Source organism: Podarcis raffonei, chromosome 8 (genome assembly GCF_027172205.1).
Source record: "Podarcis raffonei isolate rPodRaf1 chromosome 8, rPodRaf1.pri, whole genome shotgun sequence".
NCBI lineage: Eukaryota > Metazoa > Chordata > Lepidosauria > Squamata > Lacertidae > Podarcis > Podarcis raffonei.
The window spans coordinates 76179729-76251817 of record NC_070609.1 but is presented as its reverse complement, the minus strand read 5'-3'; the positions used below and the strand labels follow the sequence as shown (position 1 = coordinate 76251817).

Below are 72089 nucleotides of genomic sequence, written 5' to 3'. Positions count from 1 at the left end.
ATGAAGCATCTTCTGATCTTGCTGTCTCTTCTGGCCCTCATGAGCTGCACAAGGGCCCAACGCGTGGAATGCACGGGCCCATCTACCTGTTCTGAGAGTGCTGTAAGTATCCTGCTGTTCAAACAACCATTCCCGGGATTCAGAGGCAATAGGAGTGGAGAGAGTGGAATAGCTGTTCAATTGTTTTTAAAAATGTACTTGAGATACATTGTCAAGAGGTTAAACCGCATCCCTTTTTACTTCTAGGGCAGAAAAATATGTCGTTGTCCGAGCTCAGTTGGCTACATAGATACCGTCAGCGAGGGTAAAAGAGGTTGGTATGGACTTTTCTGTTCATCCCAAGTGCTCCTGTTCTTTTAACTGTGGTGCAGTGGACAAGAATTGAGCAGCTGTAGCTTCCCTAGCAAGGAAGTATCCATGATGGGACGTTAATGACCTGCTAGATGTCTTTTGCACAGATATTAGAGAGCATGAATGTTGTTCTAGGAAGATGAGACGGCAATCAGTAGAGGACCTGGAAGGGATTTGGAGGAGGGCAATGAGGATGAGCAGAGACCTCAGAAACACGCCCTAGGAGGAAAGGTTATAGTAATGAACGGTTATGTTCAAGGAAGTTCTACTCTGAGCCATTGGAATTAATGGACCTAACTTAGGCATGTTCTTTAATTTCAATGGGCCAACTTGAAGTAGGTCTAACATTGGATACACCACAGAGTTGGTTTAAGCTGAAGAAGGGACGACTGAAGGGAGAGAGGAGAGCACTCTTTACATCCATGGAGGGCTGTCAATTGGAAGATGGCAAAGAATCATCCTTTGCTGCCCCAGAGGGGAGGAGTGGGTCTTGAGGCTTAAGTTGCAGGAGGGTAGATTTGGATAGAACACTGGGAGGCAATTCCTGATGGCAAAAACAGGGGGAGAATGGACCCAATCCAAACAGAGTGGTATTTTGGAGTGAGAGAAAGTCTGCCCCTTTAGATAGCCACATGCTGGGGACACTTTAGTTTCAAGTTGCTGGACTAAATGACTTCCAGTCTCTCTCAGCTCTCAAATTCTGTGATTCCTGCCTTTTTCATAAAGAAGATCATAGCTGGCCTCTCAGAATGAATCCTCTGCTCTTTACTTTCTGCTCACAGATGTAGAGGCAGCTATGGCCGAAGAAAACTGAGATGCAGGTTGGAATCAACTCAGATGCTCAGCAGGTTCACCAAATGATCTCAATGGCTTACCTTCACTGCTTGATACCTCCACTCTGCTCCCATAGTCCTTAAGCCCTGAATTTCATGGGCAGCCCAGAATTCAGGAAGAATTCAGCAACTGCAAATAAATCTTAGCATTCTAGCCTCTTGTTTGGTCTCTTGAATGTGAACCTACAAGATATCTGTCCAGGAGTGCAGCAGAACATTCTGGGTCCAGTATGTGGGTGGGGCCCTCCAACACACTCTCAGAAGAGGACACAGATCTGCAGAGAATTTGCATTTGCTTCCTGTGATATTCAAAGTTGTATCTTATTTTTCAGGCGATGTAGCAGACCCAGAACTAAATCCATGACTGTCCATACTGATAATATAATACTTGGTGAAAAAATATTTTGACATCCCCCTCCCAAAAAAACACACACCCTGAAGCCTTTTTACTGGCTATAGTATGGGATTAGATACCAAAGATAATGTATTTCCCTATTCATTCACCTTTTACCTTTACCTGGAATGTCATGGAGTGATAGGTTAGGAAGTTTTCATAGAAATAATGTATGAGGAAAAATGTATGAAAAATTTGGAAAATGCATAAATAAAAAATAAAATAAAAGTATAATACTTGGCAGACAGATTGAGAACAGGTGAAGCTTTCCCCCAGAATTGTATTTCCAGAGAAGGAAAAGCCTAACCTGTTGAATTTCTGCCAGACACACACAACTCTTAAAGCCACAAGAAACCTCTATTTCCCCAGTTCCAGTGCAATCCTAAATCCCCAGACCTGGGAGGAAGCCCCATTATCCACAAAGAGACCTACTTTCTAACTATACTGTGAGTTCTCATTGAGTGCCCAGTCCTTAGCTCCTGTACAGCAGGAGGCTTGTCTAAGCCTCATTGCAAAGTTATTACATTTTGCATTTGTTATTTGGGCGCAGAGATCCTCTTACACCCACCCACACTTATTGGAAAAGATCACTTCTAGGGAGTACCTGATTGCAGACAAACCCACCCCTGGAAAGATGTGTACTTCTTGCTGGTAAAAAACAGAAGGCCAACGAGTGGTGATTCAAATGGCTACTCTATGAGGCGGTGTAAGAAAAGGTTTATGAATTGATAGGGGTTTTCGCTTCATAACTTTGTTTCCAGTGGAAGGACAGATGGGCTTTTAAAAGTAATACTGTATTTTTCGCTCTATAAGATGCACCAGACCATAAGAAGCACCTAGTTTTTGGAGGAGGAAAACAAGAAAAAAATATTCTGAATCCCTCTTGCTGTTCTGGCTTCTGGGTTAGCTGCGCAGCCTGCATTCGCTCCATAAGACACATTTCCCCTTACTTTTTAGGAGGAAGTGAGTCTTATAGAGCAAAAAATACGGTAACATAAAAGCTCAAATCTGGGTACTCTGTTGGCTGTGGGTCCAGGACATTAGTATCGCCCATATCTGTCTCTTGGAGGCACTGTGTCTTTTGCAGGAACATAGGCATTAAAAGTGCCCTTCTGAGCTCACACAGGGTACATTTCCCTCACCACTGCACTGGGTGAGATATTATGGTCAGAAATACTCAAAGAGAAGGGAGTCCAAGATGGATGGTAGTTTCTTAAAGGTAAACTATTGAAGGCACAGATGCAGACAATTCCCAGAAGAAAGAAAGTGGAAGGCATCTCAACACACTGGTGTGGCTGCATAAGGAGCTTACAAGAAAGCTGAGATTTAAGAGGGGGATGTATAAAAAATGGAAGAAAGGGGAAACCAACACAGGGTTTTGGGAAATCACCTGGGCCCGTTGTAGTTGAGTGTCTATATAAACGGCTTGAAGGAAGGAATTGAGGGGGTTCTCATCAAATTTGCAGATGACATAAAACTGGGAGGGGTAGCCAATGCCGCAGAAAACAGAAGAAGGGTTCAAGAATACCTTAATGTATTGGGAAACTGGCTCCAAAGTAACGAAATGAACAACAACAACAACTTTTATTATTTGTATGCCATACTTAATGGGCTTGTTTTGGGGTGAATTTTCTCAATGTTTCAACTACAAAACTATTTGTACATGTATGTGTGTATGCATAGTTTTCTTCAGAGTAGAAGCGCAACGGAACACTGTGATGGAAGCCAGAGCGCACCGAAAGGCCTTCCAACCTTCCCACTGCAGTGGTACCTATTTATCTACTTGTTCTGGTGTGCTTTCAAACTGGTAGGTTGGCAGAAGCTGCGACAGAGCAATGGGAGCTCATCCTGTCACACAGATTCAAACTGCCAACCTTCCGTATGCAAACCCAAGAGTTTCAGTGGTTTAGACCACAGTGCCACCTGCCACCCGCAGGACAAATACCAATCTTCTGACTATTAAAACAAGCCTGGGGAGTGGGGGGTTGTCTTCTGAAGACAACTTGTGGCTTCTCCAAAAGTGAACATCTTCCCATCCATGGTGTGCTGTTGTTCATAAAAATGAAGTCTTTATGAATTAATTCTAAAGAATTTCTCGTGTGCAGGAAAATTGATTTCTTTTTCAGGGGAAGAAACCGGTTCTAGAAATCAAATGGTGGGTTTTGGCACACCATTAATTAAAACTTTACCAATGGAAAATAGCATTTCCTAATTTACTGAGCAAACAGAACAAAAGCAGTGTATAATTTGAGGAGAAAGAGACATAGAAGTTTTGGGCTGGGCGATGGGGTTTCACAGGGTGGTGAATGCTTCTCTCTGTGAGGGAGCCTTCCCAGACCCGCTGAAAGAGGCAGTTATCAAACCTCTTCTTAAAAAACCATCTTTAGATGCGGCCAATATGGCCAACTATAGCCCAGTCTCAGATCTTCCATTATTGGGCAAGGTGATTGAGCAAGTGGTTGCTGAACAACTCCAGGCACGCCTGGAAGAAGCGGACCATTTGGATCCCTTCCAATCTGGATTCAGGCCTCATCATGGGACTGAAACTCCCTTGGTCGCACTGGTCGATAATCTCCGGCAGACTTGGGACAAAGGTGAGAGCTGTTTCCTAGTTCTGCTGGATCTCTCAGTGGCTTTTGACACCTTCGACCATAACATCCTTCTGGACCGTCTAGAGAGGCTGGGAGCTGGGGGCACTGTCATACAGTGTTTCCGCTCCTTCCTCCTGGGCCGTATCCAGAAAGTGGTGGTGGGGATGAGTGTTCAGACCCCTGGGCTCTCACTTGTGGGGTGCCTCAGGGTTCTGTCCTCTCCCCCATGCTTTTCAACATCTACATGCAGCCGCTGGGAGAGATCATCAGGGGGTTTGGTCTGGGTGTTCATCAGTATGCGGATGATACCCAGCTCTACCTCTCTTTCATTTTTTTTATAAGATATTTATTAAAGTTTTAAAGATTTATATAAAATAGAAAAAAACAAAAGAACAAACAGAAACAACAAAAATACATACAAAACACATACAACAACAAGTATAATTTCAATCCCCTATATTCATAAAACTTACTTTCCCGACCTCCTCGTACTTCCCCTTTCTGTATTCCAATCTCTAATTAGTTCAATTCAGCAAATCCTTCCCCTAATTTCTATATAATTTTTGACCTTTCTTTTCTTAATTACATAATCATTACAGCTAAAAACCACTTAATTTCAAAATCAACATCGTTCTAACATTCAATAATTTTACAATGTTTCTTAAGATAGTCCTTCAATTTCTTCCAATCTTCTTCTGCCGTCTCTTTTCCCTGGTCTCGGATTCTGCCGGTCATTTCTGCCAGTCCCATATAATCTATTACCTTCATCTGCCATTCTTCCACGGTGGGTAGATCTTGTGTCTTCCAATACTTTGCGATGAGTATTCTTGCTGCTGTTGTAGCATACATAAAAAATGTTCTGTCCTTCTTTGACACCAATTGGCCAACCATACCCAGGAGAAAGGCCTCTGGTTTCTTCAAAAAGGTATATTTAAATACCTTTTTCATTTCATTATAAATCACTTCCCAGAAAGCCTTAATCCTTGGGCATGTCCACCAAAGGTGAAAGAATGTACCTTCAGTCTCTTTACATTTCCAACACTTATTATCAGGCAAGTGGTAAATTTTTGCGAGCTTGACTGGGGTCATGTACCACCTATAAATCATTTTCATAATATTTTCTTTTAAGGCATTACATGCCGTAAATTTTATACCAGTGGTCCACAACCGTTCCCAGTCCTCAAACATAATGTTATGACCAATATCTTGTGCCCACTTGATCATAGCTGATTTAACTGTTTCATCCTGTGTATTCCATTCCAACAGCAAGTTATACATTTTTGACAAGTTCTTAGTTTTGGATTCTAACAATTCTGTCTCCAATTTTGATTTTTCCACCTGGAAACCAATTTTCCTGTATAACTTAAAAACCTCCATTATTTGATAATAATGAAGCCAGTCTCGCACTTTATCTTTCAATTTCTCATAACTCTGCAATTTCAGTATATCCCCTTCTTGTTCCAAAATTTCCCAATATTTCAGCCATTTAGACTCCATATTAAGTTTTTTCACAGCCTTTGCCTCCATTGGGGACAACCACCTAGGAGTTTTGTTTTCCAGCAAATCTTTATACCTGATCCAGACATTATACAATGCTTTCCTGACAATATGGTTTTTAAAAGCTTTATGAGCTTTAACCTTGTCGTACCACAAGTATGCATGCCACCCAAAAGTATTATTAAACCCTTCTAGGTCCAAAATATCTGTATTCTCCAGAAGTAGCCAGTCTTTCAACCAGCAGAAAGCTGCTGATTCATAATAAAGTTTAAAATCTGGCAGGGCAAATCCCCCCCTTTCTTTTACATCAGTTAATATCTTGAATTTTATCCTGGGCTTCTTGCCCTGCCAGACAAATTTAGAAATATCTTTCTGCCACTTCTTGAAACAGTCCATCTTATCAACAATTTGTAATGTTTGGAACAAAAATAACATTCTAGGCAATACATTCATCTTTATAACTGCAATTCGACCCAACAAGGAAAGCTTCAATTTTGACCAAATTTCTAAATCTTTTTTTACTTCTGTCCAGCATTTTTCATAATTATCTTTAAATAAATTCACATTTTTAGCTGTCATATTAATCCCCAAGTATTTCACTTTCTTAACCACAGTTAAACCTGTCTCATTCTGAAACCTCTCCTTTTCCATAGGTGTTAAATTTTTCTCCAATACCTTAGTTTTAGATTTGTTCAGTTTAAATCCTGCTACTTGGCCAAACTCTTGAATTAGTTCTAAAACCCTTTTGGTACTAGATTCTGGCTCTTGTAACGTAAATACCAAATCATCTGCAAATGCTCTCAATTTGTATTGTTTAGCTCCGACCTCTACCTCTCTTTCAAATCAGAACCAGTGAAGGTGATGAAGGTCCTGTGTGAGTGTGTGGAGGTGGTTGGAGGATGGATGGCAGCTAACAGATTGAGGTTGAATCCTGACAAGACAGAAGTACTGTTTTGGGGGGACAGGAGGCAGGCAGGTGTGGAGGATTCCTTGGTCCTGATTGGAGTAACTGTGCCCCTGAAGGACCAGGTGCGCAGCCTGGAAGTCATTTTGGACTCACAGCTGCCCATGGAGGCGCAGGTCAATTCTGTGTCCAGGGCAGCTGTTTATCAGCTCCATCTGGTATGCAGGCTGAAACCCTACCTGCCTATGGACTGTCTTGCCAGAGAGATGCATGCTCTAGTTATCTCTCGATTGGACTACTGCAATGCGCTCTATGTGGGGCTACCTTTGAAGGTGACCTGGAAACTACAACTAATGCGGCAGCTAGACTGGTGACTGGGAGTGGCCCATGAGACCACATAACACTGGTCTTGAAAGACCTACATTGGCTCCCAGTACGTTTCTGAGCAGAATTCAAAGAGTTGCTGCTGACATTTAAAGCCCTAAACAGCCTTGGTCCAGTATACCTGGAGCGTCTCCACCCCCATTGTTCTACTCGGACACTGAAGTCCAGCACCGAGGGCCTTATGGCAGCTCCCTCACTGTGAGAAACCAAGTTACAGGGAACCAGGCAGAGGGCCTTCTAGGTAGTGGCAACCACCCTGTGGAACGCCTGCCCACCAGATATCAAAGAAAAAAACAACTACCAGACTCTTAGAAGACATCTGAAGGCAGCCCTGTTTAGGGAAGCTTTTAATGTTTAATAGACTACTGTATTTTAATATTTTGTTGGAAACCTCCCAGAGTGGCTGGGGAAACCCAGCAAGATGGGCGGGGTATAGATAATAAATTATTATTATTATTATTATTATTATTATTATTATTATTAGGTCATTCTTAAGCCATGACTTGCATTGGGCAGTGAGACACGCAACCAAACATACAGTGGAAAAATTAACTTTGTACTAAGCAGCCAAGCAGACGAAGTGCTATCTCCCTGAAGATCATCCCTGGTTTGTTTCCTTTTTTTATTCAACAAAATTTATATACCTCTTGATTGTAGTAAAACCTCTAAGGGGTCTCTCTCTCTCTCTCTCTCTCTCTCTCTCTCTCTCTCTCTCTCTCTGTGTGTGTGTGTGTGTGTGTGTGTATTCATTAGAAACCAGTTGAAAATAATTTAATTTTTTTAAAAAAATAATAAGGTTAACAGGAAAAGACATTCAAACACATCAGTAGCTCCATGTCTGGATAGGCTGGCCTAAGGAACGCAATGCCTCCACCACCACCATCTCGGTTTGCTGACTTTACTCATAACAGAGTTAACCCTTAAATTACACACTGAATGAACTCTGCTGCAAACCTCTGACATTTTCCGCAATCACACATCTCTCTGCCAGGCGAGCAGGAGGCATGTTCACAATTCAAGGACAGAAATGACACATTTAAGAAAAAATACACAAGGGAGCGGTGTGCCGTGCAATGCCCTCTTTATTAATTATGTGAAAGCAAAACATCAATCCAAGTTTTTTTAAAGCTTTTCTCCTCTTGCCACAATAGATTGCTTATACTTTAGAAATTAAAACAAAGAATGTTTTATTCCTTGCATTACACTTGTGTTATATGCGATTATAGCAAAGAGTGCCAAGGCCGAAAAGAAATGAAAACATCAGAGTTATTAATAGCCTTTTCCATGATTCTGGTAATCAATCAATACTTTGATCATCGCTTACACAACGGAAATTAAAACAAAGAATGTTTCATTATTTGCAGTTATATTAAGGATAGTTTCCTATGTAGGATTGTACAGTAAGGAGTGTGTAGATTGCTTGATGTCATACAGATTCTGTTAAGCTCCTCTTTCCACCACTATTGTAATGTGTAGGTTCATGTTATGTGGTTATGGCTATGCATGTTCTTTCCCTGAAATGGGCTCCAATTCAACCCCTTCCAGAGACTTTTGGGATGGGGGGCAGAGTGGACTTGTGCATGAAATCAAGACTTCCTGCCCAACGCCCAACCCCCCTCCCTAAAAACCTGGAGCTGAACCGAATCCATAAGCATCAAGGTCCTCAGATATGTGGGTGGTTGGGGTCCAAAGGAACTGATCTGCAGATCAATTTGGGATCCTGCATTCTGGGGTGAGGTGCCAAGGAGGAAGATCCGCAATGAGGACTACTCTGTTGCACTGGCTCCTTGTCTTATGTGGCTTCACTGAACGATGGCACGTTTTCCTGCATACCTGTATGAAGCAGGAGACCCTATTTGTAGAAAGAAGAGAAGTTAAGGCCTCACTGCTGCAGAAGTGGCTTTCTACCCTCCCTACATTGATTTGCTTATCAGTAACTTTCCTCCCCTGAACATCTTTTCAATTTGCTTCAGGAAGGTCAGTGTGGTAGATGGGGGGGGGGGCGGGGACTGCTCATTGTTTTCCTTGGGCTGTATCCAATGCTATGGGCAGGAATGGGCTAAAGCCTCAGGACGAATGAGGCACAGGACTCCATAACCTCAATCAACCTTCACCTCACCTGCCAGCTTCTTAATTACAACAGACCCAAGGGGTGGCACTGCCAGTCAGCTCCCTTCCTCTCCTCTTTTGCCCTTACAGAACTCATCTCTGTAGAGGAAGGGTTCTGCCTGGAATTGGCTCTGGAACTACTTACCCATGGCCATGGGTCCAACAAATGATTCTGCAACGGAATCGGCCACATCAGCACCCATGCTGCCTGCACTGTTGGCTCCAGAGACACCCGATGCGCCCCTGTTGCTGCTGCCCTTGGCGTTACCGGAGGACGTACGGCGCTTCAAGATGTGCTGGACATTGGCCTGGTAAAATTTAAAAATAGTTTATTTGTTTTCCCGTCTAGAGATTCTTCATCCCTTCCTCCATGTCCTTTGCTTTCTGCCCCTCGAATACCTTTTGAGGGGGGTCAGAGTTAAAAATAAATAAATGCTGGGCATTTCTCTTGGTAGGGCTAAGCTCTGGTTGCCCTCTTGGACCAGCCTCCACAGAAAGCACCATTACTCAAGACATGGTGGTAGCTTCCAAGTGTCAAGACCTTCTCCCACCCACTGCTTTCAGTGTTAATTCTACTCACATCATCTAGGACACCAGCCTGGTCCTCAATGTGGCTCTCCTCGTTAGCCAAAATTCTTGTAGCACAAACCAGGATCATTACAGCTAGCAGGATAGACCATTTCATGATGGCTCAGAATCAGGCTGTCTCGCTTTGGTCAGCAGAGAGGAATAGAAGTGAGGAAGAGTTGCCTCTTGTCTTGGCTCTGCCCGAGATGGTGCTCTCTGCTTCCTTTATATAACCTTTTTTAGGCTCTGTTGGGTGATAAGATCTATCTCTGGACCAAAACAAAGTGAAGTTTGGAAGAGCAACTAGCTTTTCATGATGGCATGGAGAACACTAAGCTCCTTGCCAGGGTTGAGTGGACTTCCTTCATTCTCCTTCCTTGACTGTTCTGCTGGTTCATTCCGCTCTGGTCTCACCCTTCCCGAATTTGACCATTCCTGATCCCACTGCTGAAATGGAGTCATGCACCATTAAGAACATAAGAAGAACTCTGCAGCAGCAGGCCAGAATCCCACCTAGTCCAACATCCTGTTCTCAAAACCAAAGAGCAGGATTTGAGCACAAGAGCCCCTCCTCTCCTGTGCTTTCCAGTAACCAGTATTGCTGCCTCCAACTGTGGTGGCAGAGCATAGCCACTTTTTCTAGTAGCCATCAATAGCCCTCTCTTCCTCCATGAATTTGTCTAAACCTCTTTTATATCAATCTACGTTGGTGGCCGTCATTGTCTCTTACTGGAGCAAGTCCCATAGTTTCACTATGTGCTGCGTGGTGAAATACTTTCTTTTATTGGTCCCAAATCTTTCAACTTGCCCGAGTTTGTGTTCCTTACTGCTCTCTACCTTTGGACCCTGGTTTGCTGTATAAACACAAGTTGAGCATCTAATATTGTATCTTTAAACAACTCCCAAGCATTTTGGAGTTATTTGAGCCTCTTGACTTTGGCTTTCTGTCTCCTTTTCCCCAACCTCCTCATTTTGGGGAAGTTTCCTCTTTTGATATCAGATGAAATCTGGGGGGGGGGCAATCTGGCTTGCCAGTACAACATGTGAAAAGGATCTAGGGGTCTTGGTAGACAATAAAGCTAAACATGAGCCAAGAATGTGATGCAACAGCAAAAAGAAGCTAATCCTATCCTAGGCTGCATCAACAGAAGTATAAAGGTAAAGGTAAAGGGACCCCTGACCATTAGGTCCAGTCGTGACAGACTCTGGGGTTGCAGCGCTCATCTCACTTTATTGGCCGAGGAAGCCGGCATACAGCTTTCGGGTCATGTGGCCAGCATGACTAAGCCGCTTCTGGTGAACCAGAGCAGCACACGGAAATGCCGTTTACCTTCCCGCCAGAGCAATACCTATTTATTTACTTGCACTTTGACATGTTTTCGAACTGCTAGGTTGGCAGGATCAGGGACCAAACAATGGGAGCTCACCCCGTCGCGGGGATTTGAACCGCCGACCTTCTGATCGGCAAGTCCTAGGCTCTGTGACTTAACCCACAGTGCCACCCGCGTCCCTCAACAGAACTATAGTGTGCCATTTAAAGGAAGTAATAGTACCACTTTATTCTGCCTTGGGCAAACCACACCTGAAGTATTGTGTCTTGTTATGGCTGCCACAGTTTAAGAAGAATATTGATGAGCTGCAATGTGTGCAGAGGAGGGTGACCCAGATAATCAAGGGTCTGGAAACCAGGCCTTATGAGGAACTGTTGAGGGAGTTGGGTATGTTTAGCCTGCATAAGAGAAAGGCAGAAGATATGCTAAAAAGGTAAAGGACCTCTGACAGTTAAGTCCAGTCGCAGATGACTCTGGGGTTGCGGCACTCATCTCGCTTTACTGGCTGAGGGAGCCGACATTTGTCCACAGACCCAGTTTTTCTGGGTCATGTGGCCAGCATGACTAAGCCATTTCTGGCAAAACCAGAGCAGTGCTCAGAAACACCGTTTACCTTCCTGCTGGAGAGGTACCTATTTATCTACTTGCACTTTGATGTGCTTTTGAACTGCTAGGTTGGCAGGAGCTGGGCCCAAGCAACAGGAGCTCACCCCATCGTGGGGATTTGAACCACGACCTTCCGATCAGCAAGCCCTAGGCTCAGTGGTTTAGACCACAGCGCTAACCATGTTCCTTAGGAGATATGCTAGCCATCTTCAAATATCTAAACAGCTGTCACATGGAGGATGGTGTGAGCTTCTTCTCTTAGGCTCTGGAGGGTAGATCCAGAACCAATGGCTTCACATTACACGGAAGCAGATTCTGATTCAACATTAGGAAGTATGTTGTGATGGTAAGAGCTGTTTGACAGTGGAATGGAGTCCTTCAAGTGGTGATGAAGCCTCCTTCCTTGAAGGGGCTGGAAAAGCATGCAAATGCAGGGCTTTGACACTCCAACCATCATGCTGATAACCTCCTATCAGTTGATTGACAAGTGGCGTCATGAAACGCCCCGTGCTTCATGTCTGCTTCAAGGAGGATGACTCGCTAGAGGGTCCCAGCAGCAGCTGGGGGGATTGTGTCCCCCCCAGAGTGATCAGGGAGAGATGAACATGGAGGTGAGTGGGAGGAGTGTCCAGTGCAGACAAGGGACACATGAGTCACCTGTACAAGGTGTTGCATGTAGTGCTGAGCTTCCACATGCAATGAAGGGATCTTGGAAAGGTGCTGGAAAAGAACCCCAATGCAGGGCTTTGACACTCCAACCATCAGTTGATGACCTTCTGATATTTGGTGATTGACAGGTGGGCAGACACACCACTTATTACATTTGGCCCACTGAGGAATGTGGAGGAAAATATCTGACCTTCTTTCCCCACCCATTTCATGAGGGAAAGAGACCCCTGTAATCCACACTGATTGCAGAAAACCTAAATTTCCTGGGGTGTGCTGGAATCCATCCCATAAAACACGCTTCCACTCAGTCTGGAGAAGTCCTGCCTCTGAATGGAGGGATGGAATTGGATGGGGATGTGGGAGACTCTGTCCTTGCCTGTGTTTGCAAGTGTGGGAGAGCAGGTTGAAGGGGGTATAGGGGTGTTTTTAGTGGGTGAGGCAATTCGGTGGTTATTGAGCGATAATAATTTTATTTATTTATTTATCAGGCTTTGTAAACCATATCAGAATTCTTCCTGATACAAGAAGTGGTATAAAAGTACGGGGTGTGTGGGTGGAATCATACCCACAAATCCTCACTAATCCTGCAGTTCAGATTGTAGGGGCAGGGGGACTCTTGCTGCATTTGAAAATTAACAAGTGAAGGGGGAAATCAACCCTCACTCTGCAGTTAAGGATGGAGTTTCATGACCAACATCTTGTGTCACTGGAGAACCAATGAGGTGGTGAGAAACGTTAGGTACCATAGGGAAGTAACCCCCTGTGCTAGGCAGAATCTTGGGAAGAAGCTGAATTGGCTGTACCTACAAATGAGGCATGGGATTCATTGTTAAGTGAATTAACAACCCCCACCCTGCACTTAAGGATGGAGTTGCATGACCAACGTCTCATGTCGTTGGAGAACCAATGAGGTGGTGAGAAAGATTAGGTACCATGGGGAACTAACCCCCTGTGCCAGGCAGAGTCTTGGGAATGAAGTTGAGTTCCAATGGACAGTAGAGGCTCTGTAGGCATGTGGGCAGCTCAAAACTATGTTTGCCTTTGAGGAGTACCTAGTCCATGCCACTCCTCACCAGCTGTGTCCAGTTCTGGGCACCACAGTTCAAGAAGGACACTGACAAACTGGAACGTGTCCAGAGGAGGGCAACCAAAATGGTCAAAGGCCTGGAAACGATGCCTTATGAGGAACGGCTAAGGGAGCTGGGCATGTTTAGCCTGGAGAAGAGGAGGTTAAGGGGTGATATGATAGCCATGTTCAAATATATAAAAGGATGTCACATAGAGGAGGGAGAAAGGTTGTTTTCTGCTGCTCCAGAGAAGTGGACACGGAGCAATGGATCCAAACTACAAGAAAGAAGATTCCACCTAAACATTAGGAAGAACTTCCTGACAGTAAGAGCTGTTCGACAGTGGAATTTGCTGCCAAGGAGTGTGGTGGAGTCTCCTTCTTTGGAGGTCTTTAAGCAGAGGCTTGACAACCATATGTCAGGAGTGCTCTGATGGTGTTCCTGCTTGGCAGGGGGTTGGACTCGATGGCCCTTGTGGTCTCTTCCAACTCTATGATTCTATGATTCTATGATTCTATGATGATCATAGAAACAGACACTTCCGATAGGGCTGTGGGGGCAGTACTGCTGCAAGAGGACAGAAACGGCACTCTACACCCTTTGCCTTCCACTCTAGCAAGTTGACTCCTGCGGAACAGAACTACACCAAATGGGAAAAGGACTTGTTGGCTATCAGACACCTTTGAAACTTGGTGACACTTCCCAGAGGGGGTACACCAACCAAAGGAACCAGGAATATTGGCAGATGACAAGACATCCCAATCAATGGCAGATTCCTTGGGCACAGTTTTTTTGGCAGGTTTGACTTTAGAGTACAGTATGTAGTCGGTAGTTGGACTCAACAGGCAGATGCTCTCTCCACAAAGCTGGAGTATCAGGTGAAAGAGCCAGTTCCAGTATATTGGCACATCCTGAAGCCAGAACAGCTGCAGTTATCACCTGGGTCAGTCACCAAAGTTTCTGAGTTCCAACGGAAGACAAGGGAGGATGGCTATGCAAAGGAGCTTTGAAGTAATGCAGGCGAAGCTGAGGGTTTTGAGGAAATGGATGGCCTTTTCTACAGTCATACCTTGGGTTGCGAACGGGATTTGTGTGGGAGGCACATTTGCAACCCGCAGCGTTCACAACCCACAGTGCCGCGTCTGCGCACGAGCGTGACGTGATTTGGCGCTTCTGTGCATGCACGTGATGTCATTTTGCACCTCTGCGCATGCGCGAGTGCCGAAACCCAGAAGTAACCCATTTTGGTATTTCTGGGTCCAGTGCGGTCCGCAACCCAAAAACGCGCAACCCCGCAACATTCGCAACCTGAGGTATGACTGTATAGAGGAGAAGTACTCTAAGTTATTGGGGGGGGGTGAAAGCTAAAGTCCTACGTCAGTGCCATGACAACCCCACAGCAGAACATTTTGGGCAACATAAGATGCTAGACTAAATGACGTGGCAGTTTTGGTGACCGAGGATGAGAGAGGAGGTCAAGGAGAATGTGAGAGCCTGCAAAACTTGCCAGCAGGCAAAGAGACCCAGAGAAGCACCAGCAGGTCTGCTCCAACCTCTACGTACACGGCAGGGGCCGTGGGAAGCTATAGCCATGGACGTCATTACCGATCAACCAGAGTCACAGTGACAGACATTGATCTGGCTAGGAGTAGACCTATTCATGAAGATGGCGCACTTTGTACCCTGCCGCAGGCTAATGATGGCGCAAGAGATGGCTCAGCTTTTTGTAGATCATGTTTTTAAGTTGCCTGGACTCACTCTCAGAGTATCTTCTGACAGGGGGACCCAATTCACCTTGCAGTTCTGGAAGGAACTCATGCAGCTGCTCAAGGTAGAAGTGTGCTTCACTTTGGCCAGGCACCCAGAGACAAATGATGAATCAGAGAGGACCAACGCCACTCTGCAACAGTATTTTAGGCGTTACATGAACTATCAGCAAGATGACTGGCTGTCAAAGTTGCCCTTGGCTGAGTTTGCGTACAACAATGCCCTTCACGCAGCAGACTCCCTTTTTGTTCGTCACGGGCACCATCCACACACCTTTCCTTTGAAGACGGAGAATCTATCAGTACCAGCAGTGGAAGAGTTTGTTGACGAAATGGCCGCTATGCATAGTTTGCTGCAAGAACGCTTGGATTTGGTGAAAGAGTCATACAAAAGGCAGCAGGTGCCTATAGACACCCAGGGAGAGAGGCAAAAGTAGGGAACAAGGTGTGGCTGTGCACACCAGGTTTGCCCAAGAAAGGTAGGTGTAGGAAATTGGATCCTCAGAGGGTGGGGCAATTTGAAGGAATAGAACAGATTTGATGGACAGATTAGTTATCTGATAAAGGGGTCCTGGATGCTTAAGCCTAGTCAACCTTAACTATGGGGTGCAGCGCTCAGCTCGCTTTTCAGGCTAAGGAAGCCGGCGTTTGTCCACAGAGAGCTTTCTGGGTCATGTGCCCAACATGACTAGACCGCTTCTGGCACAACGGAACACAGTGACGGACGCAAGAGCGCATGGAAATGTCGTTTACCTTCCCACCGCAGCAGTACCTATTTATCTACTCGTGCAGGTGTGCGTTCACATTGCTAGGTTCGCAGAAGCAGGGATAGAGCAACAGGAACTCATCCTGTCATACAGATTCAAACTGCCAAGCTTCTGATTGACAAGCCCAAGAGGTTCAGTGGTTTAGACCACAGTGCCACCTTCTATCCGCAACTTGTGGCTACTCCAAAAGTGAACATCTTCCCATTCCTGGTGTGCTGATGCTCATAAAAACAAAGTCTTTATGAATTAATTCTAAAGAATTTCTTGTGTGCAGGAGAATTGATGCCTCTTTCTCAGGGGAAGAAAAAAGTTCTAGAAATCAGATGGTGAGTTTTGGCACACCATTAATTAAAACTCTGCCAATGCAAAATAACATTTCCTAATTTACTGAGCAAACAGAACAAAAGCAGCATATAATTTGAGGAGAAAGAGACATAGAGGTTGTGGTCATTCTTAAGCCAGTACTTGCACAGGGGAGGGAGACACGCAAGCAAACATACAGTGGAAAAATTCCCTTTGTACTAAGCAGCCAAGCAGACCATGTGCTACCTCCATGAAGATCATACCTGGTTTGTTTTCTTTTTTATTCAACAAAATTTCGATAGCTCTTGATTGCAGTCTCTAAGGGTGTGTGTGTGTGTGTGTGTGTGTGTGTGTGTGTGTGTTTGTATTCATTAGAAACCAGTTGAAAAGAATTATTAAAAAGCATTTAAAAATAACAAGGTTAACAGGAAAAGAGATTCAAACGCATCAGTAGCTACATGTCTAGATAGGCTGGCCTAAGGAATGCAATGCCTCCACCACCGCTTTTTCGGTTTGCTGACTTTACTCATTACAAAGTTAACCCTTAAATTACACACTGGATGAACTCTGCTGCAAACCTCTGACATTTTCCGCAATCACACATCTCTCCATCCAGGCGAGCAGGAGGCATGATCACAATCCAAGGACTGTAATGACAAATTTAAGAAAAAATTCACAAAGGAGCAATTTGCCGTGCAATGCCCTCTTTCTTAATTATGTGAAAACAAAACATCAATCGAAATTAACTAAAGCATTTCTCCACTTGCCACAATTGATTGCTTATACTTTAGAAATTAAAACAAAGAAAGTTTCTTTTTTGAAGTTATATTAAGGATAATTTCCTAAATAGGATTGTACAGTAAAAAGTGTGTAGATTGCTTGATGTCACACAGATTCTGTTAAGCTCCTCTTTCCACCACTATTGTAATGTGTAGGTTCATGTTATGTGGTTATGGCCATGCATGTTCTTTCCCTGAAATGGGTTCCAATTCCACCCCTTCCAGAGCCTTTTGGGATGGGGGGCAGAGTGGAGTTGGGCATGAAATCAAGACTTCCTGCCCAACCCACAACCCCCCTCCCTAAAAACCTGGAGCTGAACCGAATCCATAAGCATCAAGGTCCTCAGATATGTGGGTGGTTGGGGTCCAAAGGAACTGATCTGCAGATCAATTTGGGATCCTGCATTCTGGGTTGAGGTGCCAAGGAGGAAGATCCGCAATGAGGACTACTCTGTTGCACTGGCTCCTCGCCTTATGTGGCTTCACTGAACGATGGCATGTCTTGGATGATTGCTGTGCCCTCCTTAACGCCCTGCTGAAGGAACATCTGACTCAGCAGTCCCTATTTGTAGAAAGAAGAGAGGTTAAGGACTCACTGCTGCAGAAGTGACTTTCTACCCTCCCTACATTGACTTGCCTGTCAGTGACTTTCTTCCCCTGAACATCTTTTCGATTTGCATCAGGAGGGTCAGTGTAGTAGATAGTGGGGGTGGGGACTGCTCATCGTTCTCTTTGGGCTGTATCCAATGCCATGGGCAGGGATGGGCTAAAGCCTCAGGACAAATGAGGCACAGGGCCCCATAACTTCAATCAACCTTCCCCTAACCCGGCAGCTTTTTAATTACAACAGACCCAAGGGGTGGCACTGCCAGTCAGCTCCCTTCCTCTGATATTTTGCCCTTGCAGAACTCATCTGTGAAGAGGAAGGTTGATTAGCTCTGGAGATACTTATCCATGGCCAGGGGGCCAGGGGGCCAACAAACGAAATGGGCACCACACACCCACCCACACCCCACACATCATATGATGTTAAAATGTTCATGGAATCATAGAACTATACAGTTGGGACCCAGATCCCTCCCCACTGTAACAGGTCACAATGCCATGTTGTGGGGTCAATTACGTCCAGGGGTCCGGCACACTTCTCTTGCGCAGCTCTGGTCTTCCCCCTGGGACCTTTGACTCAGCAGAGCGCGTAAAACACAGCGGAAGCAGAAGCAGGAACGTTCTGTCGTGTGGAGGCAATAACTCAGGCTGAAACGCAGCAGTCTCCTTATCTTAAAGTCTTTATTCCTTAGCAAAACACAACAGCTATAAATCTCCTGCCTGGAGACAGAGCGGACATCTCGCTTGCTCTCTCAACGGAGCTAACACGTACACTGAAAGAACACAGAGAAACCACACCCCTTCCGTGTTCTAAGCCCGCCCTCAGAATGTGAGGCGTCATCACTCAGAACTCTTAACCCTGTAAGTTCTGAGCCTCTCCTAACACCCCCTCTCGAATCACGTTCTGAGAGGACCTCTGAGTGTTCAACACCTTCCCCATTGCCTTCCGCCCCTTCCTGGCATCGTTGTTAGGCACCTGTTGAACCTCACAAACCTCAGGTTCGCACTGTGCGAAACCAACCCACGCATTTGTGACCTGAAACCTCTCAGGTGGAATTCCCTTTGTAGCCCGCGAAGACCGCCTGGGCACAAACTGGGGTGCTCCTTTTGACCCACTGGGGCCAGCATGTGCGTCTTCCTCATCAGAAGACTCCCCCTCTGACTTGACACGTCTGTGAGCTTTCTCCATTATGCGCACAGGAGATGAGGGCTCACTCTTGGACACTCCCTTAACAACCTGTGGAGACGCCCTACTCTGTTCAGGGACCTGGTCTCCACCAGCAGGTTCAGGCTCTGGCTCTCCTTCCTCCTCAGAGTCGTACAGACAATCTGAGTGAAAGTCAGAGCGCACTTTGCGCCTTGCCCAACCATCCTGCTCAAAGAACTCAGCCTGTTTACTGACCAGAAGCTTGGTCTGATCACCTTCTGGATATGCGAATCTCCGCCCTTTTGTCGCAGGCTCATATCCACAGAAGATCATTTCCTGGTACCTTGGACCACCCTCCTGCTGCAGAAACTTTGGTACAGGCACCATGGCTCTGCTACCAAAAGTGCGAAAGAAATGCACACGCGGCTTCTGCCGATGAAGCAGGAAATACGGGGTGTCACCTACCACTGCATTGTAGCACCTGTTCATCGTGAAGTTGGCCGTTTTTACCGCCTCCCCCAAAAAACTGTGAGGCAAACCAGAGTCATCCAGTAGGATCTCGGATGCTCGAACCAGAGCTTTACTCCTAAGCTCTGCCACGCCACTCTCCTGAGGAGAAGTCACCTTGTGACGTATCCCCCTCTGGTGAAAGAAACCCTTTAGAGCAGACCCAGTGACCTCTGAACCCCGGTCACACTTGAACCCTTGCACCTTGGTGGAGAACCGTAGTTCCACCTCTGCAACCCAATCTTTGATCAGTTGCGTTGCCTCCTCCTTCGTTTTCAGCGTGAAAGCCCATGAGTTTTGCGTGAAATCATCTGTCAGCACCATCAGCCACTTGGCCTTGCCCAGACTTGGCTGTGGCATACCAAAAAGGTCTGCATGCACAAGCTCAAAAGGCTTTGTGGTTACTCTCTCCACCCTGGGATCATTAAATCCCTTGTTTCTGGCTTTCCTGCAAGCCTTGCAATTCAAAGGTTGACCACATTCTTTTATCTTGCAACCTTTGGTGCACTCTGATAACATCTGGACGTCCTCACAGGACCCATGTGACATCCTCTTGTGCCACACGCAAGCACACGACACATGAGTGTGATCAGTGGCTTTCCCAATATTCCCCTCACCCTCCAGAGGTGTTTCCAAAACAAAGAGGTTGTTTTGATTTTTTCCAACACTTACGAGCTCCTTCCCATCTCTGGAAATTGTACAAACATCTTTTTCAAAACTCACAGAATATCCCTCCTGTAAAAGGCACGGTACAGACAGCAAGCAATGTTTTATCTCAGGGAGAACATAAACCTTCAATTCAGCCTGTAAAAAAGAGACAAACATGTTACCAACATGGGTTATACGTCCCTGTGAACCTGTAGCAAATTTAACTGTTTTCTCAGTTGAAACAGCCTTGCAGTTCCACATTTGTCCATCAGGTGGCGCTGTGACCAAATGGGCATTCGCAGCCGAGTCCACAACCCAACGTAGGACTCTCCCCCCTCCGGAGTTGTCCTTCTTTGTTGCCTTAGCAACTGACTTCCTGCTGCCCCCGACCTTGGGGCGTTCGCTGCAGGTGTTCTCCAAAACAGCCATCGACGCAGTCAGCTGATAAACGTTCCCACGCCTGCTCCCTCTGTTGCCATGGAAACCCGGCTGGTTCCCATGGGAAGCGACCTTGAAAACAGCCTGCCCTGGCTCCTTTGCTCTCTGTGGGCAGCTCCGACGCAGGTGTTCAGCCGAGGCACAAACAAAACATCGCCTAGTGGAAAACTTTGCAAACTTGCCTTTGGTCTTCTCTGCCCCCCCAACCTTTCCAGCAGCACTGCTGTTGGGGAAATGGCTTTTGGCTTCTGCTGTGGTTTCTCTGCAAACCCCCTCCAGCTCCTGCCAAACAGCCTGGGCACTCTCAAGACCCTTGGAATGGCTTGCAACCCCATTCTCTGGTGCAAAGCTCCTCTCTTCTCTCAGCCACTCTCTGGCATGCAGCTCACGTGTAGGGGCATTCCGGCAGCCCTCCAACACAGTCCCAGCCCCCTCTGGGCCTCCAGCCCCCTCTGGGCTTCTTGGGCATGGTGCTTCCTCAGAGCAATTCTCAGCCCCCTCTCGCCTGGCTCCCACTGCATTCTCCAGTGCCTGCCTTCTCCCGGCCCAGGGCTTGCTCCCGTCCACCTTATTAAAAGGGATTGACGACTTCTGGCTGTCTGCCATCTCTCCCCGGGGGCCCAGCTTACTTACAGGTACCTCCCGGTCCGGCAGATCCTTCCCAGCGAGCTCCCTTCGCTCCAGCTGGCTCCAGCTACTCCTTAGCTGGCCTTTGGCTGCTCCTCAGCCTCTTTGCCTGCAGTTTCACTTCCCAGCGTCTCATCAGCTGGCCTTTGGCTGCAGCCTCCTCACACGCACGAACGTTGCTTATCATTATTGCTGATCGCCATAACCTGTTGTGGGGTCAATTACGTCCAGGGGTCCGGCACACTTCTCTTGCGCAGCTCTGGTCTTCCCCCTGGGACCTTTGACTCAGCAGAGCGCGTAAAACACAGCGGAAGCAGAAGCAGGAACGTTCTGTCGTGTGGAGGCAATAACTCAGGCTGAAACGCAGCAGTCTCCTTATCTTAAAGTCTTTATTCCTTAGCAAAACACAACAGCTATAAATCTCCTGCCTGGAGACAGAGCGGACATCTCGCTTGCTCTCTCAACGGAGCTAACACGTACACTGAAAGAACACAGAGAAACCACACCCCTTCCGTGTTCTAAGCCCGCCCTCAGAATGTGAGGCGTCATCACTCAGAACTCTTAACCCTGTAAGTTCTGAGCCTCTCCTAACATGCCACCCTTAAGAAGCCAAAAGTTTTTGCATGACACCAAAAAAACAGGTAAAGATGGCCAGACATGCCTCCTGGGGAGAGCATGGGGGTGGGGGAGCGACACTCCTGAGAAAGCCCAAGCAAGAGATCTCAAATTTTTTTTAAGAAAAAGCCAAACTGATTTTCACCAGGACCATGGATAATTTATTGGGTGTTCCAAAAAATAATACATGTGGAGCCATACATGACTCCTGTTATTCCAACTTAGAACATGTCCATTGGGTTGTATCCAATGATAGTCAAAACCATAGCTAACCCTGTGCAGGTGTGGCCTTAGAGCATTGAGCATGCTCAGAAGAGCTGCCTGGCCAATCAGGAAGTAAACCTGTTTAACCCAAATAGTTGGTTGAATAATGGCCATTTGCCCTGATAAAATAAAAATAAGATCACACAAACACACACACACACAGAGAGACAGACAAACAACATTTAGTGTTACACCTACTAATTTCTACAAGAGGGCTGTCTACGTCCTCATCCATTTTGGGCTCATCTGCACCCATGCTGCCTGCACTGTTGGCTCCAGAGCCTCCCAATGTGCCCCTGTTGCTGCTGCCCTTGGCGTTACCAGAGGACGTATGGCGCTTCAAGATGTGCTGGACATTGGCCTGGTAAAATTTAAAAATAGTTTATTTGTTTTCCCGTCTAGAGATTCTTCATCCCTTCCTCCATGTCCTTTGTTTTCTGCCCCTCGAATACCTTTTGAGGGGGGTCGGAGTTAAAAATAAATAAATGCTGGGCATTTCTCTTGGTAGGGCTAAGCCCTGGTTGCCCTCTTGGACCAGCCTCCACAGAAAGCACCATTACTCAAGACATGGTGGTAGCTTCCAAGTGTCAAGACCTTCTCCCACCCACTGCTTTCAGTGTTAATTCTACTCACATCATCTAGGACGCCAGCCTGGTCCTCAATGTGGCTCTCCTCGTTAGCCAAAATTCTTCTAGCACAAACCAGGATCATTACAGCTAGCGGGATAGACCATTTCATGATGGCTCAGAATCAGGGTGTCTCCCTTTGGTCAGCAGAGAGGAATAGAAGTGAGGAAGTGTTGCCTCTTGTCTTGGCTCTGCCCGAGATGGTGCTCTCTGCTTTCTTTATATAACCCTTTTAAGGCTCTGTTGGGTGATAAGATCTATCTCTGGACAAAAACAAAGTGAAGTTTGGAAGAGCAACTAGCTTTTCATGATGGCATGGAGAACACAAAGCTCCTTGCCAGGGCTGAGTGGACTTCCTTCATTCTCCTTCCTTGACTGTTCTGCTGGTTCATTCCGCTCTGGTCTCACCCTTCCCGAATTTGACCATTCCTGATCCCACTGCTGAAATGGAGTCATGCACCATTAAGAACATAAGAAGAACTCTGCTGCAGCAGGCCAGAATCCCACCTAGTCCAGCATCCTGTTCTCAAAACCAAAGAGCAGGATTTGAGCACAAGAGCCCCTCCTCTCCTGTGCTTTCCAGTAACCAGTATTGCTGCCTCCAACTGTGGTGGCAGAGCATAGCCACTTTTTCTAGTAGCCATCAATAGCCATGAATTTATCTAAACCTCTTTTATAGCAATGTAGGTTGGTGGCCATTATTGTCTCTTGTGGGAGCAAATTCCATAGTTTCACTATGTGCTGCATGGTGAAATACTTTCTTTTTTTGGTCCCAAATCTTTCAACGTGCCCGAGTTTGTGTTCCTTACTGCTCTCTACCTTTGAACAAGACTTCAGTTTTTTGAAGAAAGCTTCCTTGCCTCCAATAGCTTCTTCCACTTTCTTCTTAGGCCTGTGTGCTCTTGGCCTTCATTGTACCTACCCTGGTTTGCTGTATAAACACAAGTTGAGCATCTAATATTGTATCTTTAAACAACTCCCAAGCATTTTGGAGTTATTTGACCCTCTTGAATTTGCCTTTTCCCCCAACCTCCTCATTTTAAGGAACTTTCCCCTTTTTAAATCAGATGAAATCTGGTGATGGTGGTGGTGACCTGGCTTGCCAGTACAACATATGAAAAGGATCTAGGGGTCTTGGTAGAAAACAAGCGAAACATGAGCCAAGAGTGTGACGAAACAGCAAAAAAGAAGCTAATGCTATCCTAGGCTGCATCAACAGAAGTATAGTGTGCAGTTGAAGGGAAGTAATAGTACCATTTTATTCTGCCTTGGTCAGACCACACTTGAAGTTTTGTGTCTTATTAAGGGTGCCACAGTTTAAGAAGAATATTGATGATATATGTGTGCAGAGGAGGGTGACCAAGATAATCAAAGGTCTGGAAACCAGGCCTTATGAGGAACTGTTGGGGGAGTTGGGTATGTTTAGCCTGGATAAGAGAATGACAGGAGATATGCTAGCCATCTTTAAATATCTAAATGGCGGTCACATGAAGGATGGTGTAAGCTTGTTTTCACCAGCTCTGGCGGGTAAGTCCAGAAGCGATTGGGATTGTGCTCTCTGTGCAGTGATCAGGGAGATGAACATGGAGGTGAGTGGGAGGAGTGCCCAGTGCAGACAAGGGACACATGAGTCACCTGTACAAGGTGTGTCAGGTAGTGCTGAGCCTCCACGTGGAATGATGGGATCTTGGAAAGGGACTGGAAAAGAGCCCCAATGCAGGGCTTTGACACTCCAACCATCAGTTTATGACCTTCTGATATGCAGTGGTACCTTGCATTACATACGCTTCTGGTTACATATGCTTCAGGTTACAGACTCCGCTAACCCAGAAATAGTACCTCGGGTTAAGAACTTTGCTTCAGGATGAGAACAGAAATTGTGTCTTGGCATGGCAACAGCAGGAGGCCCCATTAGCCAAAGTAGTATCTCAGGTTAAGAACAGTTTCAGGTTAAGAACGGACCTCCAGAACAAATTAAGTTCTTAACCCGAGGTAACACTGTAAGTTGATTGACAGGTGGGCAGACACACCACTTATTACATTTGGCCCACCGGGGATTGTGGAGAAAAGTATCTGACCTTTCCCCCCACCCATTTCATCAGTGGCGTAGCGTGGGTTGTCAGCACCCGGGGCAAGGCAAGTAATTTGCGCCCCCTAACCCATGGATTTGCGCCCCCTAAACCTAACCCCCAGGTGTTGCGCCCGGGGCGGCCAGCCCCCCCTGCACCCCCCACGCTACGCCACTGCATTTCATGAGGGAAGCAGACCCCTTTAATCCACATTAATTGCAGAAAACCTAACTTTCCTGGAATGTGCTTGAATCCATCCCATAAAACACTCTTCAACTCAGTCCGGAGAAGTCCTACCTCTGAATGGAGGGATGGAATTGGATGGGGATGTGGGATTCTGTGTCCCTGCCCGTGTTTGCCAGTGTGGAGAGCAGGTTGAAGGGGGTATAGGGGTGTTTTTAGTGGGTGAGTATTTCAGTGACTATTCAGTGAGAAGAATCTTGTTCTATGGTTGTTGATATTTCATCTCTCCTATATACTGTAGTTTTTGATTTATTTATTTGGCAGGCTTTGTAAACCGCATCAGAATCCCTCCTGATACAAAAAGTGGTATAAAAGTACTGGGGGAAGAATCATACCCAGGAATCCTCACTAATCCAGCAGTTCAGATTGCAGGGTCAGGGGGGACACTTGCTGCATTTCAAATATTACAAGACATGGGGAAATGAATTAACAACCCCCTACCTGCACTTAAGGATGGAGTTGCATGACCAATGTCTCATGCTGTTGGAGAACCAATGAGGTGGTGAGAAATGTTAGGTACCATGGGGAAGTAAGAGTCTTGGTAATAAAGTTGAATTGGCTGTACCTACAAATGAGGCATGTATCTGCTGAGGAGGTCCTGTTCCCAACAGCAATGCAATTTAACAGATGAACCATAACGCAGGTAAAATTAATGGTCAGGGTGAGCTTGGCCCGTTAGGGACAATCTGGGGCGTTTATTACTAAAGTCATTGCAGCCTCATTAGGCCAAGAATGGTGCACGTTCCTTGGTATGTGGTGCTAAACGAACTGAACTGGAAAGTATGTCCACTTTGTAGTAAAGAAAGGGCATTAAACAGAGCTCAGAACACATTTTCTTCTTCCTCACCATGAGACAGAGGAGCAGAGGCTATACTGAATGAGAGCACATAGTACCTGCATCTGGCTACATGTGGCTCCTTGATGCTCCTGGCCTCCTCATGGCCCTGCCTCTGCTGCTGCCAACGTACTTTGCCCCTCAGGCATCCTTGCTTGCTTCTCTGGCGCTGGATGTGAAGAGACTTGAGAGTGAACAAACTGTCAGGTCTACCGGCGGACAACAAAGCTTCCAATAAGAAGTAATGAGTCTCTGGCAGGTTTTAGCCATTTATTTACAGAGAGAGAGGTATTGTGCCAAACTCTCTCAAAGGAACCAGTTGTTCACTCTAAATCTCCTCCTCCTCTGCAACAGGAAGTGCACCAATTCTCCGATCTCCATACTCCTTGCTTCCATTGCACCTTAACCCTTTTGTACCTCCTAGTCTGAGGGGAGGGAAGGAGATACCCCCATGCTCTCAAAAGAAGAGCCTTCCAAACAACCCTCCTGGTTGCTCAGCAACTATCTCGGACCTTTCTATTTCCTCCTCCTACTGAGAGTCTTCTGCATTTACTGTTCTCTCTGCTGGGGGTGTGAAAGAAAGGAAGGTTATTCTTTTCTCCCTCTGATAAAGGCTGCTCTGTCTGATAAATACTGTTGCATGACATTCACGGGTAAATATTGGGGCCATGAGTGATGCCGCCATGCCCTGCTGCATTGGCTTTTGCTGGTATTTAAATAGCTACACTTGAGACAAGGATATTAAACCACGTGGAGTCTTTGACTGAGCAGGCTTCTTCATATGTCCCAAAAGAGGCAGAGGAGCAAAGGGGAGGGTCAAGGGCAGGAGCCCTCCTTCACTCGAAGGTCCTTACCCATCCACTGTCTACATGCTCACATTCAATATGGCCTCTGCTCCTCTGTCTCACGATAAGGAAGAAGAAAATATGTTCTGAGCTCCGCCGAATGTCCTCTCTTTGCTACAAAGCAGACACACTTTCCAGTTCATTTAAGCACCACATGACAAGGAACATGCACCATTCTTGGCCTAATGAGGCTGCGATGACTTTCGTAATCAACGCTCCAGATCGTCCCCATCTGGCCAAGTTCACCCTGACCATTAATTTTACCTGCGTTATGGTTCATCTGTTAAATTGCATTGCTTTTTAGAACAGGAAAACCTCAGCAGATTCCATGCCTCATTTGTAGGTACAACCAATTCAACTTCATTCCCAAGAGTTCCGGGCACAGGGGGTTACTTCCCCATCGTACCTAACGTTTCCCACCTCATTGGTTCTCCAACAGCATGAGACGTTGGTCATGCAACTGTATCCTTAACTGCAGGGTGGGGGTTGCTAATTCATTTTCCCCCTGACTTGTTATATTTGAAATGCAGCAAAAGTGCCCCCTGACCCTGCAATCTGAACTGCCAGATTAGTGAGGATTTGTGGGTTTGATTCTCCCTCCCCCCCCCCGAACTTTTATACCACTTTTTGTATCAGGAGGGATTCTGATGCGGTTTACAACGACTGCCAAATAAATAAATCAAATACTACAGTATATAGAAGACATGAAACATCAACAACCATAGAACAAGATTCTTCTCACTGAATAGTCACTGAAATACTCACCCACTAAAAACACCCCTATACCCCCTTCAACCTGCTCTCCCACACTGGCAAACACGGGCAGGGACAGAGTCTCCCACATCCCCATCCAATTCCATCCCTCCATTCAGAGGCAGGACTTCTCCAGACTGAGTGGAAGAGTGTTTTATGGGATGGATTCCAGCACATCCCAGGAAATTTAGGTTTTCTGCAAACAATGTGGATTACAGGGGTCTGTTTCCCTCATGAAATGGGTGGGGAAAGAAGGTCAGATATTTTTCTCCACATTCCTCAGTGGGCCAAATGTAATAAGTGGTGTGTCTACCCACCTGTCAATCACCAAATATCAGAAGGTCATCAACTGATGGTTGGAGTGTCAAAGCCCTGCATTGGGGTTCTTTTCCAGCACCTTTCCAAGATCCCTTCATTGCATGTGGAAGCTCAGCACTACATGCAACACCTTGTACAGGTGACTCATGTGTCCCTTGTCTGCACTGGACACTCCTCCCACTCACCTCCATGTTCATCTCTCCCTGATCACTCTGGGGGGGACACAATCCCCCCCAGCTGCTGCTGGGACCCTCTAGCGAGTCATCCTCCTTGAAGCAGACATGAAGCACAGGGCGTTTCATGACGCCACTTGTCAATCAACTGATAGGAGGTTATCAGCATGATGGTTGGAGTGTCAAAGCCCTGCATTTGCATGCTTTTCCAGCCCCTCCAAGGAAGGAGGCTTCATCACCATTTGAAGGAGTCCATTCCACTGTCAAACAGCTCTTACCATCACAACATACTTCCTAATGTTGAATCAGAATCTGCTTCCGTGTAATGTGAAGCCATTGGTTCTGGATCTACCCTCCAGAGCCTAAGAGAAGAAGCTCACACCATCCTCCATGTGACAGCTGTTTAGATATTTGAAGATGGCTAGCATATCTCCTAAGGAACATGGTTAGCGCTGTGGTCTAAACCACTGAGCCTAGGGCTTGCTGATCGGAAGGTCGTGGTTCAAATCCCCACGATGGGGTGAGCTCCTGTTGCTTGGGCCCAGCTCCTGCCAACCTAGCAGTTCAAAAGCACATCAAAGTGCAAGTAGATAAATAGGTACCTCTCCAGCGGGAAGGTAAACGGTGTTTCTGAGCACTGCTCTGGTTTTGCCAGAAATGGCTTAGTCATGCTGGCCACATGACCCAGAAAAACTGGGTCTGTGGACAAATGTCGGCTCCCTCAGCCAGTAAAGCGAGATGAGTGCCGCAACCCCAGAGTCATCCGCGACTGGACTTAACTGTCAGAGGTCCTTTACCTTTTTAGCATATCTTCTGCCTTTCTCTTATGCAGGCTAAACATACCCAACTCCCTCAACAGTTCCTCATAAGGCCTGGTTTCCAGACCCTTGATTATCTTGGTCACCCTCCTCTGCACACATTCCAGCTCATCAATATTCTTCTTAAACTGTGGCAGCCATAACAAGACACAATACTTCAGGTGTGGTTTGCCCAAGGCAGAATAAAATGGTACTATTACTTCCTTTAAATGGCACACTATACTTCTGTTGAGGGATGCGGGTGGCCCTGTGGGTTAAGTCACAGAGCCTAGGACTTGCCGATCAGAAGGTCGGCGGTTCAAATCCCCGCGACGGAGTGAGCTCCCATTGTTTGGTCCCTGATCCTGCCAACATAGCAGTTCGAAAACATGTCAAAGTGCAAGTAGATAAATAGGTACTGCTCTGGCGGGAAGGTAAACGGCATTTCCGTGTGCTGCTCTGGTTCACCAGAAGCGGCTTAGTCATGCTGGCCACATGACCCGAAAGCTGTATGCCGGCTTCCTCGGCCAATAAAGTGAGATGAGCGCTGCAACCCCAGAGTCTGTCACGACTGGACCTAATGGTCAGGGGTCCCTTTACCTTTACCTTTATACTTCTGTTGATGCAGCCTAGGATAGGATTAGCTTCTTTTTGCTGTTGCATTATACTCTTGGCTCATGTTTAGCTTTATTGTCTACCAAGACCCCTAGATCCTTTTCACATGTTGTACTGGCAAGCCAGATTGCCCCCCCCCCCAGATTTCATCTGATATCAAAAGAGGAAACTTCCCCAAAATGAGGAGGTTGGGGAAAAGGAGACAGAAAGCCAAAGTCAAGAGGCTCAAATAACTCCAAAATGCTTGGGAGTTGTTTAAAGATACAATATTAGATGCTCAACTTGTGTTTATACAGCAAACCAGGGTAGGTACAATGAAGGCCAAGAGCACACAGGCATAAGAAGAAAGTGGAAGAAGCTATCTCAGGCAGAGCCAAGACAAGGGGCAACTCTTTCACACCTCTATTCCTTTCTCCTGACCAAAGGGAGACACCCTGATTCTGAGCCATCATGAAATGGTCTATCCTGCTAGCTGTAATGATCCTGGTTTGTGCTACCAGAATTTTGGCTAACGAGGAGAGCCGCATTGAGGACCAGCCTGGCGTCCTAGATGATGTGAGTAGAATTAACACTGAAAGCAGTGGGTGGGAGAAGGTCTTGACACTTGGAAGCTACCACCATGTCTTGAGTAATGGTGCTTTCTGTGGAGGCTGGTCCAAGAGGGCAACCAGGGCTTAGCCCTACCAAGAGAAATGCCCAGCATTTATTTATTTTTAACTCTGACCCCCCTCAAAAGGTATTCGAGGGGCAGAAAACAAAGGACATGGAGGAAGGGATGAAGAATCTCTAGATGGGAAAACAAGTAAACTATTTTTAAATTTTACCAGGCCAATGTCCAGCACATCTTGAAGCGCCATACGTCCTCCGGTAACGCCAAGGGCAGCAGCAACAGGGACGCACTGGGAGGCTCTGGAGCCAACAGTGCAGGCAGCATGGGTGCAGATGAGCCCAACATGGATGAGGACGTAGACAGCCGTCTTGTAGAAATTAGTAGGTGTAACACTAAATCTTGTGTGATAGCATTAGCTTCTTTTTTGCTGTTTCGTCACACTCTTGGCTCATGTTTCGCTTGTTGTCTACCAAGACCCCTAGATCCTTTTCACATGTTGTACTGGCAAGCCAGGTCACCACCACCATCACCAGATTTCATCTGATTTAAAAAGGGGAAAGTTCCTTAAAATGAGGAGGTTGGGGGAAAGGGCAGAAAGGCAAATTCAAGAGGGTCAAATAACTCCAAAATGCTTGGGAGTTGTTTAAAGATACAATATTAGATGCTCAACTTGTGTTTATACAGCAAACCAGGGTCCAAAGGTAGAGAGCAGTAAGGAACACAAACTCGGGCAAGTTGAAAGATTTGGGACCAATAAAAGAAAGTATTTCACCACGCAGCACATAGTGAAACTATGGGACTTGCTCCAGTAAGAGACAATGACGGCCACCAACGTAGATTGATATAAAAGAGGTTTAGACAAATTCATGGAGGAAGAGAGGGCTATTGATGGCTACTAGAAAAAGTGGCTATGCTCTGCCACCACAGTTGGAGGCAGCAATACTGGTTACTGGAAAGCACAGGAGAGGAGGGGCTCTTGTGCTCAAATCCTGCTCTTTGGTTTTGAGAACAGGATGTTGGACTAGGTGGGATTCTGGCCTGCTGCTGCAGAGTTCTTCTTATGTTCTTAATGGTGCATGACTCCATTTCAGCAGTGGGATCAGGAATGGTCAAATTCGGGAAGGGTGAGACCAGAGCGGAATGAACCAGCAGAACAGTCAAGGAAGGAGAATGAAGGAAGTCCACTCAACCCTGGCAAGGAGCTTAGTGTTCTCCATGCCATCATGAAAAGCTAGTTGCTCTTCCAAACTTCAATTTTTTTTTTGTCCAGAGATAGATCTTATCACCCAACAGAGCCTAAAAAAGGTTATATAAAGAAAGCAGAGAGCACCATCTTGGGCAGAGCCAAGACAAGAGGCAACACTTCCTCACTTCTATTCCTCTCTGCTGACCAAAGGGAGACACCCTGATTCTGAGCCATCATGAAATGGTCTATCCTGCTAGCTGTAATGATCCTGGTTTGTGCTACAAGAATTTTGGCTAACGAGGAGAGCCACATTGAGGACCAGGCTGGTGTCCTAGATGATGTGAGTAGAATTAACACTGAAAGCAGTGGGTGGGAGAAGGTCTTGACACTTGGAAGCTACCACCATGTCTTGAGTAATGGTGCTTTCTGTGGAGGCTGGTCCAAGAGGGCAACCAGGGCTTAGCCCTACCAAGAGAAATGCCCAGCATTTATTTATTTTTAACTCTGACCCCCCTCAAAAGGTATTCGAGGGGCAGAAAGCAAAGGACATGGAGGAAGGGATGAAGAATCTCTAGACGGGAAAACAAGTAAACTATTTTTACATTTTACCAGGCCAATGTCCAGCACATCTTGAAGCGCCGTACGTCCTCCGGTAACGCCAGGGGCAGCAGCAACAGGGGCGCATCGGGAGTCTCTGGAGCCAACAGTGCAGGCAGCTTGGGTGCTGATGTGGCCGATTCCGTTGCAGAATCATTTGTTGGACCCATGGCCATGGGTAAGTAGTTCCAGAGCCAATTACAGGCAGAACCCTTCCTCTACAGAGATGAGTTCTGTAAGGGCAAAAGATGAGAGGAAGGGAGCTGACTGGCAGTGCCACCCCTTGGGTCTGTTGTAATTAAGAAGCTGGCAGGTGAGGTGAAGGTTGATTGAGGTTATGGAGTCCTGTGCCTCATTCGTCCTGAGGCTTTAGCCCATTCCTGCCCATAGCATTGGATACAGCCCAAGGAAAACGATGAGCATTCCCCGCCCCGCCCCCCATCTACCACACTGACCTTCCTGAAGCAAATTGAAAAGATGTTCAGGGGAGGAAAGTTACTGATAAGCAAATCAATGTAGGGAGGGTAGAAAGCCACTTCTGCAGCAGGGAGGCCTTAACTTCTCTTCTTTCTACAAATAGGGTCTCCTGCTTCATACAGGTATGCAGGAAAACGTGCCATCGTTCAGTGAAGCCACATAAGACAAGGAGCCAGTGCAACAGAGTAGTCCTCATTGCAGATCTTCCTTCTTGGCACCTCAAGCCAGAATGCAGAATCCCAGATTGCTCTAAAAATCAGTTCCTTTGGACCCCACCCACCCACATATCTGAGGACCTTGATGCTTATGGATTCGGTTCAGTTCCAGGTTTTTAGGGAGGGGAGTTGGGGGTTGGGCAGGAAGTCTTGCTTTCATGCACAAGTCCACTCTGCCCCCCATCCCAAAAGTCTCTGGAAGGGGTTGAATTGGAGCCCATTTCAGGGAAAGAACATGCATAGCCATAACCACATAACATGAACCTACACATTACAATAGTGGTGGAAAGAGGAGCTTAACAGAATCTGTATGACATCAAGCAATCTATACACTCCTTACTGTACAATCCTACATAGGAAACTATCCTTAATATAACTGCAAATAATGAAACATTCCTTGTTTTAATTTCTGTTGTGTAACCAATGATCAAAGTATTGATTGATTGATTGATTGATTGATTGATTGATTGATTGATTGATTACCAGAATGATGGAAAAGGCTATTAATAACTTTGATGTTTTCATTTCTTTTTGGCCTTGGCACTCTTTGCTATAATCACATATAACACAAGTGTAATGCAATTTCTAAAGTATAAGCAATCTAAAGTATAATTTCTAAAGTATAAGCAAAGTAATTTAATTTCTAAAGTATAAGCAATCTATTGTGGCAAGAGGAGAAAATCTTTTAAAAAACTTCGATTGATGTTTTGTTTTCACATAATTAATAAAGAGGGCATTGCACGGCACTTCGCTCCTTTGTATATTTTTTCATAAATGTGTCATTTCTATCCTTGAATTGTGATCATGCCTCCTGCTCGCCTGGCAGAGAGATGTGTGATTGCGGAAAATGTCAGAGGTTTGCAGCAGAGTTCATTCAGTGTGTAATTTAAGGGTTAACTCTGTTATGAGTAAAGTCAGCAAACCGAGATGGTGATGGTGGAGGCATTGCATTCCTTAGGCCAGCCTATCCAGACATTTTAAATGCTTTTTAAAAATTCTTTTCAACTGGTTTCTAATGGAAACAAACACACACACACACACCCTTAGAGGTTTTACTGCAATCAAGAGCTATTGAAATTTTGTTGAATAAAAAAGGAAACAAACCAGGTATGATCTTCATGGAGGTAGCACATGGTCTGCTTGGCTGCTTAGTACAAAGGGAATTTTCCCACTGTATGTTTGCTTGTGTGTCTCCCTCCCCAGTGCAAGTGCTGGCTTAAGAATGACCACAACCTCTATGTCTCTTTCTCCTCAAATTAAACACGGCTTTTGTTCTGTTTGCTCAGTAAATTAGGAAATGTTATTTTCCATTGGCAGAGTTTTAATTAATGGTGTGCCAAAACCCACCATCTGATTTCTAGAACCTGTTTCTTCCCCTGAGAAAGAGGCATCAATTCTCCTGCACACGAGAAATTCTTTAGAATTATTTCATAAGGGCTTCATTTTTATGAACAACAGCACACCAGCAGATAAACAATTTTTTATGACATAGTAGGCAGGTACTGCCTTTCCCTGTACTGACAAGGGGAAAACGTAGCTGAGGATGTGATGAGGGATTTCCGAGGATGAGCAGGAAGTTGGAGAGGCATTAGTTGGCAACACCTCTCTCTCCAGGCGAAAGGATTCCTCTCAGATGAACCGTGAACACCTTTTGCCATGTTAACAGATTTGCTCTTTGCTAGGCCATCCAGGCTGGTTTTCATAAGCTAGCCCAGGGATTCCTTCTCTGACACACTTCTGCAGTTTGTACTTTCATCCATATCCCAGTTCATCAAAATCCTACCACTTATCAGTTTCTAGGGTTTAGGGGGTTCCCCCCAAATCTATAGAAATATGTTCCTGAATATGCAGCATCCCCTGAATTGACCTGATGCTTTGCAAGGGTCACCAACTGACCTGAAAAGACCTGGCCCAGAAGTATCCTGAGCAGTAAAGTCTAGCTGCTCATTCACCAAGGAATTGGTCCATTCTAGGGAGTCCTCAACCCTGAGCCCCCCTTTCTCCCTGACAGCAAGGGAGCTACCCTTGTGGGAGTGGGACAAAGCTAGAACACTCCTGGAGGCCTCATCCACCAACCTCTCTGCCTCCCATTAGTCACCTTGGCCTCAAGGGAAATGATGCAGAATAATAGCTAAAGGAGCTGAAAGCCAAGACCAAAAAACCAAATGAAGAGATATATGAACCTTTTCCTCAATTTTGCCTTTCAGTCTGCTCTCATTTTAACTCGCTCCTCCCGTTATTTCTCTCCTTCGAATCCTTTCTTTCCCTTTGTCAAATAAAGCATTTTTCTTTCTTCCCTGCACTGCCCATTACTCTATTTCCTGAATTGTCTGCATAGGTGCCAACTATGCAAGGTCCTGGGTGCCTGGACACCCACAAATTTTAAATGAAGGGGACACCCCCAACATTCTATTGCATGGTGTGTACATGGTCCACAGGGTGTGCAATTGATGTCAGCATGCTGCGGGACGTGCCGACATCACTCACGCACGGACGCATGCCACAGTAACGTCACCTTGCCCCAGGCACCCACTGTTGTGGGGGCAAGGCGACGCGCCTGATTGTATCCATTTGTGCCTTCAATACTTCACCTTTAATAAACTCCCTTCTCTGTTAGTATTTCTGACTATCTGATCTTGTTCAGAGCACAGTTGAGACAAGCCTAGTTAGCTCAGTTGGCTAGAGTGTGGTGCTGGTAATGCCAAGGTTGCAGGTTCGATCCCCGTATATGAGACAACTGCATATTCCTGCTTTGCAGTGGGTTGGACGAGATGATCCTCAGGGTTCTCTCCAACTCAACAATTCTGTGATTCTACTCAAGAATACATGGATAGAAATGCACCCTGTGTGTGCTCAGAAGGGCTCTTTTAAAGCCTGCAAAAGACATGGTGCCTCCAAGAGGTAGGTGCAGGGGGACTGATGTCTGGGGACCACAGCCAGCAGGGAACTCAGACTTGGAGCTTTCATGTTCTTTCTTTCAGAAGCCCATCTGTGTTCCCACCGGAAATGAAGTTATGAAGCAGAACCCCCACCCCTCTAGTGCATTGTTCTCGTCCTCAAGTTGTAACCCTTTGAATAACCACAATCTGCCTTTTGTTTTTTACTAGCAAGAAGTACAGATCTTTCCTGGGGTGCGTTTGTCTGCAATCAGGGGCTCCCTAGAAATGATCTTCTGCAATAAGTGTGGGTGGGTCTAAGAGGATTCCCTGACCCCAAATAACAAATGCAAAATGTAACAACTGTTCAGTGAGGCTTAGGCAAGAAGAAGAAGAGTTTGAACTTTATATCCCGCCTTTCACTCCCCTTAAGGAGTCTCAAAGCGGCTAACAATGTCCTTTCCCTTCCTCTCCCACAACAAACACTCTGTGAGGTGAGTGAGGCCGAGAGACTTCATAGAAGTGTGACTAGCCCAAGGTCACCCAGTGGCTGCATGTGGAGGAGTGGGGAAGCGAACCCAGTTCACCAGATTACGAGTCCACCACTTTTAATCACTATACCAGAAGCTAAAGACTGGGCACTCAGTGAGAACTCACAGTATATTTAGATTAATGTAAAAATGTATACATGTCTAGTTTGAACTCTCTTTGTGGCTTTAACAGATGTGTGTGTCTGGGAGAAATTCAACAGGTTAGGCTTTTCTTCTAGGAGATTCCATTCTGGAGAAAAGCTTCACTACCAGGTATCAAACTATCAGTGTGTACATAAAAGGGTATATCTTGGGGCCTGACAATGCACCTAAAAGGGGGACACAACTTTGAATATGACATGAGGCATATGCAATTTTTTTTGCAGAGCTTTTTCCTCTTTTCAGAGTATGTTGGAAGGTGCAGTATGTGGGTGCACCTCTGGATAAACATCTTCACATTCAAGACACCATTCACATTCAAGACACCAAATGACAGGCTTGAAGACCACAATTTATTTGCAGTTGCTGAATTTTGACAGGTTCCTTGAGGCAACTGGGGTGACTGCCCATGAAATCAGGGTTCAGGGCTAATGGAAGACGTGAATGGAGTGGAGGTATCAAGCAGTGAAGGTGTGCCTTTGAGATCTTTTGGTGAACCTGCTGAACATCTGGGTTGATTGCAATCTGCTTTTCAGTTTTCTTCAGCCATAGCCGCCTCTGCGTCTGTGAGGAGAAAGTAGAGGGCATGTGATTCATTACTCTGAAAGATCAGCCCTCAGGAAGGCAGGAACCACACAATTAGAGAACTGAGAGGGACTTTGGAAGTCACTGAGTCCAGTCCCTTTCATTACAAGCATCCCCAACATGTGGCTTTCTAAAAAAAGTAGGGGCATTCTTGCTCTCTCAATCCCAAACACAAATCTGTTGGGATTGGGTCCATTGTCCCCCTGTTTTTACCATCAGGAATTGCCTCCTAACGTTCTACCAAAATCTACTTTCCTGCAACTTAAGCCACAAGACCCACTCCTCTCCTCTGGGGCAGCAAAGGATGATTCTTTGCCATCTTCCAATTGAGAGCCTTCCGTGGATGTAAAGAGTGTTCTCCTCTCCCCCTTCACTCTTCTATTCTCTAGGCTGAACCAACTATGTGTTGTATCCAATGTTAGTGCCAGTTCAAATAGGCCCATTGAAATTAAAGAGCATGCCTAACATAGGTCCATTAATTCCAATGGCTCTAATCGGAATATAAATCAGTTGGATATGACTATAGCCTTTCCTCTGAGGGCATGCTTCTCGGGTCTCTGCTCATCCTTATTGCCCTCCCCCCAACTCATTCTGAGTCCTCTATTGATTGCCTTCTCATCTTCCTAGAGCAGCATTCACCTTGTTTAATACTTGAGCAAATGATAGACATTCAGCAAGTCAGTAACTTCCCATCATGGATACTTCTTTGTTAGCAAAGTTACCTGCTGAATTCTTGTCTGCTAGAATTAAAGGAACAGGAGCACCTGGCATGAACAGAACAGCCAAAACAGAAAGCCATCTTGACCAGGAAGTTGCCATCCTAGGTGTTCTCTCTCACTGCCCAAATCACGTTTGAAAGGACAATTCTGCTGAAGCCCATAGAAAGGGTTGAAGCGTGCAGTTGGCCTTAGTTGATGTTTAATGCCTGAAAAACGTTTCCCTGCTCTCCCATGTGCCCTCAAGACAAGATGTTAGCGAACCATGATCAAGACCATAAATGGTGCAGATCTCATTTCTCAGTGAAGAAGGACTTTTAAATATTCCATAGGAGGAAAAGGGAAAGCTGCCAAAGCATAGAGAGTATCCAAAAGGTTCATCATCCTTTTCCCCATCCCCCAGAATCTTCCGGTGCATACCAACCTCTTTTGCTTACATAACTTCCTGTGGGTTTCCAATTTTCGTCGTAACAAATACATTCCATTTTCCCCGCACTAGAAATAGAAAGAGATGCAGCTTAAGATCTGAGTATGCATCTCCAACACATATTAAAAATGACTGAACAGCTTCCTCCACCGCAACAACCATGCCTCTGAATCCTGGAATGATTGTTTGGATATCAGCTGAAACAGCTACCCTTAAAAATTATTTAGGGGAATTCAAGGCACTCAGAAAACAATAATGCACTGTATCCCATATTAGTCCTCCTCAGAGTAGACTGAATTTGCATCAATGGACATGACTAAATAGATTCCATGAATCTAAGCCCACTATTTATAGTGTGTGTCCTTTGAGGTAGACGTAGGCTTACAGTGAAGACGTCGTAGACCATTGATGAGCAGAAAATTGACATCCATCAATTTAGTTGGTTTGCAGGTGGTTTAGCCACAATCTTACATGGGTGCAGAGTGGTTGACTGTGCAATGGCACCAGCCTTCCTGAATGCACAAAGTGCCCTCCAGGTGTTTCACACTACAGCTCCAGCCAACTTGGCCAACAGTCAGAGGTGTTGTAGCATCCAAAGGTTAGGAGCATGGAGCACACTAATAACATTAATCATAATGATAATAATAGAGAATGGAGAATAGCTTCCTGCTTTCAGCACACCTATGTGATGAACACAGAGTATTCCCGGAGCTTCACAAATCCCCACTATCTGCCTTTCCTTAGCTTTTAAACCAGGGGAGCCTCTGTACCCTTTCTCTGCTGAGAAATTTCCAGAAGGCCAACTGGGTGCCCATTCTTGTGTCCCTGAACCTCCACCTTCTTTGAACTGCTCCTTGTGGGACTCTGACCTTCCTTTGTTTATGATTTTATGATCTGCTACACACCAGTCTGCCATGCCTCTCCAGGTACAAAGATGTCCTCACCAAGCATCTGAAAGGATTTCCTTTCCCTTTCATACTTACGCATTTGGTGTACACCTCTGACGACCGCAGCCTCCGGCCATTGCACAGCTCATGAGTGCCAGAACAGACACCAAGATCACAAGATTCTTCATGATGAATGGAGAGGGAACTGGCTTTGAATCAACTGAAAGGAGAAGCGGGAGGAACTTGCAATTATATTTTTAGTGAACTCCAGAAAACATACAGTAAGCACAAAGCAATAGAGTCCACGAGAGCAATATCTGCAACAACATTTAGAGTCATATTACAAAGGATAATATCACAAAACATCTGAGGAAGTGAATCAGAATCATAGAAATGTAGAGCTAGAAGGGACACCGAGGATCATCCAATCCTCTGCAATGCAGGAATCTCAACATAGGCACACTTGACAGATGATTTAGAGTAAGACTTAGAGCACATCTCTGACATGAGCAAATGTTCTTGAGCAGCATGTAGGCTACTTAGGAATGCCCTCCACTGTGCAGCTGGACCCATTGGAAGTTGTAGACAATGTCCATTCTTGTTCACATAAGATGACCAACATGCTGTGTCAGATTTGTCTTTAGAAACTTACTCCTCAATCCACCCAATTCGGATAAATTAATCTTTCTGAGAATGCCATGTCCCATGTTTTGTCCAGCCAGCCAACCTTTCATCGAAAATCCAGTTGACTTCCATTGGCTGTCTATCTCTAGTAGTGTCATTGCCCCCCCCCCAAAGAGCCTTCAGGCCAGAGGGGAAACATTAGGGAACCCACCCACCCCTTTTTATTCTTTTATACTTAGAGAGTTTCTCAGTATACTCCTAAACAGGCAGCATCCCCTGAACAGGCCTAATGCTGTGCAACAGTCACCAACTGACCTTAAAATACCTGGGCTGGATTGCCCCTCTTCAGACCTGAGCTCCAGGAAGAGTCAAAGCAACGTCTTATCTGCTGAAGTAACACACTAAGGGGTTGGCAAAAAGGATATCCCTTGTTTCTGGAGAGAATCCCAATCCTAATTGCTGCTGAAAACAGGAAACATTAGGGAACCCACCCCCCTTTTGAATGTTTTTATTAAAGATTGCCTTGGGTTAGTACATACATTGTTTCATAAATTTTTCTTTAGAGATCAATGATATTCTTTCTGAGACTTTAACGTATAAAGTATAAGGTTGGGGGAGAAGAGCAGGGGGGAGAGATGGGGGGTTAGTGAACTTTCATTCTTTTACATAGTGCATGCACAAGGTTTTGGGTCAGCGCCACATGAGTAGGTTCTCTTCCTTTTTTCATTTATTAGTTTTTGTTGGCACTGAGAGGCATTGGGGGGGGCCTAGGGCATGGTTGATGGCCCCCTTCTTTAAAGAAGAGACAGTGGTACCTTGGTTTAAGAACAGTTTAGTTTATGAATAACTTGGATTGGGAACGCTGCAAACCCAGAAGTAGGTGTGAACTTTTCCGTGGTTTAAGAACATGTTCCACATCCTGTTGAGTGTGTTCCATTTGTAAATTGAGTCCCCCACTGCTATGGGAAAGCATGCCTTGGTTTAAGAACGCTTTGGTTTAAGAACGGACTTCTGGAAAGGATCAAGTTCATAAACCAAGGTACCACTGTACTCACCCTCTTCTGGTGAATTCTCAGACAGGCATGCAGACAGAAATTGACTTGGCGCTTCCCAAAGCAAAAGGGACCATCTAAAACTATTAATTCAAGAGTATCAATAAAGGCAAACTTTAAAAAAGCATACATAACATATTTAAATAGAAAGATGTTTAAATAATATACTGTTAACAACTCCTTTAAACACTATTATTTATACATAAAGTTACATGATAAAAACATTTTCAGTATAGAAGAAAGGGCACTAATAAACACATTGAGCATTTGAAAAGTGCCGTAAAACCCAGCACTCCACTCAGGAGATTCTGGCCCAAATTTCCTCATCTCTCAGAGCATTTTTGTCTGCAGTTTCTTTTTTCCAGGTATTTCTGGAGAACAGCCAGGACAGCACTGGGTTGAATCTAACTGCTGCAGGTCAAAAGAAAATGGGATTCTTACCAAGCTAGTGGTCTTTCACTCTTTCTCCAGGGATGGAAAGAAATTCGCTTTCAGAGAAGTCAAGAGATGTGTAGAGCAGAGGAATCCACCTTTGGCTGGTTTAAATAGCCAAATGATCGGTATCTTAATCTTAATCTTAATCAAGATCAAGATTAAGATGCTCATTGACATTTGGAACTCACACACTCGTTCCGCCAGGGACAAGCCGTTACAGAGCACAGGGAGTTACTTCCCCAAAGCACTTCACATTTCTCATCGCCTCGTTGGTTCTCCAATGAGAAGAGACGTTAAGTCATGTAACTCTGTCCTTAAGTACAAGGTGGGGGTTAATATTCCCCCACCAATTTATGATAGTTCAAATGCGGCATGAGGCACCCCTGATCTGAAGTGGGAGATTAGTGGGGAAGTGTGAGGATGATGTCAGGAGGTTATCAGCTGGTGGTTGAGACTTCCAATCCTGCCTTGGGGAGTTTCCCCTGCCCCTTTCCAAAAGCCCTTTGCTTCTCATTGAAGCTCAGCACTTGGGGCTTCCAAAGGGCCACCGATCAGCTGATAGTTGCCCTTTTGCCCTCACCCAGGGACCTTTGCACTTGCTCATACCTGACCTCAGATAGGATGTCAGGTGATTGGGAAGCTTGCCCAGAATTGTCTGATGGGCGAAATGGGGAGGTCTGTTAGGCCTCCTTGAGGCTGAAGGTTCATCATCCTTGCCCTGGCACAATAATGTTTAGAAAAGAAACACATGTCAAAATACCCTGCAAAGTTTAACGTGAAGAAGTGGGAAAGAGGAAGATGTGGGAGGTCCGGACTTCCTGGGTGGCGCCACTGGCAATGGTGGACTCCCTCTGAACTGAGGGAATAGCTCTGCGGGAAACGGGTCTTCTCCGCTACGGCGAAGCGGGGACCCTTTCAAAAATCACAGGCGGATGAAGCCTGTGACCATGGGACTCAGCGGGCACCCTTAGCGCCCCCTCCAACCCGCTAAGGAACCCACTAACGGGCTCCGAAGTGAAGAGGGGGAAGTGGCGCGGTGCTGAGAGTCATCAGCTATTTCCATGGAGCGAAGCCGCATAGCTGTTGCCGGAGAGCGCTGCCTTTTTCCTGGGACAATTGGGACTTTAAAATAACAACCCGTGAGTAGTACGGAAATTGGACTCTTAAAATATTTTTAAATTAGGCACTGATTGGGGAAGGTCCAAACAGGAAGTCTGCCTCCCCTTTCTGTAAATATTCTAAAGCAAAGAACCTCCAACTAAGGTCGTGGAGAGCCTTATTTTTTGTAAAAGATTTTAATTCTATTGATTGAGATTACAAGAAAATTTATTTGGAAGCAGGGGAACCTGCGGGAGAAGAACTAAATTTAAAAATTGATGTGCCACACCCCCCCCGGACCCGGGAGTGGTCTGTGAGAGCCGGTTGATGAGCAATTGAACAATTTGACAGCTGTCAAGTTAGCTGTTAAGATACAAAAAGAGGACTTTGTTTCTACTGTCTATATTTGTTACAAGTTTATGTTTTAAAAGAAGGAAGGACTGCTACAATTTAACGTATGGAACTTTTGGTTTTGTGCTGAAAGGAGTAAAAAGAAACTTAAATCCCCCTAGAGGGAGTCTTGGGACATTGCATTAAGAATCAGCTGAGAAATTGTTTTTTGACCTTGATATGCTTAAGAATGGCAGTTGGTAAGGAAATCCAGTCTGAACTGAACAGGACTTTCTTTCTCTTGGGAAAGCTGCAAGGTCACATAGGTGTTTTGACTACAAATGTTACAACTTTGGGCACAAGAGTTAGTACTAGCAATGAACTTGATAAGAACTTGGTACAGGAATTCTACTTAACTGAACAGAGAAAATGGAGAAGGAGAATAATGTTGCCTTTGAAGAGAAAAAAGGGGGAGCCGCAACTTGAGGCCTGACATGACGGTAACAAGGAGAAACAAATTTCTGAAGATGGAAGCCTGGCCTGAATTGGAAAATGAAAGATGGAGAGACCTCCTTATCTGGAGATCATATGACCCTTGGATTATAAATTTGATTCAGCTGGAAGTTGGAGCTATGGGGACATTTGGAATTGAAAGGAGAATGAAACAAGATGTGGAATACCCTATAGGCCTTACTTTCAAGTACGTAGGCCTGGCTGGAAGAAACGTGGATGCTGCAGGGCGGGAGTCTCCCCGAGATTTGGTCTTGAATATTAAAGACTATCAAAAAGACTGGCAGAGGAGCTATGAGAGAGACTTAAGAGCCTCGGATATGGTTGATGGTCTTTTTTTTTTGAGATTTGTTGGGGACTGAAACCGGGAAGGGGGATGGGTGGAACGAAAAATGGGAATTTAAAGTGTACATAATATAAGTTGCTTTTTTGTTTTACTTTTTTGTCTTACTTTTAGGAGAATTGGAAATTCATGGAAGGGATTTTTTTTCCCGACCTTAGGTAAAGGTAAAGGTACCCCTGCCCGTACGGTCCAGTCTTGACAGATTCTGGGGTTGTGCGCCCATCTCACTCAAGAGGCCGGGGGCCAGCGCTGTCCGGAGACACTTCCGGGTCACGTGGCCAGCGTGACAAAGCTGCATCTGGCGAGCCAGCGCAGCACACGGAACGCCGTTTACCTTCCCGCCAGTAAGCGGTCCCTATTTATCTACTTGCACCTGGGGGTGCTTTTGAACTGCTAGGTTGGCAGGCGCTGGGACCGAGCAACGGGAGCACACCCCGCCGCGGGGATTCGAACCGCCGACCTTTCGATCGGCAAGCCCTAGGCGCTGAGGCTTTTACCCACAGCGCCACCCGCGTCCCACATTTCCGACCTTAGGGAAATGTTTTAAGAACAAGTACCGCTATATAGGTTTGGATGAGAGTTAAGTTTGGATAAAGTAAAAGTAAAAGTGGTTTTTAAAAAAATATGGTAAAATCAAGGATTTTGTTGATAAGATGCTTGAGAAAGGAATTGAGAATATGGGGGGGCAGAAAGGTTTAGAAATAGGTTAAAATTTATTGATAAGGATTTGCTGAACTAACAATTGGAATTGGAATACAAAAAAGGGAGGTATGAGGAGGTCTGGGAAATAAGTTAATGAAAAATAAGTAATGGAAACTTTATGTGTTTTTAATTATTTTTATTCTTGTATGTTTGTTATTTTTCTTTTTTTCTTTTTGACTTTTATTGTATTACTATTGGAAACTTTAATAAATATTCTTTAAAAAAAAAGAAAGAGGAAGATGTGGGAACACTCTGCAAAAAATATTAAGAAGGAATGCAGGATGAATGCTCCTTGTCATGTAACATCAACACAACATGCACATCAAATATGCTTAATAAAGGCCAGGTATGCCCAATCTCCATGTGAACTTTGTTGGAGGAAATTGGGAAGAAGCCTCACTGAATGTTTCACCTGGAGGAGACCTCCCATCAAATTGTGAATGACAGGTACCAAGGAGTCCATGTGGTGGCAAGAAGCTGTTTCCTCCAAGCCCTGCTTGTGGGCTTCCTGTAGGCATCTAACTGATCCCTGTTGGGAATCAGAGCCTGGACTGGTTGGAGCCATTGACGGATTAAGCAGTGCATTTTATGTCACTCAAGTGAAGGGGAGCATGGAGGATAGCATAGATAAGCTGAAATCTACATTCCAGTTTATCAATATTCTTCATTAACTGTGTTGCCCAGAACTAGACACCATGCAAGAGATCAACTTCATTGCCCTCCTCTGCACACATTCCAGCTTATCAATATTTTTCCTGAACTTCTTGAACTAAACACAGTGATCTAAGTGTGGTCTGAACAAGGAAAAATAGAGCTGTAGCACAAGATACTCTAGGATCAATCAAGCATGTGTGTGTGTGTCCCCAAATAGAAGCAAATAGATAATATCAAGTCAACATAAAACATCTCCCCTCCTCTCATAACAGAACAGGAGAGCAGGAGCATTAGCACCTGTGATGGCCTGGGAATCCGATTCAGAGGCTGAACCGGAGGAATGCCAGCCTGCACAGGAGTCCCCGCCTCCAGGGCTGGCTGAACTGGGGCAGGGCCTTGATTCTGAAGCGCCTGCACCTGTGCCGGATCCTCAGGAGCAGGCACCAGGTGAATCCACTCTGGCTCCAGAGGTGGTTGAGGACTCAGTGCCTACAGGTGAGTCTCCCCCTGGGCCCAGTAACCCTTCAGCCTCTCCTGAACTGCAGAGGCTCAGGGCAGAGAGGCGAAGGGAACTGGTTTCTCCCAGGAGGAGTGCTCGCCTTAAGGCCAGGAGAGGTGGGTCTCCTGGGGGCCGGGACTGCCCCTGGCCTCAGAGAAGATAAAGGCCAGTCAGCCCGGTCCCAGGTTGCGGGAGCAACGTCGTTGTTGAGTACCTGTTCCTGCCTGGACCCAGACCTGACCCTCCAGTGTTCCTGTCCCCGCCCGGCTTCCTGCTTCGGACCTTGCCCCACTCCTTGTGAACTGTTTCCAGGCTAGTGACCCAGGACCGGACTTTGACTACACCAACGGTAACCTTCCCCCCGGGACCAGCACAGCACCATATATACGGAAATCATACATGAATGAAAGGCAAAAATAAATGCACACAGGAATAAATGTCTGATTCAGATATCTGAAGATGCACATCAATGAGCAGCTGTTCAGAACCTTTGATTCTCCAGCTGATCAAAAACTCTGGGAGTATAGCCAGAGATAAGAGTGAGTAAGTCCGAGAGACAGGGAGTCTGACATGTGGGAGTTAACTTTTCTTGGTGAGGAATGCATTGAGGTTTTCCCCATACGAAATAATGGAAATCACTGGGCAGCTTGTTTTATAAACTGTTTCTCAGGAGCAGATTACATTCACATAGTAGGACTTGCATGTACAAGTACAGAAATAGGAGCTGGTGGTGCCAAAGAAGGATAGAATTTTCTTTATGTACGCTACAACAGCAGCAAGAATACTCATTGCAAAGTATTGGAAGACGCAAGATCTACCCACTCTGGAAGAATGGCAGATGAAACTGATTGACTGTATGGGATTGGCAGAAATGACGAGCAGAATCCGTGACCAGGGAGAAGAGTCGGCAGAAGAAGATTGGAAAAAATTTAAGGACTATTTACAGAAATATTGTAAAATTAAGGAATGTTGATGGTGTTGGATTGAAACTGAGTGGTTTCTAGCTGTAAGGTTATAAATGAATATAGATGGGGAAAAAGGGTTTGAAAAATAAGGTAATAATATAAGCTGTAATGCTTTAAATGAAGGATTTGCTGAACAAATAATTTTAATTGGAATACAAGGAGGAGAAGTATGGGGAGGTCTGAGAAATTTGTTATGGAAAAGTACGTTTTATGAACTATATGCCTTTTTTAATGTTTTTGTGTGTTCTGTTTTTGTTTGTTTGTTTAAAAAATTGGAAAATTTAATAAATATTTTTTTAAAAAAAAAAAACAGAAATAGGAGCTGGACCTCAGCCGAAGACCAGGAGAGGATGATGGAAGCCAAATTGTCTTGGTGGTTTCCAATAGAGATTCTTATCTATGTGATTCAGAAGTCTCTAAAGTAAAGTCCCACTATATAGCGTTAAAGGATAATGACCTTTCTTCACCCCACAGCAAATAACAGTCTGTGGGTAATCTTTTCTAAGACTGCAATGTTACTAATGTTCTTATACCATGTTTGCAAGGATAGATTGTCCAAAAGTTCCTATTGTTGTACTACTGTTTGCCTGGCAGCAGCCAGTAAGGATGCTAGAAGTTCCTTTGAATGGAAGCCCTTGTCTGAGTCCAGAAATAAAGGTAGTATTGATTGATCTAACAGATACCTGGTTATCATGTTGCACTGTTATATCAAAGCATCACTGTAAGCCAAAGACAGAATAGTAAATAAGGAGCTGTTCTCTTAAATTAAGATATATAATACATAATTCCCTCCATTGTTTCAAATCCAGGATTGTGATGCAGCACTACAAATCTTCCAATGGCAATGGCTGTCTTAAATTTTTAATATCTATAAGAAGACCTAATTCCCTCCATTGTTTCAGCACGTCCAGGAAATGAATATTCCTCTTAAATCCTATGTCAGACAGTGTATCCGTGCCAGAGGCATGATTTTTAGTCTTAGCCACATACCCATTGATGAGGCTGTGGATTTTGTGTAGATAAGGACAGGACTGCAGGATGTGTTTCAGGGGCTGTGTGTCTATGCATTCAGGCTATGCTATCAGATCCTTCAAGTGTCCCAATTTAATCAGGACATCCTGAATTGACAGAAGCTGCTCTGGCTTCTGATCCCAATCCGGGATGCCCTGATTTTCCCAAAGACTGCTCTAAGCTGCGCTGCATCTCAAAATGAGCATGGGCTGGTGCGATCTTCCTGGAGGCTGCTCTAGGCTATGGGAAAGGAAGATGTCAGCAGCAGGGAGGAGGCGAGCGACGGAGATGAGTGGTCGTGGTGGGGTGCCCTGAATTTTTCTCACAAAATGTTGAAGGGTGTATGCTAACAACAACCAAGAAATACATCAATGGGTCCAATATACATTCCTTTGGGGGGCTTTCTCCAATGTGCACATTCATATTTGTGAGATGGGTGATGGAGAAGAAAATGATTGGGGAGCTGTGCATTATGCAATTCTGACATGGATATAGGAAACAGTCAGGATATAGGAAACAGTCAAGAAAGAGAACAGAAGACCACACAGCCTTGGCAAGGTGCGCCCTGTTCTCCACGTCAGCACAAGATGCCTAATTGCCTTCCCTAATGCCACTTGGTCTTAGTCCAGAAAGAGGTAGCATCACCCAACAGAGCTGAAGAAGCACTATATAAAGAAAGCAGAGAGCACCATCCTGGGCACAGCAGGGACCAAAGGCAACTCTTCCTCGCCTCTATTCTTTTGTGGAGGACACTCCAGTTCTGACGCATCATGAAGTCGTGTCTCATTCTGCTAGCTGCAATGCTGCTGGTTTCGACTCTGAGCGGTTCGGATGGTGAAGATAAACTGGGCCGCGTAGTAAGTAATGTTAAATGTTTGTGGGTGTCTGTATGTGGGATGGTATGTGGGTGTGAATTGGCTCCTTGCTGTATAGGGCGAAGATGTGTTCTGTTTCTTGTTCTAAAAGGAAAGAAATAGGGTGTGAGTAGAAGATGAGAGCCTGGGTTGTTTCCAATGGTGGTCCTACTCAGAGCAGATCCATTGTAATTAATGGGTGTGACTAACAGGCCCAGGGGGGGAACAACCCAAATTGTGCATGAGTTGAACTTTGTACAAAGTTCCGAAGCAAAAAGGGGGACGGAGAGTGGGGGGGGAATGCATTGTGTCTGATGTTGGCCCTACACATTAGAACATATGAAGAACCAATGACCTAGCATCCTGTTCTAGCATCCTGTCCTTCTCATAAAGCAGCGCTCATCTCACTTTATTGGCCTAGGGAGCCGGTGTACAGCTTCCGGGTCATGTGGCCAGCATGACTAAGCCGCTTCTGGAAAACCAGAGCGGCATACGGAAACATTGTTTACCTTCCCACCAGAGCGGTACCTATTTATCTACAGTGGTACCTCAGGTTACATACGCTTCAGGTTACAGACTCCGCTAACCCAGAAATATTACCTCGGGTTAAGAACTTTGCTTCAGGATGAGAACAGAAATCGTGTGGCGGCGGCAGCGCAGCGGCAGCAGGAGGCCCCATTAGCTAAAGTGGTACCTCAGGTTAAGAACAGTTTCAGGTTAAGAACGGACCTCCAGACCGAATTAAGTTTTTAACCCGAGGTACCACTGTACTTCTCCTAGCAGTTCGAAAGCACGTAAAAGTGCAAGTAGATAAATAGGTACCGCTCCGGCGGGAAGGTAAACGGCGTTTCCGTGTGCTGCTCTGGTTCGCCAGAAGCAGCTTAGTCATGCTGGCCACATGACCCGGAAGCTGTATGCCGGCTCCTCGGCCAATAAAGCGAGATGAGCGTCGCAACCCCAGAGTCGGTCACAACTGGACCTAACGGTCAGGGGTCCCTTTACCTTTACCCAACATTGTAGAATGACATATCTACTATTGTTCTAATAGCCAAAAATAATGTTAAATAGGTCAGTGTAGATCCATCCTTGGATACATTTCTCTTCCTCTCCCTCTCTCTGACCAGGGCAATGACAAAAACGTCTTCAAGCGCAAAGCGGTCTATATGAAAGACAAGATCAAGTCTGCGGCCAAAGCAGAAGCCCTAGGAAAAGTTATGAAAAGCAGTTTGTTTCCTGATGACTCCGATGATGATGATGATGGTGAGGACCTAGACAACCTTATTATAGAAGTTAGAAGAAGTAATACTAAATGTAATCTCTGCCTCTCCCTCTCTCTCTCTCTCTCTCTCTCTCTGTGTGTGTGTGTGTGTGTGTGCTCAATCTTATTTTTATTTTATCAGGCCAAATGGCCACTATCCAGCCAAACTATTTGGGTTAAACGGGTTTACTTCCTCATTGACCATGCAGCTCTTCTGAGCATGCTCAACGCTCTAAGGCCACACCTGCACACCGTTAGCTATCCTATGGGTATGATTATCAGTGAATACAACCCAATGGACAATCTCTGAGTAGGAATAGCAAGAGACATATATCATATATGGCTTCACATGTTTCACCCCCGTGTATTATTTTTTGGAACTCCCAATAAATCATCCGTGGTCCTGGTGAAAATCAGTTTGGCTTTTTCTAATATTTTTTTGAGATCTCTTGCTTGGGCTTTTTCCGGGGTGACTCTCCCCCACCCCCCTATGTGGAATGCTCTCCCCAGGGAGGCATGTCTGCCATAATCTTTACCTGTTTTTTTTTTATGCCAGGCAAAAACATTTGGCTTCTTAAGGGTGGCATTGTGACCTGTTTCAGTGGGGAGGGATCTGGGAAGCTGTATTTTTTGTTTAAATTGGTTCTTCCAGATTGTTTTTAATGCACGCCACTTTGGGTCACCCTGCAAGAAAAACAAATACCGTATTTTTCGCCGTATAGGACGCACTTTTCCCCCTCCAAAAATGAAGGGGAAATCTGGGTGCGTACTATGGAGTGAATGCAGGCTTTTGCTGAAGCTTGGAGAGCGAGAGGGGTCGTTGCGCACCGACCCCTCTCGCTCTCCAGGCTTCAGGAACACATCCGCAGCTTAAGCAGCCCTGCGGGAGTTCCCGCAGGGCTGTCTAGGCTGCGGATAGCAGCTTGGTTCCCGGAGCACCGGGCGCCCTGAAAGCAGAGTGCCCGGCGCTTTGGGAACACATACGCAGCCTAGGCTCCCACAGGGCTCCCCACGCTGCGGATAGCAGCCTGCCGCCCGGCACGAGGAGCGCCCTGAAGCAGAGCGCCCCGCACACCGGACAGACATCCGCAGCGTGGGGAGCCCTGCGGGAGTTCCCGCAGGGCACCCTACACTGCGGATAGCAGCCTGCCGTCCGGCGCGAAGCAGAGCGCCCCACCCGCCGGACAGACATCGGCCAGCCCCACAAGCTCGGGGGACAGCAAGGAGGCGCAGCACCGCCATCCCGCTGTTCCTCGACCTGGTTCGGTTTCCCCGACCTGGTTTTGGGGGGGAAATAAAGGGAATTTTTCCCCCTTTATTTTCCCCCCAAAAAAACTAGGTGCGTCCTATGGGACGAAAAATACGGTAACACATGACAGTTGTGGTTTAATTAAATTTATTAATTGCTTGTTAGGGGGAAAAAGAGATCTCCAAGTGACTTGCTACATGCCTGCATTGCAGGAACTTAGACTAGATAACCCATTGGATCCCCACTGTATGGTTCTATGATTTCATGAACATTTTAAACAGCATGTGGTTAAGGTGTGTGTGTCTGTGTGTGGTGCCTATTTCATTTGTTGGACCCATGGCCATGAGTAAGTAGCTCCAAAGCCAATTGTAGGCAGAGCCCTTCCTCTACACAGATGCAAGGGCAAAAGATCGGAGGAAGGGAGAGGACTGGCAGTGCCATCCCTTGGGTCAGTTAAAATTAAGAAGCTGGCAGGTGAGGGTAAGGTTGATTGAGGTTATGGGGCACTGTGCCTCATTCGTCCTGAGGCATTAGCCCATTCCTGTGCATAGCTTTGGGTACAGCCCAAAGCAGTCCCTTCCCCCCATCTACTCCTCTGACCTTCGCAATGCAATTCAATTTTTTAAATACTTTTTTATTATTTTGCACAATACTTAAATTATCATTACGTATACCATAAATGAAATCAAATTCTAAAGAAAAAGAAAAAGGGAAATGGAAAGGGGGGAAAGGAAAAAAGGAAAGAAATGGGAAATGGGAAAATGGGAAAAAATGAAAACAAAGCATTTTCATTCCATATTATGTCCATATTTTGGGATTATGCAAATCCCTTGACTTCCCTCCCCTGGTTCTTTTGTAATTTTTTATATTATACATGTCTATAATTTTCTTATCATTAATTTTTCTGATTTTGTACAAGCGTTTTCTAAAACCCTACTATTGTATTTATTTTGTTACAAAGCTTTAGTAAATATGCATTAAACATTTAGTAAATATGCAATAAACATTTTTTATAATTGTTGTCTTCTTGATTTCGTAGTCTTCCAGTTAATCTAGCCACTTTTTTAGTTGGGGCTTGTTCTTCTTTCCACTGTTGGGCTATCAATGTCCGTGCAGCTGTTGTTGCATACATAAATAAACTTTTGTGTTCTTTTGGTATATCCATTCCAATTATATCTATTAAGAAAGCTTCCGGGGGCTTTAACGAAGGTTATTTTTAACATTTTTTTCAACTCATAGATCATTTCTCCCAAACTTTTAATAATCTTACATTTACACTACATATGGAAGAATGAACCTTCTACTTCTTTACACTTCCAACACTTATTATCTTTTGTTTTGTACATTTTTGATAATTTAACTGGAGTTGAATACCATCATTTCACCATACATGCAGTAAATTTTATATCATTTTTCCATAGTCTTTTCCAGTCCTCCATTTGTATATTATGTCCCATGTCTTTTGCCCATTTTATCATTACACATTTGACCTCCTCATCCTTTGTTTCCCATTCCAACAAAAGAATCTGCATTTTTTATAGTAATTTATATTCACTATCTAGTATTTCTCTGTTGAATCTTGAAATTTTGTATGTAAATCCTTTCTTTTTATCATTTTAAAATATTTAATTTAATTGAAAATATCGTAGCCAGTCTGTTACCTTTTCTTTTAATCATTATATTCTTTTAATTTTAATTTATTGTCCAATTCCGTTAAAAGCTCTCAATATGTTACCCAATTGGATTTTATATTTACTTTTCTCAATGCTATTGCTTCCAGTGGCAAAAGCCACCATGGTGTTTTTTGTTTTAATAAATCTTTATATTTTTCCCAAACTTTGAAAATCCCCTTTCTCATTATATGATTCTGGAAGCTTCTACGTACCTTGGCCTTCTGACACCACAAGTATGCATGCCAACCAAATCTGTTGTTGTGTCCTTCTAAATCTAATAAGTCTACATTCTTCAATGTTATCCAATCCCGTATCTAGCACAAACAAGAGGCTTTATAGTACAATTTTATATCTGGTAGCGAGAAGCCTCCTCTTTCTTTTAGATGTGTTAATAATTTATATTTTATTCTTGGCTTCTTGCCCCTCCAGATAAATCTTGTAATATCTCTCTGCCACTCTTTAAAACAGTTTATATTACTTATTACCAGGATTGATTGAAATAGAAATAACATTTTTGCCAATACATTCATCTTTATTGCTGCTATCCTACCTAATAGGGATAGATTCATAGATTCTAGTTTCTTTTTATTTCTTTCATATTTTTTCATAATTATATTTAAATATATTAATATTTTTTGCTGTTAACCATATTCCCAAATATTTCACTTTTTTATATATATTTATATCTGTCACCAGCTGTAACTTTTTTTTATCTTGTTCTAACATATTTTTTTTACTAGGAGCTTTGGTTTATTTTTATTTAATTTAAAGTCTGTTATCTGTCCAACATTTTGTATTTTTTCTATTTCCTTTACTAATGAATTGGTTGGGTCTTCCACCGTGATCACTAAATTATCTGCAAATGCCTTTAATTTATATGACTTATTTCCTACCGTTATTCCTCTAATCTCATCATCTACTCTTATATCTCTCACCACTACTTCTAGAACTAAAATAAACAACAGAGGCAGCAAGGGACATCCCTGTCTTGTTCCATATAGTAATTTTACACTTTTCTGCAATTACATTATTAATTATTAATCTTGCTTGTTGCTCTGAATATATGACTTCTATTCTTTTAAATGTTTCTCCAAAATCCATTTCTTCCAGAACCTTTAACATAAAGGTACAGGAAATATTATCTTTTTTTCCCCCTTATAAATTTTTATTGGTTTTCCATTAATTATACATACATACAGTCTGGATTACATAAGTTGCATATAACATAGCTGTTACAAGAATCATATATATAATACACAGTTATTTTGGGCTCCGCCGAGCCTCGGACTTCCCTTCACTTCGTTGGTAAGTATCAGATCATTTCTAAAGTTACGTGTTTTATCTCCTTTACATATTTGCCAAACACTGTTAGAGTTGTTCTAACCCTGCCAGAGTCATCGAAGTTCTATACTTATCTCTTATATACGTCAGATATTTGTTCCAATTTTCATGAAACTTCTGGTCATCCTGGTCTCTTAGTATTCCTGTTATTCTAGCTAGTTCAGCATAATTTATCATCTTGGTCTGCCAGTCATTTATAGTAGGTATTAATTCCATTTTCCAACTTTGAGCTAACATAGTTCTAGCGGCCGTTGTGGCATATAGAAACAGATTTTTATCCTCTTTTTTTATTTCCTTGCCAACTATTCCTAGCAGGAAAGCTTCAGGCTTTTTGGGGAAAGTATACTTAATTTTTTTTTAAAGTTCGTTGTAAATCAGTTCCCAAAAGCCTTTTACTTTACTGCATGTCCACCACATATGATACCGTTCTATCAAAGGTACAGGAAATATTATCAAATGCTTTTTCTGCATCTACAAACATCAATGCCACCTGTTTCTCATTCCTTACTTCCAGGTACTCAATAATATCAATTACATTCTGACATAGGAAGAAAAATGGGGTCTCGTCAAGAAATTAAGCTTCTTAGGGAAGACTGGACCTTCAGAAAGAGCACATTTTTGAGGCTCAAACCGGTCGGGAAATAAACAGAGACCAGGCCAGGCTATACGGAAAGCAAATCGGCTATAAGCCTGATCTTTATTTTTAAAAAACAGGACTGTTGGCAACAGTGTTCACACTCACATAACAGGTGACAGAGAGAACCCAGAACAAAAGGTGATTCTTACTATTATACCCTTTAATTTCTATACAGATTTATGGTAATCACAAACAGAAGACGTCAGAAGAGTCACAGTGAGGGGATTAGAACAGGTAAGTGGTGTGTCGGAAGGGGGTAGAAACTTGGTAATGGTGGTGTCATTATTTGTGAATGTTGTAAACAAAAGGCTTGGGCTGGTTCCTGCTTCCCAGCAATACTGTTAATGGTCAGGTTTTTCCTTTATTTACAGGAAAACTGCGGAGCTGTCTGGGGCTTCTCAATAAGGAAATTGAAGACAGGGTTTGGGAGTTACTTATTTGTATGGGTGTGATGCCCTAGTCTACATTTCTTTATTTGAATAAAAACATCTAGACTTGTGTATTTGTGTGTGTTCATTGCAGACTCAGTAGATGGCACTGGATGGTAGTCTGACAGTTTGTAAATGGCAGGAAGCCAATTTTCCAATTCGGGTACAAAGTTTGATACAAAGTTATAAAAAACATAGTACATAAGGACACAAATTTATATAAAAACATAAAAATCACTAAGCAGTAGGGAAATCGATACAGAGAACTACGTTTAACTACACTCAAAGAGATAACATACACAAAAGTAGCAGTTTTAAAGATACAGCTACATAGAGTTACATAGCAGATGGTAAAGGCAATAGGCATAAGGGCATAGTTTGGTCTGTATATAAATTTATTTAGGGGTCCCTGCTCTGGTAGTTGATTCTCTTATAACACATTCCTTATATTATCTTTCATTTGTCTTCCTGGTAGAAATCCTGTTTGATCTTGATTAATTATTTCTAATAATATATTTTTCATTCTATTAGCTAATATATTTGCATACAATTTATAATCAGCTTGGAGGAATATATTTGCATACAATTTCCTTCCAGCTCGGAGGAATCTGTCTACATCGGCAGGGAGTATCCAATCGAAGTGGTCCAATACTAGACCCGAGGACAGTCGAGGGGCCTCCAGTTCAGCTACTGTATCCAAATTGGCAGGGAGGTCATGGCGGAGCAGCAAGACTTTCTCCACAAAAAAGCTTGCAAATGCCTCACAGCTATGGGTAAAATTCATATTTAAATTTGGCAGTTCCTCTAGGGTTGTTAGAGACCTAATTATTCTAAAAAGTTGCGCCGGGCGAGAGCTAGTGGATGCAATGGAAGCTGAGAAGTAAAACTTCTTTGCAGCTTTCACTGCCATCTCATAGGCTTTCATAAGCATCCTATAAGATGTCCTTGAGGCTCCGTCACGAGCACATCACCATTCTCGTTCTAGCCATCTGAGGTCCTGCTTCATTTTCTGGAGCTCCTCAGTAAACCAGGGGGCCCGGTTTCGGTGGGGTCGCAGAGGGTGCTTAGGTGCAATCTCATTGATGGCCACCAAGAGCCGGTTATTCCAGTTCTTGACAAGCTCATCTAGTGAGCCACCAGGGGGAGCAGGGTCCCGCAAGGCCTGATGAAATCCATCAGGATCCACCAGCCTTCGCAGGCCAGACCAAATAGGCTCACCACCCAAGCGGGTTGGGGGCGGGAAGTCAATCCTGGCTTTCAGAGCGTAGTGATTAGACCATGGCACTTCCACAAGTGAGGACATGATCACATCTATACCTGCAGCAAAAATCAAATCCAGCGTGTGGCCTGCTTGGTGTGTGGGACCCAAAAGAAACTGGGAGAGCCCTAATGTTACCATGGAAGACACCAGGTCCAGAGCCCGTGAGGAGAGGGTGGCATCAGTATGGACGATGAAGTCCCCCAAAACCAGTAGGTTAGGGAACTCCAAGGCCCAGCCTGTCACCACATCCAACAGGCCTGACAGGGTGGCTGCTGGTGTGCTAGGTGGTTGGTACAGCAGCCAGACAGCCAAGCTCTCCTTGGTGCCCCACACTAGGCCAACACATTCAATGCCGGAGATTGATTGTGATGGCAGAGCCCTGAAAGAGAAATCCTTCTGGATTAACAACGCTACCCGTCCCCCCGTCCCCGACCCACAGTCCACGACAGGTGGAGGACGGAGAAACCCAGAGGTGCTTTTTCATGCAGTGTGACTACTTTGCCTTCAAGCACCCAGGCCTCCATCACACAAGCCAGGTCAACCCCTAGCGAGATAAAAAAAAGTCTCTCATGGTGGCGGCTTTATTGCCTCTAGACCGGGCATTGCACAACACCAGTGATGTGTTGTGTGTTGTGTTTTTTTTGCGAACTCATCTTTTTTTTGCTGCTCACCCTACCCTTGTCCTGCGGGATGGGGCATAGATTGGAAGGGGTTTGAGCATCAACACATCTCAAAATCCTTTGCCTGTAGTATCTACCCCCACCACCATACCTCCCTTGCCCTTCAACAGTGGTGATCCCAAACCTCATGTTTGCCTCCTCTATAAAGGAATGATATCCCCTCACTAGCAAGTTGTCCCTGGACCAGGTCTCCTGAATCAGAAGGGTACAATGTTGAGATACAAAATCCGCAGGACAAACATCCCCAATAGGTGCAGCCCATCCCGCCGCACCCCAGGCAAGGAGGGTGGCCCCACAGTGGCCCACTAGCTGTCAATTCCTCCCTCCCTCATGGGATGGCCGAGGGGCTGTTAACTGAAGCTGCAGCAACTGCAGCTAGCAGCTGCCTCTGTAGCAGAGATCTCCAAATTCCAAAAACAGACAGCAGTGGATGAGTTCGCAAAAAAACAACAACACACAAGCTAGGGGTGCTGAGAGGAGATGAAGGCAGTGCTGAGGGGCTTGTGGAAAAGGGTGGCTCTATGTTCCAGAGGGGGAATTACGAGCCAAGGTCTGAGGTTAGTGCCATGACAACCCCACAACCCCACAGTCTGGCATTTCAGGCTGCATAGGATGCTATACCAGGTGATGAGGCAGTTTTGGTGGCTGAGGGTGAAAGAGGAGACAAAGGAGTATGTACGAGCCTGTTAGTGGGTGAAGAGGCCCAGGGAAGCACCTGCAGGATTTCTCCAACCACTACCGACCCCACATGGACCATGGGAGACGATAGCTATGGATTTCATCACTGATCTACCAGAGTCACAGCGGCAGACAGTGATGTGGCTGGTGGTAGACCTGTTCTCAAAGATGGCACACTTGGTGCCATGCAAGAAGCTGCCAATAGCACAGGAGACAGCACAGCTCGTTGTGGATCATGTGTTCAAACTGCAAGGATTACCCTTGAGGGTAATCTCAGATTGACGAGCTCAGTTTACCTGGCAATTTTGGAAAAAGGTCGTTCAGCTGCTCAAGGTAGAGGTGTGCCTCACTTTGGCAAGGCACCCACAGACAAACAGGAAATCAGAAAGGACGAACGCCATGTTGCAGCAGTACTTCAGGTGCTATGTGAATTATCAAAAAGATGACTGGGTGTCCAAGTTACCCATGGCAGAGTTTGTGTACAACAATGCCCTTCATGCGTCTTGGCAGCAAACTCGCTTTTTGCCAGTCGCAGGTGCCTTTCCATCACAGGTAGACAGTCTTTCAGTGCAAGCTGTGGAAGAGTTCGTTGAAAAGATGGCAGCTATGCAGAGTTGGTTAAAGGAGCAATTGGACTTGACTAAAGATTCGTACAAGAAAGGGGCAGATAAGCATAGCAACCAGGTAGAGAGATAAAGGTGTGGTTGTCCACAAGAGATTTGCCCCAGAAAGGTAGATGCAGGCAGTTGGATCCTCAGCATGTGGGGCCCTTTGAAGTAATAGAACAGATCAATCTGGTGACGTTCCAGCTTAGGTTACCAGCTTCCATGAAAATACACCCTGTGTTCCACAGAGCACTGTTATCACCAGAACTTTCTGCACACCTTTACCAGAACCCTAGGGAAGCTGTAGTGGTGGAGGGAGAAGAGGAGTTCAAAGTGGTACAGATTTTGGACTCTTGCTGGAGGAGGAGGAAGCTTACAGTATCTGATAGAGTGGAAGGGTTATGGACCAGGAGATAGATCCTGGGAATTTGCAGAGCACACCCATGCTCCAGAACTATAGAGAGAATTTCACCACAGCCACCCCAACAAACCTAGACCCAGTGGGTGGAGGGGGGGAGAAGAGGAGGAGGAGAGTTATGTAGGGGGTGGTTGTGTCAGGAACATGGCTCAGCCGAGCACAGGGTAACAGGCAGAGTTGAGCCAAGTGAGAGAGAGACCTTTCTGCAGACGAAAGTTGGCTGTTAAAGATGGGAAGGGAGAACTCGACCCCCTCTTCATGAAGAAGTCAATGACAGAGATAGCTCTTAAGCAGGGGGAGAGTTAGGAGGCAGTCAGAGTGTTACTAGGCAACCAGAAGAGAGGCAGAGGACAGAGACTGTGTCTTGTGGAAGTGGGGAGGGGGAAGTCCAAGCTCTCACTCCTTGTTCTCGGAAACTGGACAAGGACAAAGTGCAATGGAAAGTCAAGAGGTGAAGGGTGGGAATCTGCTGTCCTTCCTTCTGTGAGAGGGGGGAGATTCAGACTGACCAACTCCTTTAATGAGAGGAGGCTAGAAGCCATGCTCTGGATGTGTTTTGGTAAATAAAAGTACCATAAAACTGCCGGAGTGTCATTAATTTTTATCGATGGTTGTTTGCCTGCCTGAGATCAGTACACCTGTGATTCTCCAGCTGATCAAAAACTATGGAAGTATTATTATTATTATTATTAATAATAATAATAATAATAATAATAATAATAATAATAATAATAATAATATCTTTATTGTCATTGCCCCCTCTCGGGGACAACGAAATTACTTGACTGCTCCATAAAAACACTAATTAAAACAATACAGTATAGTACAGCAAGGAAGATTAGATGACTTTCAAAGTCCAGGCTTCCCATTCAGGGCCAAGATCGCTCTGGAGAAGAAGCTGTTCTTAAGACGGCTCGTTCTTGTCTTCATTGTCCTGTATCTCCGTCCCGATGGCAGAAGCTCGAAGAGACAGTGACCAGGATGCGATGGATCTTTTACTATGTCCAGTGCCTTCCTATGGCACCTTGTGGCATAAATCTGCTCTAAGGTGGAGAGTGGGCAGCCAACAATGCTCTCTGCTGCCTTAACAACTCTGCACAACCCCATCCTGTCCTGGGTAGTACAGCTTCCGTACCACACACATGAGCCATAAGTGAGCACGCTCTCAATGGCACAGTGATAGAAGGCAAGCAGCAGTTTCTGCGGAAGATGGTTTTTCCTTAGAATTCTCAAAAAGTACAGTCTCTGCTGCGCCTTCTTCACAAGCCCCCTTGTGTTGACACTCCAGGACAGATCCTCTTGTAATTCAATGCCCAAAAATCTGAACGTTGTTACCCTCTCCACACAGACCCCATCAATCAAAAGTGGCTGGACATTGCTCTTCTGTCTCCTGAAGTCCACCACAAGCTCCTTTGTCTTCCTTGTATTTATGAGCAAGTTGTTAGCTCTGCACCACTCTGTCAACCGCTCCACCTCATCTCTATAATCCGTTTCACCCTCCCTTTCAGGGATGAGCTCAATCACGGTTGTGTCATCTGCAAATTTGACAACCCTATTACTAGGGTGAGCAGCGACACAATCGTACGTGTAGAGAATATAAAGAAGCGGACTGAGTACGCATCCCTGTGGTGTTCCTGTGTTAGTCTTAAGCATATTAGAGGTATAAGGGCCCAACCGAACCCTCTGAGGGCGGTCTGACAAAAAGTCCAATATCCACCCACAAAGTGATAACGGAAGCCCCAGATCTTCCAGTTTAGACATCAGACGTTGTGGTAGAATGGTATTAAATGCCGAGCTGAAATCTAAAAAAAAGCAGTCTGGCATAACCCCCCCGTTGCTCCAAATGTGCAAGGACGGCATGGAGGGCAATCGCCACAGTGTCCTCTGTCGATCTTTTGATTTTATAAGCAAATTGGAATGTGTCCAGTCCCTCTGGTAGGCAGGCAATGACATAGCCAGAGATAAGAGTGAGTTTTTTCTTGGTATGAACTTTCATGTGCATGCATGAAGAAGTGTACATGCACACAAAAGCTCATACCAAGAACAAACTTAGTTGGTCACTAAGCTGCTACAGGACATTTTGTTTATTTGTTTATTTATTTATTTTTATTTTATATATATTACACATACCCATTGAACTTGATGAGGCTGTGGATTTTATGTAGATAAGCGCAGGACTGCAGGATGTGTTTCAGGGGCTATGTATCTATTATTGCTTGTCAGGGAACTGCATCGGAGCCTAGAGTGGAGGTAAGGCTCCCTAACGATGCAGAAGAAGGGACCAGCAGGGAGAGAGAGCAAACTTCCTTTGAGGAAGGAAATAGGAGGGACACCAGGAAGCAAGGGGAGACTGCGGAGGGAGGGCTCCGAGACTCTTCCACAGAGAGCAGCGGGGAGAGCCCCGGACCTCCGTTGGGCACGCCCACTCTGCGCAGGAGACTTCCGCGCAGAGAGGCTAGGAGGAGACTTGGGGTCAAAGAGTTTTTATGTTGGAAGAAGTTCAGAAAACGCCCACTGACGGATTCTGCCAGCGACTGACACAGCCATGGAGAAAGGGCTGTCCAGCCAGGGAAAGGTTTAGCCAGGCAACGTTGCCTAGAGCTGCAGCACGCTTTACGCACAAGCAACCCCCAATTCCCTTTACATTGCTGTACTACTGTTTGCCTGACAGCTTCCAGTAAAAATGCCAGAAGTTCCTTAGAATGGAAGCTCTTGTCTGAGCCCTGAAATAAAGGTAGTATGGATTGATCTAATAGATACCTACTTATCATGTTGCACTGTTATATCAAAGCATCATTGTAAGCCAATGACAGAATAGCAAATAAGGAGCTGTCGTCTTAAATTAAGATATATAATACATAATTCCCCCCCCCCTTGTTTCAAATCCAGGATTGTGATGCAGCACAACAAATCTTCCAATGGCAATGGCATTGAAGACCTAATTGCCTCCATTGTTTCAGCATGTCCAGGAAACAAATATGCCTCTTAAATCCTATGTCAGACAGTGTATCCATGCCAGAGGTAAAACTTCATTTGCAGTCTTATCCACATACTCATTGAACTCAATGAGAGTGTGGATTTTGTGTAGCTAAGCACAGGACTGCAGGATGTGTTTCAGGGGCTGTGTGTCTAGGCATTCAGGCTATGCTATCAGATCCTTCAAAGGACCCAATTTAATCAGGATATCCTGAATTGACAGAAGCTGCTCCGGCTTCTGATCCCACTCCGGGATGTCCTGATTTCCCCAGAGGCCACTCTGAGCTGTGCTGCATCTCAAAATGCAGCACGGGCTGGTGCGATCTTCCTGGAGGCTGCTCTAGGCTATGGGAAAGGAAGATGTCAGCAGCAGGGAGGCGGCGAGCGACGGAGATGGGTGGTCAATGGATCCAATATACATTCCTTTGGGGGCTTTCTCCAATGTGCACATTCATATTTGAGAGTTGGACGAGGAAGAAGAAAATGACTGGGGAGCTGTGCATTATGAAATTTTGACATGGATATAGGAAACAGTCAGGATATATGAAACAAAGGAACAGTCAAGAAAGAGAACAGAAGACCACACAGCCTTGGCAAGGTGCGCCCTGTTCTCCACGTCAGCACAAGATGCCTAATTGCCTTCCCTCATGCCACTTGGTCTTAGTCCAGAAAGAGGTAGCATCACCCAACAGAGCTGAAGAAGGGCTATATAAAGAAAGCAGAGAGCACCATCCTGGGCACAGCAGGGACCAAAGGCAACTCTTCCTCGCCTCTATTCTTTTGTGGAGGACACTCCAGTTCTGACGCATCATGAAGTCGTGTCTCATTCTGCTAGCTGCAATGCTGCTGGTTTCGACTCTGAGCGGTTTGGATGGTGAAGATAAACTGGGCCGCGTAGTAAGTAATGTTAAATGTTTGTGGGTGTCTGTATGTGGGATGGTATGTGGGTGTGAATTGGCTCCTTGCTGTATAGGGCGAAGATGTGTTCTGTTTCTTGTTCTAAAAGGAAAGAAATAGGGTGTGAGTAGAAGATGAGAGCCTGGGTTGTTTCCAATCGTGGTCCTACTCAGAGCAGATCCATTGTAATTAATGGGTGTGACTAACAGGCCCGGGGGGGAACAACCCAAATTGTGCATGAGTTGAACTTTGTACAAAGTTCCGAAGCAAAAAGGGGGACGGAGAGTGGGGGGGGGGAATGCATTGTGTCTGATGTTGGTCCTACACATAAGAACATATGAAGAACCAATGACCTAGCATCCTGTTCTAGCATCCTGTTCTTCCCATAAAGCAGGAGCCAAACACAAGAGCAGTCTACTCTCCTGCAGTTTCCATCAATTGGGTTAGGGCTGCCATATTCCCAAAAGTGAAAGTTGCCATATGGGTTTTCCCAGACATTTTGCCAATTTGGTGAAAACCCGCCCAGATGTCATTTTGACAGTCCGATTCCTGGGAAAACACAGTCATATGGCAGTCCTAACTTGGATGCATTTCTGTCCCTGACTGTGGAAGCAGAGCAGAGTCATCCTAACTAGTACCCATCAGAGTAGACCCACTGCAGTTAAGGAGCATGGTTAACATGCTCCTTCTTCCATGTGACATCCTGTCAAGAGGTCCATCCCACACAATGTCAGAATCAGGCCAGCACCCTCCAATTGGCAGGCGTCTCCTCTATGGTCATTTCTGTGCCCGCTACAGATGTTCTACTTTTGACAAACCTTCTAAAAGCTTTGTCTCTCTTGGATTTTCCATTGCTTTCATGGGTGTGCTATTGTTCTTTTAAAAATGCTTTTATGTTTAATATATAGATATGGTATTAGACTGTAAGTTACTTTGGGAAGTGCTTCGTTAATAATAGTAGTAGCAACAATGAAAAACAACAACCCACTTTTTCCCAGATTTCTCCTTCGCCTGATCTTCCCAATCCAATGCTAAAGAGGATTGAGGGGATGGCACACACATCAATATGGGAAAGGTCCAAGAGGCACCTACTCCAGGTGATAAACCTAACCTGCACCTTCTTCCTACAGATCAGGGCTACTTGCAAAACATTGACCCAGCAGATCCCAGTTGGGCACAATCCCCCCAAGTCCTGCTGGGACCCTAGTCATCCTCCTTGAAGCAAACATGGAGCATGGGGCATTCCATGATGCCAACTGTCAATCAACTGACAGGAGGTTATCAGTATGATGGTTGGAGCATCAAAGCCCTGCCTTTGCATGCTTTCCCACTCCCTGCAAGGAAGGAGGCTTCATCACCATTTGAAGGAGTCCATTCCACTGTTAAACAGCTCTAACCATCACAACGTACTTCCTAATGTTGAGTTAGAATCTGTTTCCTTGTAACTTGAAGCCATCAGTTCTGGACCTACCCTCCAGAGCTGGAGAGAACAAGCTTACACCATCCTCCGTGTGACAGCCATTTAGATATTTAAAGATGGCTAGCATATCTCCTGTCATTCTCTTATCCAGGCTAAACATACCCAACTTCCTCAACAGTTCCTCATAAGGCCTGGTTTCCAGACCCTTGATTATCTTGGTCACCCTCCTCTGCACACACTCCAGCTCATCAATATTCTTCTTAAACTGTGGCACCCATAACATGACACAATACTTCAGGTGTGGTCTGACCAAGGCAAAATAAAATGGCACTATTACTTCCCTTAAATGGCACACTATACTTTGGTTGATGCAGCCTGGGATAGCATTAGCTCCTTTTTTTGCTGTTGTGTCACACTCTTGGCTCATGTTTAGCTTGTTGTCTACCAAGACCCCTGGATCCTTTTCACATGTAGTATTGGCAAGCCAGGTCACCACCACCATCACCAAATTTCTTCTGATTTAAAAAGGGGAAAGTTCCCTAAAATGAGGAGGTTGTGGAAAAGGAGACAGAAAGGCAAAGTCAAGAGGGTGAAATAACTGCAAAATGCTTGGGAGTTGTTTAAAGATACAATATTAGAAGCTCAACTTGAGTTTATACAGCAAACCAGGGTAGGTACAATGAGGGCCAAGAGCAAACAGGCGTAAGAAGCAAAGTGGAAGAAGCTATTGGAGGCAAGGAAGCTTCCTTCAAAAAACTGAAGTCTTGTCCAAAGGAAGAGATCAATAAGGAATACAAACTCGGGCAAGTTGAAAGATTTGTTACCAATAAAAGAAAGTATTTCACCATGCAGCACATAGTAAGAGACAATGACGGCCACCAACCTAGATTGCTATAAAAGAGGTTTAGATAAATTTATGGAGGAAGAGAGGGCTACTGATGGCTACTAGACATTGTGGCTATGCTCTACCACCACAGTTGGAGGCAGCAATACTGGTTACTGGAAAGCACAGGAGGGGATTGGGCTCTTGTGCTCAAATCCTGCTCTTTGGTTCTAAGAACAGGATGCTGGACTAGGTGGGATTCTGGCCTGATGCAACAAAGTTCTTCTTATGTTCTTAATGGTGCATGATCCCATTTCAGCAGTGAAAAAGAACAGTCAAGGAAGGAGAATGAAGGAATTCCACTCAGCCCTGGCAAGGAGCTTAGTGTTCTCCATGCCATCATGAAGCAGCTAGTTGCTCTTCCAAACTTCACTTTGTTTTTGACCAGAAAGAGATAGTATAACCAAACAGAGCTCAAAAAGGGTTAATAAAGAAAGCAAAGAGCACCATCTCAGGCAGAGCTGAGACAAGGGGCAACTCTTCCTCAAGAAGGAATCTGCCTCTATTCCTTTCTGCTGACCAAAGGGAGACACCCTGATTCTGAGCCATCATGAAATGGTCTATCCTGCTAGCTGTAATGATCCTGGTTTGTGCTACAAGAATTTTGGGTAACGAGGAGAACCACATTGAGGACCAGGCTGACGTCCTAGATGATGTGAGTAGAATTAACACTGAAAGCAGTGGGTGGGAGAAGGTCTTGACACTTGGAAGCTACCACCAGGTCTTGAGTAATGGTGCTTTCTGTGGAGGCTGGTCCAAGAGGGCAACCAGGGCTTAGCCCTACCAAGAGAAATGCCCAGCATTTATTTATTTTTAACTGTATTCAAACCCCGACCCCCCTCAAAAGGTATTCGAGGGGCAGAAAACAAAGGACATGGAGAGAGGGAAGAAGAAAGGGAAGGAGGTATAATTAAAATGTGACACCAGGAGGGAGCAGTGCGACCATTGACCAGCAGCAGGTGGGTGAAACCGTGTTTTGGAAAATAGAGTTGCTGAGTATCACTTACATATAATGGAAATAAACCAAGGCAAAAAATGTTTTAACTAACAGGTAACGTTGTGGAATGACATATCTAAGATTGTTCTACTAGGGGAAAAAAATGTTAAATAGGTCAGTGTAGATCCATCCTTGGATACTTTTCTGTTCCGCCTTCCTCTCTCTGGCCACTCAGCTCTCAGCAACACTCAGCAGTATCATTCGAACAGGATTGCTATTGTCATGAATCTCTAGACAGAAAAAAACTTTAATATTTATTTTACCAGGGCAATGTCAAGTACGTCTTCAAGCGCAAGGCGGTCCCTTTCAAAACCAAGGTCAAGAGGTCATTCATGGGCCTACTCATGGGAGTTACTGTTGTTGACGGTGTGTTGCCTGATATACCTGACGAGGCCATTCAGGGTGAGGACCTAGACAACCTTACTGGAGAAGTTAGAAGAAGTAACACTATATGCTCTCTCTCTCTCTCTCTCTCTCTCTCTCTCTCTCTCTCTCTGTTTGTGTGTGTGTGTGATCTTATTTTTATTTTATCAGGGCAAATGGCCATTATCCAGCCAAACTATTTGGGTTAAACGGGTTTACTTCCTCATTGGCCAGGCAGCTCTTCTGAGCATGCTCAACGCTCTAAGGCCACACCTGTACACCGTTAGCTATCCTATGGGTATGACTATCAGTGAATACAACCCAACAGACAATCTCTGAGTAGGAATAGCAAGAGACACATATGGCTTCACATGTTTCACCCCCGTGTATTATTTTTTGGAACTCCCAATAAATCATCCATGGTCCTGGCGAAAATCAGTTTGGCTTCTTCAAATAAATTTTGAGATCTCTTGCTTGGGCTTTTTCAGGGGTGACTCTCCCCCACCCCCCTATGTGGAATGCTCTCCCCCAGGGAGGCATGTCTAACATAATCTTTACCTGTTTTTTTGGTGCCAGGCAAAGACGTTTGTCTTTTAAAGGGTGGCGCTGTGACCTGTTTCAGTGGGGAAGGATCTCAGAAGCTGTATTTTTAGTTTACATTGGATCTTCCAGATTGCTTTTAATGTACGGCACTATGGGTCACCCTGTGAGAAAAGCAAATAACACATGGTGGTGATGGTTAAATTTATTCATTGCTTGTTAGAGATCTCCAAGTGACTTGCTACATGTCTGCATTGCAGGAGCTTAGACTAGATGACCCATTGTGTCCCAACTGAATGGTTCTCTATGACTCCATGAACATTGTAACAGCATATGATTAAGGGGTGGGGGTGCCCATTTCATTTGTTGGACCCATGGCCATGGGTAAGAAGCTCCAGAGCCAATCACCCTTCCTCTACACAGATGAGTTCTGCAAGGGCAAAAGATCAGAGGAAGGGAGCTGACTGGCAGTGCCACCTCTTGGGTCTGTTGTAATTAAGAAGCTGGCAGGTGAGGTGAAGGTTGATTGAGGTTATGGGGCACTGTGCCTCATTCGTCCTGAGGCTTTAGCCCATTCCTGCCCATGGCATTGGATACAGCCCAAGGAAAACAATGAACAGTCCCCCCCCCCCATCTACTACACTGACCTTCCCTAGGTAAATCTAAAAGCAGTTCAGGGCAAGGAGGCCACTGACAGGCAAGTCAGTGTAGGGAGGGCTTGAAAGCCACTACTGCAGCAATGAGGCCTTAATCTCTTTTCTTTCTACAAATAGAGTATTTTGATTTTTGATTACGAACCGTACCTCATTCGTCTACCCGATGCCAAAGTTCAGTGAAGCCACGTAAGACGACGAGCCTGTGCAGCAAAGCAGTCCTCATTGCGGATGTTCCTCCTCAGCACCACAAACCCAGAATGTAGAATCCCAGATTGAGCGAAAGATAAGTTCCTTTGGACCCCAACCCACCAATATATCTGAGGAGCATGATACTTATAAATTCGGTTCAGCTCCAGGTTTCTTTTGAGGGAGAGGTGGGCAGTAGTTCTTCATTTCACACTCAAATCCACACAGGAAACTGCAAATAATGAAGCATTCTTTGTTTTAATTTCTGTTGTGCAACCAATGATCAAAGTATTGATTAATTACCACAACAGTAGGAAAGGTTTTTCATAACTTTGATGTTTTCATTTCTTTTCCTCCTTGGCAATCTTTGCTATAACTGCATATAACACAAGTGTAATGCAAGTAATAAAACATGCTTTGTTTTAATTTCTAAAGTATAAGCAATCAATTGTGGCAAGAGAAGAAAACTTTAAATAACTTCGATTGTTGTTTTATTTTTACATAATTAATAAAGAGGGCATTGCATCGCACATCGCTCTTTTGTCTATTTTTCCTTTAGTGTGTCATTTCTGTAAATTTTAATGCCCCCAGGAGAGGAGAGGGGATTATTTACAGAGGAAAAAAGTTGATAATGCTTAAATCACAATTAAACTAAAAGGTGAAACAGGACAATTTGAAACTTGTATTCCTGGGGGTGAGCAGAGCCTCACCAGGTCCCCTCTGAAACCCAGAGACAGACTTTGGATTCTGAAGGGACCACAGCCATGGAAATTTGCTACCCACCTCATAAAGAAATAAATATGTAACATCAGCAAAACAAGTAAAAAGCATGATAAATCAGGTCACTAAGTTTCCCTGAACCTTCGAAGCACTTCGAAGCACAACTTATTTCAGTTCTCCTCCAGGATTTTTACTCACAATTTAGCCAGATGTGCAAGGATATCACAATCTAATGATCCCTGGCATGCAAACCGTCTGATAAGCAGTAATGAGTCTCCATCAGCTTTTTGTACATTTAATTACAAGAAAGACACGTCCAGGGCTTCCCACCTCCTCTCAGCGAAGGAGCTGATCAGCCTAAATCAGAATCCCACCCGCAACAGGAAGGATGCCAGAACCCTGCTTTTCTCCTCCTTCCCTTCCACAGTTCTCTGAGCCTCACCCATCTCCTGTGCCAGGACTGATTGGTTGGCCTATCTCTTCCCCAGAAAACACAGACTCCGGCTTATTTGATGGTTGCCTGGCAACGCTTTGGCCGGCTTCCAACTCTTCCACTCCTTGTGAACTAACGGCTTCTTCCCTGGGAAGGAGGGGTCCCGGGCTGTCCTGTCTGGAATCTAACAGTTCTCCATCATATGCCAAGTCAACCTCTTGTTCACTCAGCTCAAATTCTGAGTCTGAACCTTCTACTGCACCCTGGAGGGCCAAGTTCCTGACACACAAGATACTCTAGGATTGATCTAGCAGATGTTTTAAAATATAATATATATCATCATCAACAACAACCTTTATTACGGTCCAGAGACCCAACAAATCGTTATAAAGCAATGCACAATTCATACAGCCTACCTCCAGGTTAAACAAGCATTTTGTTCAGAATATAAGGATCATTGGTTCTTGCAACCACCGATAAAAACTTTGCCACTGCTAATGTTCTAGCATTTGTCCGGTCTTCCAATAGGAACCCGACATAGTGAGCCTCTGATTTTCCCGGGAAAGGTACTAGAAAGGGTAATATCAGTTCAGCCCTGGCTTGCTCATATTTTGCACAGTACAACAAAATATGTTTTATGGAATCGATGTCTTGAGCACATGAGCAAAGTCTGTCCTGGTAGGGAACTCCTCTCAACTTGCCATCCAACACTGCAGAAGGAAAGACGTTTAGTTTACACAGCTGTATATGAAGCAAACAGAGAATATCAAGTCTGCATAAAACATTTCTCCTCCCCTCATAACAGAACAGGAGAGCAGGAGCATTAGCACCATATATAGGGTAATCAGACATAAATGAAAGACACACAAAAAAATACGCACAGGTCCTGCTATGTGAATGTTCAATACACAAACCATCTGGGATAGCTCAGTCCATGAGACTCTTAACCCAAGGATCATGGGTTCAAGCCTCACCTTAGGCAAAAAATCCCTGCATTTCAGGGGGTTGGACTTGGACTAGAAGATTGACATGGTTCCTTCCAACTCTACAATTCTATAATTCTAGGAACCTTAAGTCACCCATACACAAAGGGTTTCTACCCTAATGTCACAATAGAAATGCCTGATTCAGATATCCGAACATACCCATCAGCGAGCAGCTGTTCAGCACCTGTTGTCAGGGATGTGGATCAACCCAGCTCAGGGGGACAGGCAGACTCAGAAATTGAGTCAAGTGAGGGAGAGACTGGCTCTGCAGACAAAAGCTGGCTGGATGTGTTTTTGTAAATAAAAGTAGCATAAAACTGCCAGAGAGTCATTAATTCCAATCAAGGCTTGCTTTCCTGCCTGAGATCATTACAGCTTGGTCAGTCTCCAACTCCTCACATCAAAGGATGGGAAAGGAGGCAAAGATGTCTGAGGAGCAACACGCTGGAACCTGGAACACACAGAGACGCAACTAGTGAGCTACAGGTACTATTTCAACAGAATTCAGTACTAAAGACTCAAATTGACCAGTTAGCAGGGGTGTTAAATCAACAATGGCTAGAACTGTTGGAAGAAAAAGATAGAAGAACCATCAGATCACCTAGTGGGCCCCCCTCCAAGTTTTCAGGGGGGAACTCTGAATACCTAGTGTTCAAAACCAGTTTGAAATGGTTTCTGGAGCTGAGAGAGAGAGAATTCCAGAGTGAAAGTGAAAAGGTGTTTTTCGTGGTCAGTTTGCTAGAAAGGGAGGCCAAGCGATAGGTGACTCCTCTCCTTGTTGAAGGACATCAGGGCTTGTCAGATCTGGACTCATTCTTGAAACTAATGGATGCTATTTTCCCACAGTGAGACGCCACCACATCCCAACAATTACTGAGTCTAAAGCAAGGGTGTAAAACCATGATGCAGTACACCATGGAATTTAATACGTTATCTCAACAATTGGAATGGGGGAGAGAAGGCACACAAGACGTTATATCGAGCCAGGCTGAACGGGGACCTAATCGAAAAGCTAGCCAGGATGCCCCCCCCCTTCTTCCTTGGAAGGTCTGATACAGACATCACTACAATTGGATCAATGAGCGATTGAAAGCAAGGCGGAGAGGAGGGGGCTGGGCAAGCAGTCATTCAAGATGGCCGACATTCCTTTAAAAACAAATAAAAAAATATTAAGTACAAATTAGAAAACATACATATTTACAACAAAAGAAAATACAAAAGAAAAAGAAAATACATATAACCCAAAAATTAATAATAATTAGAGAATACTTTGTCTCTTTTCATATTACAGTTATTTATACCTCTATAAAATGCTATTCACAATAAAGGAGTGAAATGAAAGGTAAGATGTCAGAAAAAAGAAGAACAAAAAAAATATAAAGAAGTAAAAGAAAAAGATCATAAGTGAAAATTTTTAAAAGTAGATAAGTATTCACTATACATAGCCGTTTCCCATCTATATTTATATTTGATTGTATAATTTCATCTTATCCTTATCTACCTTAAATAAAATGTTTTTTAAAAGACTTCCACCGTTTGCCTCACGCGTTTTTAATAATCTGTTCGTCAGATCCTCTGTTCTTCATATTTTCCCTTTGGATTTCCTTGATGTCTCACTTTGTATTTTTTATATTACACACAAGATTATTCTAAACACAAGCAGATTTTTGTCATCGAGCCCTGGTTTTGTAAATAATAATTTAAGAACTCCCATTGCTTCATAACCATAGTTTTGGATTTTCTCCTTATTATAGCTGTCAGTTTTGCTAGTTCCAGGTACTCACAAGTTTCCCCAACCATTCTCTTTTTGTTGGGATGCTGTCCTCTTTGATGGCCGACATTCCTGACATCCCTGTGCAAAGGTTTGGCAGTATGCCCAGAGAGGACCTGGGGGAGGAACTCATGCAATTTGGCTCAATGGGAGGCAGACTCCAGACAGTTCCATCTGAGAGAGAGCGGAGGAGAAGAGAGAGGCTGTGCTTCATCTGTGGCAAAGCAAATCACATAGTGAGGCAGTGCTCCAGCAGAGTGGTGTTGGGTTCACTTTCAGGAGCAAGCGTGGGGGAGAAGCCTGACCCTAAGGAGAAGCAGGTGGGAAAGGAAAGTTCCCAGTCCCTCTAAGGAGGCCCAGGATGGGAGTAAAGTTTGCCAAAGGGTCTCAACTGGGTCCAGTGATTCCGCCCCGCCAGGCACCTGCCACTTAAACGGACTTTGCAAGGGGGGTAGGGAAAAGAGTGCATGAAAATCCAAAGCCTGGGAGCAGAGGAAGAAAGCCTCTTAAAGTGGCAGGCAGCTCTTTAGAACGCCAGGGGTGTGAGTGTGAAAAGCTACTTAAATACGCCCGGGATGTTGTAAGAAGGCGCCCTCTAATTCACTGTAAGAAGGACGTTGCTCTCTTAAGCTCACCAAATGCTGCCCAATCCCTGCTCGATACAGAGGCAATTAGAAAGCAACGATGAAGGGTAGAGCACCAAAGGTGGGGCGGATACCGCAGCTCAGAAGCCCCTGTTTCCACCCAAGAGAAGGCTGTGAATGAGGACGCGAAGATCACTCACAGCCCCACTGAAACAGTGCAAACCACAATGCTGAATAAATAAACTACCGTATGTCACCCAACTCTGCCTGCTCCCCCGCAGAAAACCACAAACCTTGACAATGTCCTGCAAACACCTACCATCCACTGCTTCACTTGCGGACACACACGCAGCCCCCCAACTCCCACGCTACAAGAGAAACCTTTTGCAATCAGCGCGGCAATGCATGCTCTTGCCATCTTTATTGCCCTTTTTTATAATATTTTTTATTAATTTTTAACATACTAAAATTTTAGACATACCGCACAAATTATTTTACATATATCCTTATTTGGACTTCCTTCAGCATCTCTGATAGCCTTCCGTCTTAATTATTTCTCCTGCAGTTCTTAACATAATATTGCCTTTACATTTTCTAACAAATTATTTCTTCCTTTCGATTTTTGCAATATTTCATAATTACTCCTCACAGAGCACCTACCACCCACTGCTTCACTTGCGCACACACACGCAGCCCCCCAACTCCCATGCTACAAGAGTAACCTTTTGCAATCAGCGCAGCAATGCACAATCTTGCCATCTTTACTGACCTTGAGAGAGCAGTGCCCGGAGATCCTGATGCAAGGGCTGGAGCCGCGTGGAGGGAGGCGAGGAGCAGGTGATTAAGCAGCAGCAGGAGCTGAAACGACTGAGAGATGCGTGGCGTGAGGCTGAAAGGGAAGCCTCAGATTTGTGCCAAGGCTTAAATCAGCCCCGGCCACGCCCCCAAGCGACCTGATTGGCTGCCTGGCAACGTGGCATGGCTGTGGTCTCCACCAGCATGACGTGAGATGCTGTCCCACCCCCACGCTGTGAAGGGAGTCTAGGCAGCCTGTCCGCAACCC

At 45.0% G+C, this 72089-nt stretch overlaps 2 long non-coding RNA genes across 2 annotated transcripts in view; one reads left to right on the top strand and one right to left on the bottom strand.

Annotated features, from left to right (window-relative positions):
- Positions 1-313, top strand: part of LOC128419802 (uncharacterized) — a 2324-nt gene extending 2011 nt beyond the window's left edge. Inside the window, exons 2-3 of the long non-coding RNA XR_008331927.1 lie at positions 1-102; positions 247-313. The exon at positions 1-102 is cut by the window's left edge and continues 27 nt beyond it. This is a non-coding gene — a long non-coding RNA (uncharacterized LOC128419802). The remainder of the gene's footprint in view (positions 103-246) is intronic.
- Positions 314-36024: 35711 nt separating this feature from the next.
- LOC128418395 (uncharacterized) lies at positions 36025-38645 on the bottom strand. Its single transcript, XR_008331696.1, has 3 exons — positions 38406-38645; positions 37420-37490; positions 36025-36258 (listed from the first exon to the last, which is right to left on the bottom strand). It is a non-coding gene; the product is annotated as an uncharacterized LOC128418395 (long non-coding RNA).
- Positions 38646-72089: the final 33444 nt, after the last annotated feature.